This window comes from Poecilia reticulata, chromosome 16 (genome assembly GCF_904066995.2).
Source record: "Poecilia reticulata chromosome 16, P_reticulata-male-v2, whole genome shotgun sequence".
In the NCBI taxonomy this organism is placed as follows: Eukaryota; Metazoa; Chordata; class Actinopteri; order Cyprinodontiformes; family Poeciliidae; genus Poecilia; species Poecilia reticulata.
In genome coordinates this window covers 8,788,974-8,839,916 of record NC_088845.1, presented here as the reverse complement: position 1 = coordinate 8,839,916, position 50,943 = coordinate 8,788,974, and the positions used below count along the sequence as shown (strand labels likewise).

At 37.4% G+C, this 50,943-nt stretch overlaps 5 protein-coding genes and 1 non-coding gene across 6 annotated transcripts; 4 read left to right on the top strand and 2 right to left on the bottom strand.

Annotated features, from left to right (window-relative positions):
- Positions 1-814: 814 nt before the first annotated feature.
- Positions 815-7,443, top strand: rpa2 (replication protein A2). Its single transcript, XM_008431130.3, has 9 exons — positions 815-972; positions 1,169-1,263; positions 1,521-1,622; positions 2,321-2,434; positions 4,105-4,179; positions 4,379-4,495; positions 6,053-6,190; positions 6,335-6,429; positions 6,981-7,443. The coding sequence occupies exons 1-9, from the start codon at positions 960-962 to the stop codon at positions 7,066-7,068; spliced, it is 837 nt and encodes a 278-aa protein (XP_008429352.1). The 5' UTR covers positions 815-959; the 3' UTR covers positions 7,069-7,443.
- Positions 7,444-7,504: 61 nt separating this feature from the next.
- Positions 7,505-17,326, bottom strand: themis2 (thymocyte selection associated family member 2). The gene is made up of 6 exons (XM_008431132.2): positions 16,976-17,326; positions 16,480-16,620; positions 15,959-16,384; positions 12,882-14,095; positions 12,615-12,729; positions 7,505-11,295 (listed from the first exon to the last, which is right to left on the bottom strand). Exons 1-6 carry the CDS (start codon positions 17,076-17,078, stop codon positions 11,183-11,185), a joined length of 2,112 nt encoding a protein of 703 aa, XP_008429354.1. The 5' UTR covers positions 17,079-17,326; the 3' UTR covers positions 7,505-11,182.
- Positions 17,327-19,478: 2,152 nt separating this feature from the next.
- ppp1r8b (protein phosphatase 1, regulatory subunit 8b) lies at positions 19,479-25,164 on the top strand. Its single transcript, XM_008431133.3, has 7 exons — positions 19,479-19,623; positions 19,991-20,051; positions 20,333-20,486; positions 22,093-22,310; positions 22,696-22,840; positions 23,328-23,392; positions 23,504-25,164. The coding sequence occupies exons 1-7, from the start codon at positions 19,571-19,573 to the stop codon at positions 23,855-23,857; spliced, it is 1,050 nt and encodes a 349-aa protein (XP_008429355.1). The 5' UTR covers positions 19,479-19,570; the 3' UTR covers positions 23,858-25,164.
- On the top strand, positions 20,111-20,265 carry LOC145547775 (small Cajal body-specific RNA 1). Its single transcript, XR_014084093.1, has one exon.
- Positions 25,165-26,891: 1,727 nt separating the features above from the next.
- cyp4t8 (cytochrome P450, family 4, subfamily T, polypeptide 8) lies at positions 26,892-34,982 on the bottom strand. The gene is made up of 12 exons (XM_008431134.3): positions 34,700-34,982; positions 33,416-33,560; positions 33,269-33,313; positions 33,042-33,169; positions 31,982-32,106; positions 31,702-31,856; positions 31,517-31,623; positions 29,620-29,810; positions 29,349-29,482; positions 28,797-28,861; positions 27,739-27,821; positions 26,892-27,470 (listed from the first exon to the last, which is right to left on the bottom strand). The coding sequence occupies exons 1-12, from the start codon at positions 34,889-34,891 to the stop codon at positions 27,293-27,295; spliced, it is 1,548 nt and encodes a 515-aa protein (XP_008429356.1). The 5' UTR covers positions 34,892-34,982; the 3' UTR covers positions 26,892-27,292.
- A 7,183-nt stretch (positions 34,983-42,165) lies between these two features.
- On the top strand, positions 42,166-44,603 carry med18 (mediator of RNA polymerase II transcription, subunit 18 homolog (yeast)). The gene is made up of 3 exons (XM_008431135.2): positions 42,166-42,532; positions 42,713-42,806; positions 43,585-44,603. The coding sequence occupies exons 2-3, from the start codon at positions 42,734-42,736 to the stop codon at positions 44,139-44,141; spliced, it is 630 nt and encodes a 209-aa protein (XP_008429357.1). The 5' UTR covers positions 42,166-42,532; positions 42,713-42,733; the 3' UTR covers positions 44,142-44,603.
- Positions 44,604-50,943: the final 6,340 nt, after the last annotated feature.

Sequence of the window (50,943 nt, the reverse complement as noted above, 5' to 3'; positions counted from 1 at the left end):
CCACACATGTACTTATTACACAAAGAAGATATATTGTCAATTGTTTGTTGATAATGATGTATGCGGTTAAGTCAATGAAAATTTTCAGTAATTTGGGATTTTCATTGTCAGCAAGCTATCATCAAAATAAACAGAAACACGTGACAAATGTCTGTGTGTGAATACATATTTTATGACTTCGACTACCAAAATAAGTTACATTTTTTATTGACATTATAATTACTGAGAAGCACATAAACAGACGGCATCAACGGGATTATTCCAAATAGTGGCTCCTGTGTTGCGTTCATGGTACAGTCATTTTTAATATCGCTTATTTCAGAGCAAAATTGTGGACAGTGAGATGATTAGAACTGAAGTGGGATCAAGTAAGATCATTATTGTAACATTGTCAGCGGCACAATGTTTGCTAAAACTTATTTTTAAATTCTAGGATTCAGAATTTTGTAACACAGTTTTATTTTTTCGTGTATGTAATATAAACTATTGTTGTTGGGAATTTAAATATTTACGAATGTACATAGGGAAATCATACCCTGCAAGATGTGCAGAGCATACCCAATATTTACAACAGTGAACTGTCTTGTGCTGTAATTTGCCCTGATGTTAGTCTGCGAGGTTTCCAATACCATATGATAAGTCTTACTTCCTACAGAACCACTAAGTAAAGATACCCAACAAGCCTTATGTGTATAATAACATCAGTGGTTACCTTCTTAACGAGACAATATTAAAATATATGATCTAATGTTCGCCTAGCAAGCATATATCGGGGCTAAAATATACCCGCATTCACTCCGGTTGCGCGGGATTTTAGACTGTGCGCATGCGTCGTGCCTAACGTTTAGCGCGGGTACACACAAGAAGGATAACAGCTGCTAATCCTCGTTGACTACCTTGTTTAGCAAAGTTTACAACGTTCACATCAGTTTTTAATACGTTATATCCGTAGTGCCAGTATGTGGAATCAGGGTGAGTTCACTTCTCCACGCTGTTCTGTGTGTTTTTAAAGCGGACACTATTTTATTGGTGCTTTCTCCCTAGGCTAACGTTAGCTCAACAACCGTGTTGTTTTGTTGTTAATGAAGGGATTGTTGATTAGAGTTCAATCCGGCTTTGTTGGAATTAAAGAGGATATGAAATAAATGCCCACTTTTTGTACTTCCAGGAGGATACAGCGAGTCTGGGATGGTGGGGGGCTACACTCAGTCCCCTGGAGGCTTTGCATCCCCTTCCCTATCTCAGGGAGGAGAGAAGAAAGGGGTGAGTGATTATGTGATGATAATGTTGGAGTGTAAAATATAGTGCTTATGAAATCTACAACTATAAAACAATTTAGTATTTTGTAATTTGTTACAGCCACCTTGCCTAACATGCTCCTGTTCCCTTTTGTACATGTCTTTGCTTCCTATGGATGTCTTTTCAGCAGGTTATGTTGAAGAATATAGATGTCGATAGACTGAAAACTGAATCACAGGACCTTAAATATATTTCTTTTTCTTAATTTGTCATCAAATTAGAGGACCCGGGCCACACAAATCATCCCCTGCACAGTGTCCCAGCTGATGTCCTCCTCTCAGGTTGATGAGATCTTCAGAGTGGGAGATGTGGAAGTGACACAGGTACGCTGAAGAAAAACAGGGTGTGAATCTGCATGTCGCTGATTAATGTTCCAGACAAAAGAGGCTGCTCTTGTTTGAATGACCAAGCTATTTTTTTTTTCTTTATTGGCACTGATTGGAGATTATTTAAAAAAAAATGTCATTAATCTTATTAAATGCATCAAAACCAATATATTGTTTTGAATTTATTAAAAATCAGATCAATATTATTTAGATAAACTTTGATTCTTAAATGTGTAATTCCTTTATCTAATGGATTGAAAACTTTCACCACTGTTAAAGAACCTGCAGTATGGTTTGGTCCTTGCCATTTAAGGTTGGAATTAGCAGGTCAGATCTAAAAAACAAACAAACAAAAAAAGGGATATCATAATTGTCCATCAAAAAGTTGATCAGTTAATTTTTATTGATAATATAAAGAACCTGAAAACTCTAGAAAAGCTTTTTTAGCAACCAAGCACATGTGATTGCTGCCTAATAGCATAAACTTCTGTATTATCGATCAATATAAGTAAACTACGGTCTCAGACATCCACTTGGTCCTGTGAAGAACAAGAAATTTGAATATTTTTGAAACAAATATTTTTATTTCTGTGCTTTAGTCAACAACACATAACACTCAGACGCATAAATATGAGTCTTTATGTTTACTTTATTTTTTTCGTTATGATTATTATTTTTTTGTATGTTTGTTCTAGGTCACCATTGTGGGGATCATTAGAAGTACAGACAAATCTATGACCAACATCCAGTACAAGGTGGACGACATGACTGGCGCTCCTATGGACGTGAAGCAGTGGGTAGACACAGAGGTATGCGGTTGACATTTGTTGAGAAGTTTATATTTGCTCATCAGCATGACCTTTCATTGTTAGCGACAATAATGAAGAGACAATGTTCCAGGAACCTGGAGCAGATTTTTATCTATTTATTCACATTTACATATTTTGTATTGTGTTTTGAATGTTTTAGGTATTGTATTTATCTCTTATAAATACAATAAAGATACACGTGTGTCCTCATTTGACTTTTATGATCAACATTTTGCATTATAGTACCGTTGAAAATGTTGAAAGTTATAAAGCTTTTACTCAGAAGAGATACTGAAGTCAGAAGCAGCCCTCTAACTTCTTATTGTTGGACTCAAAGTCTTGTTCATCCGAGTTTTCATAGCCTCATCACCACCAATCAAAATGTGAGGTTTGGGCTAATTTGCGAGCTTATTATCAGCTGCTTTTCCTCTCGTGAAACTAATGGGTCCATGTACATTTAGGCAACAAAAACACTATGTAGAAAGATATATAGCACTGGCATGAAAGCAATGCATTGGGCTTTAATGTCAACCATTGGTGCAACGTGTGCTCTGTTTTGTCCATTAGGTAATGTTTGCTTGGAAGAGTTCCTACACTTGGTTGCTAGTTGTGTTGTTTTATTTTTGTTTCATATTTTAAATATTGGGTACAGTTGCCTCCTTTTTCAAACAAAATGTGTCACTTTGGCCATAAGTGCCGCTGTTTTTGTTTGAGGGTTAACTTTTTGAAAATGTGCAGCGTGAGTTTGCAGCTATATAGAAACAAGAAAGAAAAACTGTCAGTGATTTCACATTTAGCACTACGTGCACACATTTATAAGTTGTGATAAGAAACTTGGCTAACAACATCAAATTGTCTGGGCAGACATGTACTGACCAATTAAAAATTTAGAAAAAATGTAGTCGTAACAACAACAAAGAATTAAGCAATCAAACAGACTAACCACTGTGTAAACCTTTAATATTAGGAAATAATAATTCTACCCATATATTTTCAAAATAATAGGCAAACATGCTTTTTTCTCCTGGCCCTTTTTATGGCGCCCCTGAACTGCTGGCACCCTTAGCATGTGCCTGTACTGCTTAAGCCATGGCCTGCTATGGCTTCACCTTTAGCGGCTACCAGTGAATCTATTTTTGAGTTTTCTGTGCCAGTAAAGCTAATATTTAACCAAATAGCATTAACTTGTCATCACGGCGTTTTGTGCATCACTGTTGCAAATAGACGAGCTTTATTGAACTTTATAAATTGCTCTCAAACATCAGAGTTTAGCGTTAGCACAGCTAGCATCTGTCTTGTCTTCCTGCCTCATAGGGAAGATGCTTACAAACAACTCTTTTGTTAGTCTCGTCCACTAAGAAGGTTGCATATGTATTTTTTGTTTGTTTTTCTGAATAACTCATTTTGGCAGAAGTTAAAATGTCCAGCAGAAATTCATTGCTTTGATCAGATGGGCGGCTGCAGGGAGGGGAGGGCCTGAGTGTCTCTGTCTGTCATTGCACTTCTGCAGCAGAAAGAAGTGCAGCAATTTGGTCAAATGAGTATCTTTGAATATCATTTTTTTTGCATTTAATATATTTAAATAGATTATGTTTGACATTCCTACAGGAAACCCTGTTTTCCTCAGTTCTATTTATGCTTTATGTATATATATTTATATGTATATCTAGGACCCGAGTGTGGACAGCACAGTGTTGCCCCCAGGAACCTATGTGAAAGTGTCAGGGAATCTGCGGTCCTTTCAGGTAAACAAGTTTGACCTTAAAAATGTAACCCTGTATGGCCAGATCAGAGGTTTTATCTGCCACAATAGACAGAAGTTTATTTAAATATAGAAGAAGTCTTTGTTATGTCAAATTTATATGAGGAAGCTGCTGTTATTGTTTTATAACGATGTGAATTGATCCAAACTAAAGGTGTTTTTTTTTTTTTTTATTCCTCAAGAACCACAGATCTGTTGTGGCATTCAGCGTCAGGCCCCTGGAGGACATGAATGAAATTACGTCTCACATTCTGGAGGTTGTCCATGCGCACATGGCACTCAGCAAACCTCAAACCGTGGTGAGAAACTGCCTGCTTATCTTGACTTAGTCACTTATCTGTTACTAAAACGTGAGAATGAGGAAGTACAGTTCAGTTCATATGTGTCGCAGCTTTGTTTGATTTCCTCATTTAAGTAAATACTCAGAAACCCAGTAGACCATCATGCGATCAGTTGGTTGTTTTATGAGGTGTACTCAAGCAGAATCTCCACTTTTAGAAACTAAAGATGTTCGTTAAAAGCCGAGTGGCTGTGGTTTAGCTTCTGCGTCAGTCACAATTCAGAGAACAGCAACCTGAATTTTAACACAGGAACTAAGATGTGTTGTGTTTGAGTTACTAAGTGCATGTGACTGTCAAGTTTAACATGGGTATAGCAGTCACTTGCAAAAGTTTTCAGATCCCTCAAACTTTACAGTTCACGTTTTAACTGCTGTGCATACATTTCATTAGAAATACGTGGCAGACCAACTGAAAGTAGCAAGTAATTGTGAAGTGGAAGAAAAAAGATGCACTCTTTAAATTTTTTTTTTCTTACGGTATAACATGCATTATTATTCAGCCCTATTTACTCTGACACTCCTAAATCAAATTAAGTGCAACCATTTTAATCTCTGTATAAATACAGATGTTCTTTGAAGGCCACTGATGTTCTTTAGACATTTTTCCACCAGAACTGAGTGGTTGAGAGAGCATGATTCAGAGAAACATTCAATATAGCGGAGGTAACTGTGGAGGGGGTTCAAGGATCCTCAGCTACTGTGAAGCTAAAACCAGAAGCAAGGATTTCAGTTGCCCACAAACACAAGGTCACTTTAAACACACCAACCTTGAGGTGGTGACGACATCATTTTGCGGTGGGTATTTTTTTTCCAGCAAGTACAGAAAAGCTAATTTGAGTTGCGGAGAACACAGATGGAAATGAATGAACCGTGACCCTGCAGGAATACCAGTCAAAAAACCTTAGGTGGGCGAATTTCATCTTCCTGCAGAAAAACAACCCTAAGTAGACAGAGTTAAAATGGAGCAGATAAGATCAAACTGTAAGTCATACAGAATGTTTGAATGACCCAGTCAAAGGCCAGAGCTAAAACTTTTAAAAATCTTGGCAAGACACAGATGCTCTCTAGCTGTGTGTTGTGATTATATACACACAACACAGATGGAGATCATCATGCAACCGTAAAAACCTTTTATCTTTTTTTTTTTCCCTATTCACAAATACGCACTAGTTCATGTTTGTTGGTTTATTACAAAAAATCTAAATAAGAAATTTTTCTGGGTTGTAGTTTTACAAAATATGCTAAAATTTTTTATTAACTTCAAGACATGGACTGATTTGGTTGACCACTGCCATGGTTATTTTTGCAAATTTTGACTTGTTCTAAAAATCAATTTTCATACATAGAAGAACATTTTGTAGAATTTCTCCCACAGGTTTTTAGTAATAAACACACCATTAAGGAATTTAATTACCCCCAACTCTCTCTCTCGTGTAAATGGATAATTGCATTTTAGGACTTGCTGCAGATTAAAGGAAAAAGCCCATCAGTATCACTTCTTTTTTTCCTCTAACAGCCAGGTGTTGGTGGAGGAGTGGCTGTAAACAGCATGCCAATGCACCAACAAGGGCCGGGGATGAACACAGGGAGCTACGCAGGCACCAATGAGAACCCACTAATGGTCATTAATGGGTTAAGTGCAAATCAGAACCAGGTCAGTCTAAATAAGGAGCAAAGTGTTTCCATTCATTTCAACCTAATAAGCTTCCATGTTCCTTTTATCTTTCTTTTTTTTTCAACTTAGTTTTTTAAGCTTGGTTAATAAATAAATGTTCTTTTTTTTCCCCCCTCTGACAAGGTGCTGAGTTTGATAAAAGGCTGTCCGGACCCTCAGGGTATTAGCATTCAGGATCTGAAGCAAAGGCTCAGCGGCATCAGTATTGCAGTGATCAAGTAAGATGCATTTTGTTTAAATGTAGCAATGTGATTTTTCTATTGAGAACAACCAAGCTAGATAACTTGAATATTTCATTTTACTCATCATTGGACAGATTTGTATTTTTTTTCCTTTTCTTCTTTTTCAATGTCACAAAACTGAGATAGTAAGAAAAACACCTCTTGAGGAAATGTCTAGCTTTCTTGGTACTTCCTAGCAAAGTAAACCAACTTCTATGTTGCTTTTTTTTCAAAATGTAATGCTAAATAAATGAGTTGAGGATCTTAATTTGACCTTCGGTTTATTTGAAAGAAACATTTAAAGTGACTTTCTGAAAGGTTACAGTTTCATAAATGTTTAGGTTCAGAATCTGGAAAGTTCTTTTTTTTTTTTTTTTACTAAATAAGTTCCTTAAGAAATATGTTCAGTTAAAACTTCAGTGATATTTTTGTATTTTAAACACTTGACTTTTATCATCCTTCTTACTTTTGAATTGGTTAAAAGCTACTACCCAAAAATGATTTTTTTTTCATTGGTGGTGAGTTCAAATGTCTCTTTGATCTAATAGGCAAGCAGTGGAATTCCTGAGCAACGAAGGCCACATCTTTTCAACCATAGACGAGGATCACTACAAATCAACAGACAACGACGACTAACCCACTTCAGCAGCACTTGCGGAGTTAAATATTTGAATTTAAGCTGTTGGCTTGATTAGTAAAGAGCTAAAAACTGCAAGCGCCCGATGCCTTTATCCACAAAACTTTGTCCTCATTTATTTTGAGGTACTCTGGCCAATGTTTGAAGAAAATGGGGTTTGAGGAAACTTTTGGTTTCACATCCTGTTTTCCCTGAGCTCACTTCTGCCTCTGTACAAGTCAGAACAAGAATCCATATATGTTTCTGTTTTCATATGTTCTGAAGTACTGCCTCCTCTCCTCCTGTAAAACAATTTCTACTTTTAATAATTTGAAACATATGTACTTTCACATGTAAAATCCACGTTTGATAAAATTAAAGATTCTACCAAAAGACTTTGCTTTCTTGAATATTTTTTACTTTTTCTTGACATTTTAAAAATGAAGAAGACACATATACTTTTCACCTGAATTTTATTGCATTGACTGTTCAACTTGATGCGTTACATGACACAGTTTTTGTTTTGTGCAAATTTATTACATTTTAAATGACAGCTTTAAAATAGATTCTCTACTTCAGCCAGAACCACAACATAAATTTGTATCTCAGGATCACACAGAAGTTGTCGTGAAGCACATTTTACAGTTTCCAAAAGCCGTATGGAGCCCAGTGCACTCACTGACATTTTTCTTTGCAGCTTAAAAATATTTAATCAAAACCAAATGCAGAGTTTTAACATGTTGCCTTTATAGATGCTTGTGGTTGGCGGAAGAGTTGAAGTTTCTGAAGTGGTTTAGTTTGGCTCCCGTCAACTACTTTCTGTTTAGTTTGCATAGCCACAGTAGCACAATGACATACACAAAAAAATGCCTTTTCAGGCAAGTACGACCCTTACCTAGTTCAATGAGTCATAGCAGTTTGCATTTTTAAAAGAGGAAGCTATTAATTTCATCATATAATTGTCTTTTACATTTTGCAAGTGCTACGCAAAAAACGCTCTACATACAATAGATAATTGCTTAGTATTGCACTATAAATACAGGAACTGTACAAGTAAATACAAAAGTCCTCCCGACATATACACCACACAGGAAAAAAAATCCCCTAAAAGTTTTTTGAAACACAAGAATAGTATTAGTTTGTGAGTTTCAGCGTAGTAATCATGACTACTACTATTAAGTATTTCACAGGAGACTCTTGGACTCATACTAAAAAGGAAAGCTACAAGTTTTTTGTTTCTTTTAATTAAGCATCACCCAAATAGAGGAAGCTCTGCTCTTTTTATTTTTTTTTCTCTTTTGGGGAAAAAACATTCTTCATAAAAACTGAGTATTCCAAGTACCACTAACCGTTGAGACATCTTAAAACTATAATAGGGAAGCAACTATAATTCTAGTATGAATTCTTTGAAAATGCCTATGCCTGTTCAGCGCAGAAAATCATGTTGAAAATAATGTCGAAATACGCTTCATATCCAAATATAGCCAAAACAAAGACATTGAAGCTTGGTCTCGGTCAGCTTGTTCTTGTTGATGTTTTGACATCAATAACGTCTGAAGCAACTTTTCAAGCACAATGTCCCTTTGCTTAGACATCGTCTGTTCCATGAAACAGGGGGCTGCATGTTTGCAGGATGTGGTTTAACTGTGAATTTTCTATATACTGAAACGCCTGTATTTCCATGTTTCAGGTTGTAAAAGTAAATTGTCCTCTGAAGTCTGAGCCACGGTTTGTACAGTTGGTGATTTCACAACAACCTAGACTTCAAAGTCCAATATGGCTGCTGCGTGCTTAGGACATACATAATTTCTGCGCTTCTGGCTGTCTTCATCTCAACAATTTACTCCCTTCTAACACTGTGCAAGTTTTATTAAAGAACATCTTGCTACAATTTCATTCAAAACATTCAAAGAACAATTTTTATTGCCTTGTATTTTCCATATCAGTTGGCCTGGCCACTGAACACAGAACAGCCACCAGAACTCACTGCTTCGTTCACTTCAGCTTCTTACAGAGTTTCTTAAAATGTCTTGCACAATAACTGCTTTTTAAGTAGTTGTGACTGAAGCAAAGAGTGATGTACTTAAGCAGTTCGCTTTTTTCACTTCTTGTGCCTATTATATTTTCACCACAGTTCAGCTGACAGTGGCTAATTCTGTTCATATTTATTTCCAGGCCTTGCAGAAGTGTGAAATCTGTGTCCTACTTTTTGCAATGACAGGCCCAAACTAAATCTGGATCGAGACCTACAGTAGATCCAATTGAGGATCTGCTGCAAAACTCAAAAACAGTCCCATCCAAGCTGACGGACAGGAATAGGCATAAATGTCAGTCTCTAGAGGAGCCAAGCTGGTTGAGAATACTGCAAAAGATTTGCAGCTGCAAATGTTGGGGAAAATGAATGTGTAAAATTATTAATTCTGATTATTATCTGTTTCCTTTTTCTCAAACTCTAACATTAGTTACTCTTTTTTATTGGGAAGTCACATGTTTTGGGGTTGCAATATGACAAAGCTATGAGATACCATTAGTTTTTCAAAACAATAAATATTAAATACCTGTATGTCTTAAGTAGCACTGAAATGTCTGCAAGTAAAACCACTGGTACCACTGGTATCTGTACATCAGTTTGAGAACTGTAGATAACTACTGTACAGCTGTAGGTTCTTGCAGCTGCAGACCTTAACAGCACAGAGTACTTTTGGGTTGCTCAAGACTCCGTGTCTGAACACTATTCAGACACAGTGCCTCTGAATAATGTTAACTAATAACTGCTGTAACACAAATTTACACAAGATCACTAAGAACTATTTAGGATGTAAGTGAAATGACTGGCAACTGATAAGAGAATACAGAAGTGTTTCGAAGCAACAGCCTCTTTGCCTTTAACAATGATGAAGCTAATTTTTGACAGGAGGATACAACACCACACTTTAGCCATCAGATTGGCAAAGCAGAAATGACCAATAATTTCAAAGAACAACTGCATGAATTTGGCACGACAGCACAAAACCCTACAAGATTTTGAAGAAATTAAGAACTCAGAGAAAATTGCCCATTCATCACTATTGCCCCATTAAGCAACAGTGAGGGACATTTGCTTTGCTTTGACACTTTCCTAATTTAGATGGAGATTTATCTGACTATCTATTGAGTGATAAATACACATTATGATCCTCTACCAGATACCCCTGGACTTCTGAAGGTATCCATTAACTGGACTTGATTTCCCCACAAATCCCACGTTTTCTAAAACTTGCTGTGCTCCTCATGGGTTTGAAGAACTTTCTTCACTATGTGGCTGGGTGTGCTATCCGCTTAATAAAGACACCAAAGCAATCAGGCAAGTATTATTTATAATAATGCTTTGTTAAGTGTTACTGTTGGTCTCATAGCAGCTTCCTCATGGGTGGCATGCATGCTGTCAGAACCAGCAGTGACGTCGTCTGCAGCAGTTTAAATTATAGTAGCTTGTCTGTTGACTCAAACCACTGGTCTGTGCCTTATCTTCCCCATGAAGCAATGAAACATGGTGCTTGTTCCTCATTGACCCACTTTTGATAAATAATTACCACCGAACACTGGGGATAACCAATAAAAGCTGCATTTTTGGAGCTACTCAGACGCAGCCAAAATGTAGCGCTCTTAAACTTTCTTGGATTCTTACACTCAGCACTGCTGATGGCACATCGATGTGACATTCAAAATTGACCTTGCTGCCTAATATATATCACACTGTAACAGGTGCAAATGATGAAGAGATAAGCAGAGTGACTCTTTTCAGCTATCAGTGGTTAGAGGAAAAGCTTGAGCCTCACTCCAAACGAGTCTGCTGTGAAATAGGATCGTACTGGTATAAAGTTTTTCATTGGTGGAATAAAGAGGTAATTCAGGGAGGAGTCTTGCTGAACATATGAGAAACACAAGTATAACAGAGGTACTTTCTCAAGACTGTAATAATACACTTTTACTCTGTGCTAATAATAAAAGACTGAAGGATATGATCGCATCGTCTGAATGTTCATGAACGATGCAGAGGACTCTGCTCTTCTAATTTAGCCACTTCTAAACTCGGCACTCCCTGTCTACATCAGATTCAGCTCAGAGGAATGTTTGGAAGATAGGACTTTCTTTTTAATAGAACATCACGTTTTCTTGAGCTGTCTTAACCACAGCCACCAAAGTCTCATCCACGGTTTCGTAGTCATGGTCACTTTCCACGTCTGCAGCCACATCACACAGATGGTCTGGGAAAGAAAAACATAGATATTTTAATCAAAGAGAATAATTCACTATATCCCTTTTCATCTCCAACCATCTTATTGTAAAATGTTGTTGCTTTTTCTACAACGTGTGCTCAAAGAAAACTAAACGCATTCTATTTATCTGAATGACTTTGAATAATCAAGCCGAATGTTTTTCTGAACTTCTGACAAGATGGTAGAGGCTCTTACGTGTCCATGACCCTGTTCAAATGTTCCTTTTTTTGTGAAATCAAGACATTAGATATTGATTAATCATTACAAAATACATCTTTAATGTATATATTGAAGTATGAAAAATAAAACGCTACAGTAACCCAGTTGCACAGTTTATATACTTTTAGCATTCAGTCTTGAGTTTACAACATTTAAAGTTTATTTTCTCTGTTTTGTTTTTTTTGTAAATGTGTATTCCGTGAAATAATTTTTAATTTATCTGCAAACTATCTTATTGAACGAAATTAGGAGAAGGTTAGTTTAATATCCACTACATTATATATTCAAAGAGAAGGCAGTCACCGTTACAAAAACTGTTCATCTCTCCAAAACTGAGGAAAAGAAGAGACGGAAACTGGTCAAGTGGATGAGAGCAACACAGAATAAGCTGCAGCATCTTCTGGCAGGTACTGGTTATGTTTTATGTGCGACAAGAATTATGTAGATAAAGGGTTGAAAGAACAGTTAAAATGTCCCATAGCCTTGCAAGAGTGTGTGTGACGTGGTGTGAAGAATCCAAAATGGAACTTTTGGCAAACAAACAAAAAAAAACATTTTGTATTTTATGGTTTTTATGTGGAAACAATGCTGTGAAACGATCACGAAAGGTTACTTTTCCAGATGGAACTGATAGTTTTGACATGACGATTGATGTTTTAAAATTCAGACTTGAAAACATTCAGGTATACAACTTTGACCAGATAACTGCATGAGAGGAAAAAAAAAAAGTTTGCAGATGGCCAAGATTTGTCAAAAAATTTTATGGGTCTCCTGAAGAGAGCTTCTGAGAACAGTTTTCCTCACAGTCTGAGAAATATGGAGAACATTTATCATTTTGAGTGATCACATATTGTCAAGTCAGATTGTTGGAAGGTAATAGAAGGTAGTAGTCTCCAAAAACAAAAGACTAACGGCAGCAACTAAATGTTTCTTCAACTCGGTATTAATGTAGGGGTTTCCACTCTTTTGTTACCATGATTTGCTATGATACCGACATTTTTAAATTCTCTGACTTCACAAATAAATTTGGAGAAAATATGTTTACATTTTAACTTAAAATATCTCAAATATAAGAAGAAAATTCTTACCCCTTTTTAATGGCTGGTTTATCTTTACGTAAGTGTTTGGCTTGGCCTTGCTTGTGATATCTGCGGCTGAGCACTTTCGCGGCATAAGTGGAGGAGGTTCATCATTTGTGCCCTCCTGCATTAGAAGAGGAAGTCAGAAATCTTTTGGTTATTACAGAAAATGACTGTGACCGCAACAAAAAAAGAAGACAAAAACAAGTTGAAGCTTCTAAAGACAAACGTTGCACTGAGCTTTAAAGAGAAATACGAAAAAGGGGGTGTACTCACTGGAGGCAGTGGAGCAGGGGGACGTTTTTTGTGATTCAACGTCAAGTCATTAAGCTTCTCCGTCGGTACGCTTTTGTCTTTGTTTTTCTTTGACTTGGAGGATTTCTTTGTGGATTTAGATTTTTTTTTGACTAAGTTTGATGATGACAGGTCTCGTTTTGGCGGTCGAGGTGGAGGAGCCTCGTCCGAGTTACCCTTTTTGTGAAATTCATAAAAGAACGTGTCTGTCATCTCGCTAACCTTTTCTGTGAAACACTTGGGGAACTGGTCCCGAGGCCAAGGAAGAGCATCTTTGGTAAAAGAGACGGACAAAGAAAGCCACTGTGGGAGGAGATGGAAACAGTGGTCGGGTTTGTCTGTAAAGCTTGCCTGAATGCTTGGCTCCAGCAATGCTCCCTCTATCCTTAGACAAGAAAACCCAACTAGTGGATCAGTCTCTAGGTCAGTGTCTCGACTCACCACTTTGACATCCAGTGGCAAACTGAACTCCTTACCCAAATCACAGAGTTTATACTTTTTGTTTTCACCAAGAACCTCTACAAAGTGACCCTGCATGTAGAGAGGCAGTAAGACCTCCTCTTTTGCCTCCTCCTGTTTATCCTTCTCTTCATCCTCGTCCTCTTCGTCGTCCTCCTCGTCGTCCGGCTCTTGGAGACGATGACACAAAAGAGCCTCGACAGACTGCTTCTCCCCTTTATTGCTTTCAGAAGGTAACTCCATTCTAGTGCAGTCCACAATCTGCAGCCTCTCCCCAACGCTCAGGCCTGGCAGACCCTCCTCCTCGACTTCCTCACAGTTCCTCGTCACGCTCACTGTCAGGCTGTGTGTCTGCGTTGAAGCAACGTACACCTCGTACACCGAGTTGAACTCTCTTGGCCTCCTCCGAAACCGTCCACTGTACTGCTGGGACACGAGGAAGTACTGCTGAGTCTTCCGGCCCTTCAAGCTGGACATCAGGACCATGGGCGTAGTTCCTTTCTTGTGCAAAATCAGGTTGGAGCTCTTGACCAGCCCTGGCAGCCACGCGCACTTGAAGAAAGAGCGGCTCTCCGGCTCCTCTAATATCTCTGCCACCACAGGAAATGATTTGTCTGGCTGAGACAGGACCTCTGTCAGGTTTAGAGGCGTCACAAAGTTTGCATCTTTACACACATCAGTGACATCGACCACATCCACCTCCAGGCTGGACGGAAACCTTAGTATGTTCTTCCTCACTGTGCAAATGAGAGAAAATACAATGCAGAGGCAGACAATTCATGAAGTGAATCAGAAAACACCTCCTTTCTTTTTCAGTATTTAAACGGAACATTTTTGTGATGCAAAAATAGCAGCACTGTTAATTGAGTATTTCCATTTACTGCCCTTAACGTCTTAATGTTTTACATACACTGACATTAGCATGCCAGTGTTAATGTCAGCAATCTTATATCATAATATCAAACAGCTCAATGTTTTTGGAAGACTCTCATTCAGAACATCTGAGTTAATTGGAGGACACGTCACTTCCTTGTATAATGTTATTAATGTTATGGGAAAATCAACACAAATCAACCAGTATATCAAGAGAATTCAGATGCCTGGTTCATAAATTGGTACAACTGCCAGATGTCTAAACATACAATGTAAATATCTGGTTTCAGCTGTAACCTAGAAGGGTAGAAAATTGTAGAATGATTGCAACGGAGAGTTGCAATCTGACAGTGAGAACATTTTCAACTCTGTCACCTCCAGCTCAGCGTCCTGAAATTTAAACAGTGCTTCTGTCTACAAACCATATATTACGACAGGTTACACTCCTGTGTTGTAGTATTTCCTTTTCCACTTTCAGGCTATCTCATTGTCATGTACGTCACTCCTGTCCTGACACTTGCCTCCACCCAATCCACCCTGTCTGCAATCTCTTCTTCACCACTGTTTTGCATGGTCAGCTGTTGTCGATGATTGACTCCAGCTACGTGAACTCATCCACTTTCACTATTTTTGCTCCTTCCAGCTTCTTCACCTTCCAAGCCATTATTCACACACAAATATTCTTCTGCCATGATCTTATCGACTTTTCTTCCTCTTCTCTCTCAGCAAACCCGCATTTCTCTCATTGTTCTTAATTTGCTCTCTACTTTTACCAGAATCACGATGCCACCTGCAACCATCATGGTCCACAGAGCTTCCTGTCTGACCTCACCTATCAACTTATTCATCACCACTGCAAACAAGAGGAGAGCTGATCCTTGATGAAACCCCTCACCTACCATCAGTGACTCTGACGCATGCCTCACCACCGTGTCACTCTCTTCACACATGTTCTATATTATCCTACACATTTTTCTGCCGCCCCAGACTTCCTCATACCATATCACAGTTCCTCTCTGGGTACCCTCTCATGCTTTCTCTATAGGTTCACAAAGACACAGACCAAAAACTGTATCTGTGTGGAATTTTCTGCGCTTGAAACCATCCCCCTTTTTCTTGAACATCTGTACCAACACACTCCTCCTCCTATCATCTATCATCTTCTCAATCTCCAGGATTCTGATAAACAAGCTGCTCAAAAACTCCCATGCACTCCCTTCTGGACATATATATACATTTTTATGTATGTAATCCAGACAAGCGCCTTCCACACTTCATTGTACTCAAAGCTGTGAACTGCAAAATGGCAATGGTGGTCATATAATAAAAAAAACAAACATGGATATACAGTGCCACCCACAATTATTGGGACCAGTGGCAATTCTAGCAAGAATGGCACCCTGGTATGACCCTAGCTCTGCTTTGATAGAGTCAACTGCAGTTATTTTTCTTTTTCCTATTCTTTCCAGACAAATATCAACACTAATATGTAAAAAGTACGTCCATTCAAATCAAACTTTTGTTTCTACACTCCAGAACAAGAATATATTTTTTTATTATAAAGAAAATTGTGCTAATTTTGAAACAACCTTTTTTTCTTCTTTGTGTCTAACTTGAAATACGTAAAACAACACTAAAAACAACTGAAAGCATGCCAAGTATTGTCAAAACACTGAAATGTATGTAATTTTAAAGCAAATATTCAGTACAGAGAAGGCTATACTCACTGTTCATGATGGCCTGGACCTGATAGACTGGACTCAGAACAAGGATCCGCTCACACTTGGTGGTCTTAACGAAGCGAAATCTTCGACTGCGCAGGCAAGGAGAAGCCATGATCTCCTTCAGGGTGTAGGATTCCTCACTCTCGCATTCAGAAAATTCCCCTCGAGAAGACAGAGGAATGCACACCTCGGCTGAGGCCTCCGTTTGGCCTTTTACATGGCAGCGCACCATATCCTCTTCACCTTCACGCTTCTTGATAGAGAGCACGGTCAGGGCTTTGCCGGTCCCCAGCGTGAGACTGCCGAAGGTCACCTTGGAGTGGCTGGTGAAGGTAAAAGGAAGGGAATCATCCAGGCCCACGGGCCTCAGACTCAACATCTCCTCGACTGACGTGTACGGCATCTTCTCGGGGACCACTTTGAACAATCCTAGAAAAAACTGAAGTATGTTAGTGAACAGCAAATAGATTTAAAAAAAAAAAAAAAAGTATAGATTTTATTCAAATTATGTATTTCCAGCCAACCTGTGTGAGTGACTGGCAACTCAAACTTCTCATTGTTAGTGACATCTTCACAGGAAACAGACTGCAGTTCAATACCAATGACCTTTATGAGATCCCCAGTTGAAAAGCACACTTCACTTCCAGAAATTTCATATATCGAACCTGATAAGGAAAAATAAGACAAGAAATTGACAAAAGATAGGTTTAGTCAGGAAAGATCCTGTATTTTATAATTGTTTGTGACTCTTTTTTTTTTTCCCCTTGAAACTCGTGGACATGAATTTAAATCCGCAACAAATTCTTGACTGTCGTATTTGTCAACAGTAACCAATGATCCATAAGTAACTGAGGAAAACATGCTCATATAAAGGTTTGCAAAAGACTTGCACTTATTTAGACAACCAGACATAATTGAATCCAGTCTGATCTCATGTGATAATTTCTGATTGTTTAATCCTTGTACTCGGACAACGTCAGACTTGAATTTCCCACCAATAACAAAAAAGGAATTGCTTACCTTGGAAATACACTCCAGAACAAACTTGCAAAATTTTTGGTAAACTGGTGTTGTCCAGTGAGGCGATGAATTCTTGAAGCGGCAAAGCAATGTTGCCTGCCATTGCTGCTCACTGAGCTGCAAATAAGAAATGAAGGCAGGCGGCAAATGACGAGTGCAGCAAAAAGAGGAGTTGCACTCACAGCTCAAAACCACAGAAGTGAATGAGGAAGTTACAGGAGCTGAGCTTTTGCACAAGGTTTTTTTTTTTTTTTCATTTACTGAAGGAGTCTACGTGCTATTACTTGGGCACTGTTTTATTGTAAAGATGTGGAAATACTGGCTTTTAACATTTTGCTTTTAATTCATAATTCACTCATTCATTCATTTCACTTGTAGGGCTCCATTACTTTGAATACTATCATACTGAAACAAGAAAAAGAGGGACAATTTTGAAGGAAATATGCTTAAATTGAAAGAATAAAATCAATTTCTGTGACTGACAAAATATCCAGTAGCTAAATTTGTTATTTTGTCAAAACACAAAGCTTTTACATTATATTATGTAATATATATAGCCAAAAAAATATATATAAATAATTTTGCTCAGCCTGATGGAAAGTACTGAAAAGAAAATGTTAAAAACAAAGGTTGTAACTTAAAGCACGAGCCAGAGAAAAAAAATTATCATCAATTTAAATTAATCAAGCATCAGCGTTTTCCAAAAATAATATAGCCTTATGACACATCCTTATGCTGGGAAATTTAAGGTAGACTGACACATGCAAGGAAAAGTAAGCAGCCTCACTTCCCTATGCTGCAATGAGACACTACAATGCAGAAAACATTCTCCTGTCTCTGAAAGGCCTAGAGTGTAAAACCCACAGTTTTGAAATGAGGCAGAAAAAACCTCAAAGAACAGCCTGATCTGTTGGTTTGATCCCCCTCCCCCATCACCATCAAACAAAAGGTGCTACGTCCTTGCAGCAAATATAATACTGCGAGAAACTTGTGGTGCTCAGGTTTTCAAACCAATGTTACAAAATCTTTTTTTTTTTACGGTGCCACTTTCATGCTGAGAAGTTTGGAATGAGGAGTTGGAGACCTCTAGTGCTTCTTTTTAGAATATGATCTTTTATTTTTATCTTATTGATAACTTTGTAGTTGAGATCAGCAATATGTTATGAAAATCAAAAGGAGGTCAAGTTGTGATCTAGTACTGAGTTCAATCAAGAAAAGACATATCTAATACTCTGATTTTCTGTGACACTTATTCCCTTTCCTTTATTTGTTCAGTGGGAAATTATTTCTGTTTTACTTTTGTCTAATGTGAAAAGTGTTTCCAGCAACAAAATAAAATCAGATTTTTAAAATACATGTTTGGGGAAGTGGGGCATGCATCAGATCATCAGTAAAATATAGAATATGTGAATCTCCTAACATGTGTTTTCCCACTGAGAAACAATTTAGCATGTTTCTGTCCTGTTCTATTTAGATTAAAGCATTTCAGCCCAAGTGAGAATCGAACTCTTGGAGGAGACTTGAAAACCAATTTTTGCAGATGCTCAAAATAAGATCAGATTTTTAAAATACATGTTTGGGGAAGTGTGGCATGAATCAGATCATCAGTAAAATATAGGAGTTGTGAATAGCCAGATTTATCTATCTCCACATGTGCAAACTTTTAAGAGGCTTATTGCAAAATATATGCAGCTGTAATTGCAGTAAAATGTGGAGCATGGAACCGGAAATGCTGAACTTTCATTTTCCTCTTCCTTATCAATTGTACTTTTTTGAGTAGGTTCATTTCCTAGGGAAAAAACACATTTAAAGTATTTGAGGTATAATGTAAAATTTAAAAAAAAAATCAACTGCCCTGCTTCTACTGTTTTTCCAAGTTTTTTTTTTCTTAAAGAATACAAATATCATTAGATTGCATGCAAACAATAATATTTAAATACTTTATTTGATGTGTTCTAAAATTGAAATTACAAGGCTTCATTATGCTGCACTAATCTGGAAGAAACTTCCAGAAATCTGTCAATCTGCTGAAACACTGAGTTCCTTTAGATCGAAGATAAAAACCCATTTGTTTAGAACTGTGTTTGATTAATAACTGGGACAATTCTACTCTGTTTATTACTTCTCTTTATTTTGCCACTGTGATGTAATGCTTCTTTTTTGTTTATTCATTGTGATGTTTTTATCATGTAAAGCACTTTGAACTGCACTGTTACTAAAATGTGCTATAGTCTATAAACTTGACATGATTTGACTTTGTTGCATAAAGTGGCGATTAAGGTACTAAGTTGCACATTTCTGAGTAGGTTAATAGTTATCAAATAGAGTAATGTCTTTTCTACATTGTAATATTTTTCAAATGTATCCTGCCTTTACAGTTTCTTATTATTTTTTTATTGTGCGAAAATTCATGCTCAGTTGCTGTTGTAACACCTGCATTTTCTCACTATGTATAATGAGGGATATTATATTTTATTCCATTCAAAAGTTGTGGCTTAAGCGTCGGTTTCTTATAGAACGATAAAACTACAACTCCCAGAAACACAGAACACGGTTCTCCCAAGATGCACCTCGGCTTTAATGCGCTGAAGCAAGATGGCGAGTAACACAAGCAAAGACGGTCCTCCTCCTTTTGATTGTCCATCATGGTGAGCCAAATGCACACGCCAAAGTAGCAGCACGATGTTTGTAGATCATTATTAGTTGCAAACCAACAAAACAACGAACTTTAAAGTGTATGGGAGACTTTTATTAGAGATAAAATCATATCTGTTGCTAACATTAGCATTAAATAAAGCTAGCAGGCTAACCCGTCAATGTTGCCAATGAATTAGCCAGAAAGATCAATGCATCGTGTCTTTCATTTGCTGAATCCTGTTTACCAAATTAACAATATTGTAGATAAATTTTAGATTATTTTTTTTAATTAATTTCCTCTTTGATTTGGTAAATATGACTTCTGCAGTGTTTAGACTAAATAAATCATCACAGGAGTTTCTAACCTTTTGCTTGCAGGGCAGGGAAACCACCCACAGGGCTTCATCTGGACGTGATGAAAGGGGACAAATTGATAGAGGTAAGTGAAGCTCTACAGATGTAGGTTAACAATGCAGTGGTCGTTTTAATGTTAGCAATGTGCACCAGATACGAGTCTGACAGTCTGCTGTGTCCCAGATGTGGGGTTCCTCTGTGGCTGCTCGGCTTCAAACGGTGCGAGAGCAACATCAGCCATGAGATTTAAGCCCTTCAGTGGAAGCAACACTGAAGAGTTATAACTCAGAGGCACAGATGCATCAGGATGACGCGGTTTAGATGTGCTTTCAGTGTGTTTTTCACAAATACTTTTTCTCCTTACAGAAACTGATCATAGATGAGAAGAAGTTTTACCTGTTTGGAAGGAATCCCGACTGGTGCGACTTCACCATCGACCATCAGTCCTGCTCTCGGGTTCATGCAGCGTTAGTCTACCACAAACACCTGAAAAGGGTCTTCCTCATAGACCTAAACAGCAGTAAGAGATCTTTTACGATCACTTTTTTTTAATTAACTATTTTCATTTGGACTTTAAATATGTGGGTAGAGTTTTAATTGTGCAGAAAGACCATAATTGCCGGCAAGAAATTAATAGAACTGTATTAGCAATCTTGAATTTGTATTGTATTTTTGTGGTTCTTAATGGGAAACTTTCCTGATTTCCTGTTATTTTTAAAGCCTTTAATGCGTTTAGACATGTTATAAAATAATAATATTTTATATCCTACACATGCTGCCTTTTATAATTTTCATGGTTTTCTTAGAAATGCGCTTATTTGCTGATGCTCATTTTAATGGACTCAAATTTCTCAAGAACTTAGAAATAACTATGTCTAATGTCTGAGTGAATTCAAAATGTAACCTTCCTTACAGTGAAATTAAAAAAACAGCAAAAAACAAAAACTGACATGAACTGACAATACTTTGGGCAAATACAACCCAATTATAAAGAATTACAGCATATCTTTTTTACACGTTTAGATATTATAGACAACTGCAAATGTAACATGCACCATATTATAAGATTTTGAAATACTCATTCAAAATGTATAACAGTTGTGTCCATCTTAGATTTGAGACAAAGAAACCCCTCTGACTTATTGTCGTACATTGGATCATTAAATCATTCATGCGTTCATTGTAACCATAGCCTCTCTGATGTGAAGCATTATTGATTATTTATCAGGACCAAACACACATGAGTCAAACGGTGTGTGTAGGAAAGATTTCAATGTCTTATGTAACTCAGCAGTTAAACTGGATTTTACAAGTATTTATACTTGTAAAATCCATATTTTTTTTTACATATTCCCCATCTTTTCTTTGCTATATCAGTGATTAGTGTGATTTTCCTTTCTAAGAAAAGTGTCTAATCTCTGCAGGATATGTACAGTGCATGTGAAGAGTATTCACCATGTTTCACTTTATCCACATTTGTTATTAACTGAAAATGGATGGATGGATGTAAAACAAAAAAAAGTAAGATGGCACATGAACAAAGGGATTCACAGCCTTTGCCCAATATTTAGTTGATGCAACCAAGAGTTTGGGTCTTACATTTTTATTTAGTGGGTCAGAAGCTGCAGAGTTTGGGAACCAATTTCCTAATGGAAAAGGGGCCATTACACCAGCAAGGTGCATTCACTGATCAGAAAAAGATCTGGCTATTTTAGCTTTTTGCAGCTAGTGCATCAATACATCTCTTGGTTAACATTGGTTTCGACTTGTAAACGGCCTGAAGTTAGAACACTGCCTTATGAGACAACAATATAAACTTCAACACATGTTCCTGTGTAATATAGTGTCCATCCATCCATTTCCATCCATTTTCTTTCACCCTTGTCCCTCAGTGGGGTCGGTAGGGTTGCTGGTGCCCATCTCCAGCTAACGTTCCGGGCGAGAGGCGGGGTTCACCCTGGACAGGTCGCCAGTCTGTCGCAGGGCAACACAGAGACACACAAGACACACAACCATGCACACACACACTCACACCTAGGGGCAATTTGGAAAGGCCAAATATAGTGTCATTAAAATATTTTTCATCAGCTTTCAAGGTTTCCTAACGTTAGGCATTTTTATTTCAGCACACGGTACTTTTCTTGGCCACATTCGCCTTGAGCCCCACAAGCCTCAGCAGGTTCCCATAGACTCCACGATATCTTTTGGGGCGTCGACACGGACTTACACCATTAGAGAGAAACCCCAAACCCAAGGCACCGCTGGCACAGGAGACAGCAAGTTGGGGGATGAAGAGGAGCTCAAAGGACTGCTTGGACTTCCAGAAGAAGAGACAGAGCTGGAAGTATGTTATTACTATGTTATTAAACATTATTATTATTGTATTAATATTGGAAACATGACTATTTATCCCTTTATCTGCATTTTTGTTTATGTAAATCGACCAAAGTGAAGTTATAAGCAGCTATTTATTGGACAGGCTTGTGTTTGTTTAGGTTTTTGCTTAAATACATTAAATATATTTTGACAGTTCTAATTGTTTATAAGGTTTTAGCTATGTTATTTTTTTTTGTAAATCTTTCCATTTACTAAGTATATCACTTTGAGGTTAACCATGTTTTGTGGTAATATCCAGTCCAGTGGAGAATAATGTAAAAAAAAAAACAAAAAAAACTGATTCTTGCTTGACATAATAATCACTTATTTTTATTTTTTTTTGTAATTTCTAGAACCTGACAGAGTTTAACACGGCTCACAACAAACGCATCTCCATCCTGACAATCGAGGAAGGCAACCTGGAAATCCAGAGGCCAAAGAGGAAACGCAAGAACTCCAGAGTTACTTTCAGTGAAGAAGACTCCATCATTAATCCAGGTAAATTTAACGTTTTGGGATTGACGTTTGTGAGAATAGTTCAATTTTGTTGTTTTTCTTGACTCAACATGAACATAATTAGTTGAACTACTTTGTTAAAAATACTTTACTCAATTTCTCCTGGTTGTGTATAGTCTGTGACCACATGAGACTGAAAATCAAAGTGCAAGAGGAGAAACTTTATTTGAAGAATTGTTGTCCCCTAAATTTAAACTTGGAGAATAAAATATTTATTATCTATGAACTGATTTTAGCAGACTCCTCATCAGGGCTTAGATTTACATTTCTATGTTACATAGAAATGTTACATAGAAATGTTCTTTGGCATACTTTACATTTCTATGTTACATAGAAATGTAACATAAAAAAATCTACTTTTTTATGTTACATTTCTATCTAATTATTTTCAGCCTGCTCATTAAATACCCAAATAAATCTTTTTGTCTGTGCACTGAAGTGTAACTGTTTTTTTTGTTTATTCCTACAGAAGATATAGACCCCTCAGTCGGGCGCTTTAGAAATATGGTGCAGACAGCTGTCATCCCCATGAAGGTAATTCTTGACTGTATTTAAAATGATTCTCTCAGCTAACAGATTTTGCTACAAAGCGAATCGTAGTTTGGCTAGTCTTCTGAAGTTGTTGTTCTTTCATTCGTCTTGCAGAAGCGGAGATCTGACATCCAAAATACTCTGGGTCTGGATGACCTGGCTTCCAAGCGCATTCACGGCTACAGCTTGGGTGGGGGTCTGTACGGGGACTTGCCTCCAACCAGCCACGAGAACAAGCCAACAGGAGCTCCAGGAGGTGCTGCTATGCAGGGCGGGCTGCCTCTGCCCTTCCCCAACCCGGCGCCTGAGGTAGACCTGGCCCCAGAGGCTCCTCAGCCCCCGATAACACTGAACCCCACACCAGTGACAGCCCCCTACCTACCAGAAACTGTCAACGAGCCACGAAAAAAGAAGTATGCCAAAGAAGCTTGGCCAGGGAAGAAACCCACCCCTTCACTTCTCATCTAACCAGTTTTTTAACACTGCTGACTCTCAGGTTCCCAGCAGGACCATCAGGGACTGTGACCTGTCAGAGGCGGAGCTCTTTGCCTCTGTTTTTATTTGTTATACGAGTGCAAAATACACAACACATCCTCCACAAACTACATCGACAGCAAAAGTATTTAGTTTTTTTTACAAGAAAATACCTGGCAGTTAAATGAACTACAGAGTGACAGACTATATGGATATAATGATGGAGTTGTGTTGAATGACTTTGAGTTGATGTAAACTTGTATTTTATACATGTTCCAACATTTTTTCACTCTTTTCAGAATATTGATAAAACTATTAAAGAGTTGCAAAAAAGTGGTTTTATTCGTATCTTACTGTGAGAAGTCGAGACAGCCCCAAGACTTCAAATGTTAGCAAAATGTTGTCAAAACACAGCTGCCTTTAATTTTTAAAGCAAGTTGATAGAATGTGATCAGATATTTTACTAAAAAATGTTTTCAGTCTGTTTAGTAAGCCGTCGGTTGAGCTGTGTTGTATTTCCCCCTTTACACCACTTGGTGGTGACTTAAGCAAACAGACCTGTTTCTTTTAGACGCTGAAAACTTAAAGCAGTGCTCTGTTATACTAATATCCGGTTTTGTTTTCTGTTACAATAAGTGTGAAGTACTTTCTCATATTCTCAGATCAAACATACTGTAAAAAATAGTTTACGCTTTTTTGGATTGCTGTTAAAGCATCGCAGATTGGAGAATAGCACAATAACAACTGCAACATAAAAGGCTAAAATGTTATTCAGACTGTAGTAATGCATTCTTAACATTATTATCTGTAAAATGCTGCCTTTCCTAACCAACTCAAGATATGTCTGCAGATTAGAACAATTAACATTAGGCTCAGCCTTTTCTTAAGGCTTAATTAAGACGAGGCTTTTTTCTGTTTTTAACATGGTTTTATTGAGTGTTCAAATTTGAAGAAACGCATGAATCCATGTACTAAAGGGATTCACATAAAAATGCCTCAGACAAAAGTTGCATCAGCAACACTGTAGCTATACTTTCCAGTACTTTTTTAAATTTTTTTTTTTTTAAATAAGGTCTGGCAGCTTTGACAGCATCTGGTTGATTTATTATTGTTGAATTTCATATCATCTGGTCAAGTTGGAGATTCCCTCTAAATTACAAAAATGCTGACTTTTTTGTGGATTTTCCAGCACAAAAGAAAAATAAGTTGTTTTATAAAAAAAAACCTACACCAGTGACTCTACATTTGATTGGTTGTGTGGATTTTGTAATATGTAAATAAAAACAAAAAATACTTTTTGACACATTAGCCTGTCTGTTTCTTCTGTAAACAGTTTGTGCATTGACAACTACCTTGGAAAAGTTATTAAAACCTTTAACTGATATCTTCCTGACATTACCACAAATGTTTGTTTTTTAGGATTTTATTACACATAAAAAGGAATGATAAATGTGATTAGTTTTGTAATTATTGAATGAATAATGGGAACCTGAAAATCTTAGAAATCTTTTATCATCCTTGGTAACTTTGATTGAAAAGTCACTGCAGATCATCCAGAATAATCCATCCCTAAAGTGGTGGTGGCTGCATCATGCTGTGGAGAGAAGACGATCAGATTTGATGGAAAGAAGGATAGAGATAAACGCAGGGCATTCCTGAAAACAAGCAACTTGTGAAATATGGCCAAAGACATTGATTGGTGCAGAGTTTCACTTCATAACAGAACAAATATATAGCAAGAGCTGCAATGGGATGGTTAAGAAATAAAGAGTCTTGTGTTTGTTGGTTCAGTCAAAGTCCAGTCGAGAATCCATGAGCACCCTTGAAATCTGATTGTCACAGATGTTCTCCATTCAATCTGATGGACCACTTTTGCAAAAAAAAAGAGTGGCCAAAAACATCATCCTGTGTGCAAAACCGGCTAAGAATCCATTAGATTAATAAGAAAATTGAAACGTTTAGGCTGTAGAATAAAGACTCAGTAAAGATTGATTTAAATGTGTGCCATTCTTTTTAAGTTTTTGTTTTTAAACCATTTTGAAAGCCATGCATCCTTCTAGTATCTCTTCTGTGTTGATGAGCAACAGCTAGCTCAAATTGTGGCAGTGTCAGCTATAGTGGCAGGTCCACTGGCAGGTCACACCGGAAGAGACGCCATCTGAAACCCGGTGTTGGTTTGACACATAAACTTCTACTAAAAAACAATTAGGTTTGTGGTTGCAAAGTGTCAAAATGTGAGGTCATAGGTGTGCAAATACTTTTCTGAGGAACTACCTGTGAAAAAAAGCTTTCTGTTTGACTTTATGCATCTACTAAGCTAGGAATTTAGAAGATAAGACCCAGTAATTGTAACCGTAGATTCTATGGAGACCAATGGGACACAGTAACACTAAAACGTGTATATTTTATCAGTTTCTCTCTTATTCTGGTGCAATCAACACAAACTTAGATTTCATTTTTACATCTCAATCATTCATTCATTTTGAAATGGGCAGCACAACTGCCATGGTGTCAATTTTATTCTGTTTCTATCAGGAAAGAAGTTGAATCCAGAAACACAGTGCATCTCAAAACTATACACACCCTTGTCAAAATGTTGGGGTTATATGATTCAGCATGCAATCTTGACTTGTATCCTGTAGTACCCAGATCAAAGGTGTGATTAAAAAAATTGCCTCATTTTTAGAGTTGTGCTTTTCATGTTGTAATTCCTTTGTATCTTGAGGTCAATTCCAGTGAACTCAAATTCAGACTGCGTTTTATTCTTTACACTCTCATGGAGTTAAACATTCACTATTGACCTGAATTAAATGGAGAAATGTAACACTTTGAGATTAGGTAACATGGCTCATAAATACATACAAAGTAACTCTTTTTACTCTGCTACACCATTTTAGTTAAAACCTTTTAGGTTATTTAACCAGCCTGCACTAATGTACACTTAGTGCTTATAGTTTAAAAACATTACACCCTTTTCTTTCCTTAAATGTTTAGTATTTTAACCCATGAAGTTTCCATAACAAATAAATGTGTGTACTTATTTTCTTATTCTGTTTTATTTTGCCCCAACAACAGAAATATAACATATTCCCAGCTGTAGAAAGGAACTGTTAATTAATGTAAAACAACAACATTCAATCTCACTATTTTAGTCACATTCTTCAGTATTACAACAATGTGCTTTATTATAATACAATGCTTATAGTTTTGCTTCAAGATTAAGCTTATCTCTAAATATATAACAAACCCATTGTAAGATAAACAGTACAAATATTCCTAGAAAAAAAGGTTTAAAACACAACAGATTTCCTCGTCATGAGACGTTAGTGTAAAAATTGACTCAAATTGCACTTAATTTTTTTTTTTTTGGATCCACTTTCTAAGCAATTTGTTTCTCTTTGATTGAATCCAACAGATTATTTTTCTCCATCACATTTCTGGTTCCACTGGTTTTATCTTGATGTGGATGCCATTAAGTGAGCGGAGAACCAGTCTGGGAATCATCTTGGGCTTATTGTCGGGATCCTCTATCAGCTCGTACCGCTGTAGTGTCAAGGCCGTCACCACCTTCAACTCATTCATGGCAAAAGTCTGGCCGATGCAGTTTCTAAGGGAAGACAACATTAAGAAGGACATTAAAGGGTTAAGCAGAAGATGAACAATCAAAAACAAGTTGTAGCAGAGCAGGCATGTGCTCACTTTACCTTTCCTCTGCTTTACTCTAGCCCCAAACCACAGGACTTTTATTATGCATGTAAAACTAGGTGTTGGTGCTACGTTACACATTCACAAGCTGCAGGCTGATATGAGGTTAAAGACAAAGTGGCTATAAACTGAGATAAGTCAAACAGACACAGTGTCGAGTTTTTCCAAACCTTGGTCCAGCTGAGAAAGGCACAAATGCATGAGGTGACCTCTTAGAGACATTTTCTGGGAGGAATCGCAACGGGTCAAAGACCTATGGCAACACAGGAGGAGAGAAAACGTCAGGTTTTCTTACAGGCATATCAAAGAAAATGCATGTAAAAAAAAAAACATTCTGATGTAAGTTTATTGAAATCAAATCCTAGGTGAATAAAACACACAACAAATTAAAACACTGTCCATTACATAAGGAAAAAGCCAAAAGTGTTAGTAATTGGACATTTATTATGGCTTTGTCAGTTTTTCTCACTGATGTGGGGGAATTTTGTCCTCACTTCAGCTGAATGACTTCATACGTCTCTATAGAATACTGTTGCATGTTCTGGGGCAACAAAACAAGGCCAAATAAAACCACCAACCCTCCCCCATCATGCCTGACAGTGTTTGTGCTGGTATGCCATGTTTGATTTTCTGCATATTCTGGAAAAAAAACAAAAACATCAAAACTTTGGTCTCATCTGTCCAACAGACATTGTTTTAGAGGTCTACATATTCATGCAGGTGAAACCTTGTAAACATAAACTATACTGCCATGTTTTTTTGCTTTCTTATCTATGGCTGAATTTGCTAAAATGTGCCCACACTGAATTGTTGATCAAATGCTGATAAATCCCCTTTTGTCTCTATTCATTTAATGCATCAAACTAGTAACTTGTACCAGTTTTGGTCAATCAACCAAGAGAATAAACTTTTTTTAGTATTTAAAAGAAAATCAGATGTATGTTGGAAATTTGTGATTTGATGCATAAATGGAGATCATACAATAATTTCTTCATTTTCTAGGGGATTAAAAACTGAGAGTTGCAGAACCTGTAATATATTTTCTGTTTTCTAGTTTTTTATTCTTTTTGTTCTCTCCTCAGGAGAAAAAAAAAGATCAGAATCATAACGTCTGAACAGCTTGATCCATCCTGTATTAATGCAGGGACTGCTTTTCTATAGCTTGGATCCATTTAAAAATTAAAATTTCCAATGTCATTATGGTTATAATAAACTTTGCATGACTTACATGAGGGTTTTCCCAGACTGTTGCGTTTCTGTGAGTTGCAAACATGCTTACTCCAACGTGAGAGCCTTTAAAAAAATAAAGCTGTATTTTAGTTATTACAGTGAACAAAATGCAAAGGTGAAACATGTGTACACCTCTTCTTCAAACCTGCCTTGAAGTTAACATTGAGTCATCGCGGTAAAGCTGCTTGTGTCAATACGTTTCCTAACATGCTGCAGGGATACATTCTGTATAGAAAGTGCTTTATAGCAATGTGCATAAAAAAATGCTTATAAAGTCTGAAAGATAATATTTCAAGAAGTTTTTAGGTGACTAAGTAACACAGTAACAGGAATATACTGCACAGTGCATATGGGAAACAAATATTTTTTTCGCAACCACAGCTTGTTAATGTGTGCAGCTTTATGTTAGGCTTGTTTTGTAATGAGTTCCACATAAAACCAGTTCCGCGGTTTAGAAAGTTAATATTTTATTTTCTCTTGTAAAGTTTTCATGCAGTATCCGTCAACCTCAGTGGTTGGTTCTTTAAAATAACACACTAATGCCACTGACCAGCTGGCAGCGTTCTTCCATCGAAGAAGGTGATAGGTTTAGTGATCTGCCTGGATATTCCCGGCACAGGAGGGTAAAGACGAAGGCATTCTTTGATGCACATTGTGGTGTATGGAATTTTATTAAGATCCTCCCTTAATATGGGACAAGAGACTTAATGTTATTCACAGAGAGGCGGTAAAGGTGTGCATAGATTCGATTTAACTATCAATCTGGCACAGCTGAGGACCAGCTTTCTTATACAAGCATCATTTTCTCAAAGTTTTCCTACCACTCCATGGTGTCTTTGCCTTGTAAAGCTTTGCAAATTTCATCCCTGCAGAGCTTCTGGTGCTCCGGGTGGCAGGCCAAGCAGTAGAGGATGAACGAGATGCCGCTGGACGTGGTGTCGTGCCCCTCGAACATAAAAGTGTCCACTTCTGCTTGCAGGTCTTCATCCGACAGGCCCTGCTGGTTTTCGTCCTGCAGAAGGAATTAAAAATGGAAATAATTGCAGACCGCAAAGGCTACGTCACAGATCATTAGCCCAAACATTTTCACAAGTATGTGCAGATTGTTTGGATGCGCCACACGTTTAAAATTATTCTGCATGTTATGTTTCAACCAGTAGCAAAAATGTATCTGATAAAACAAACAACAACAAAAAACATTCAAAACACATTGGCAAGCATTAAACACATAGTCTCAATTATTACTGATAGCTGTGACTCGAAGCAGCTTTTAAAATGGTGACATTCACAACTGTTGGTTAACCACACTGTTGCTATTTGTTTCATTTTATGATTCTGTAGTAAATGTTCTTTAATCTGTAGGGTCATTGCCCTCGTACCTCCATTCTACCTCTGAGCTTCAGATAGAGGATGGCAGGCAACCTTGTTGTTCTGAAAAAAATCCTTATCAGCTGCTCAGAGTTGTTCAAAGAGACTACAAATGTTGCAAAAGGAAATATTTTTGGCTCTATCTAGTTTTTTCCCTCAGCCTTTTAGCATAGAGAGACACAATGGTGAGAAACTGCTTTAACAGAGAACATCAGTATGCAGAGCATGTTTACTTTCTCTGCATACTGAGTCACTTCTGGCTGCTTTAACGCTGTGACCTTGTGTTGCCTCATGTCTAATCTGTTATCAGGTTTATGTAATTCCTTTTTCAATTTAAATTTTATTTTTCAGTGCTGGCCACATTGATTGACAGCCTTGTAATGCAATTTAAAAAAGCTTTAATGTAAATTAATCTTTTTACTGCACTGGCATAAATTCTACTTTAAAAAAAAAAAGAAATGTTAAGCCGTTTTTATTTATAACATCTCTTTTGATCGATTAGAGTCCTCTGTTCTCACTTATTTTCCTTCTCTTCAGTTCACCCAACAGGTTTTCTGAGGTATTTAGATTTGGTAGACATATGTGAAGAGTATTTAATGTTATGCACTCTAACAGGACTTTGTGAGAGAGATAGGCCCATAGCATCATAGATCCTAAACCAATCAACTGCACATGAAAGGCTGTTTTGCATATTAGTTAATTTGATTTTTGTTGTTGCATTTTTAAGTGTCAGATTTCATAAGTATAAAAAAAATCTTCATTCTTTTAATGGTTTTACACATCTTTGCCCAACCTATCAATGGGCAGGGTTCTCTATAAAACTCTAAATGCCATTTCTTCACTTTTGTTATGAGTCCTTTAAACATTGTAAAAATCTTATCACAATGTATTTAGGTTCCTAGAAATTCATAATAATTTTTAAAAAAGTGAAAACAAAAGTGCATGAGACATTTATTTAAAACTGCTTCATTTTGGGTACCAATAATTGTGCCACTGATGATTTCGTTAAAAACATTTTTCTGAATGTGTTGCTTTTTCCTCCCATGAATAAATGTTGTGTTTTCTAATGACTTTTTCTAATCCAATACCAAAAGATGAATTTGTTTTGGGTTATTTATGCATCTTCACCAGTTTTACCTGTAAATATGCCCTAATTTGATGCATGAGGTACTTGCTTTACAATTATTTGTGATTATGGTGTTTGATAGTGTTTCTTTTTTGCTTTAATCTTTTTTTAAATATCATTTCAGCTAAACCTTTGGCAGGACTTTAGGTCAGCTCTCACTGAACAAATGAACAAAAGCCACACTTTTGCTTTTAAATCAGTAGATTTGAATTGATGTCACATACTCGTGCAAAGAGAAGAATGTCCAGAAAATCCAAGTATCTTTTGGCCTGTATGCGGCCCAGTTCCGTCTCTTCCTTCAGTGCCTCTTTCCTCTTTTTGATGACCTCATCTTGAAAAGAAAACAAACGGTTACTCTTTAAATGGACAGATTATATTAAACAAAGATGTCACTGAGCTCGGGGCTTACCTGTGTGACTGTGAGCCACCTTGTATGCTTTCCTGTATCTGAAACCATGTGGGCTGAGGTGGAAAATGAGATCGCTGTGGTATGGAAACACCCTCATCCGGAGGTTAATAAGATTGGTGAGCTCATACACTGCTTTGATGTAGGCATTTGTTCCCCTGACAGGAAAAAAAGCAGGGACACATGAAAGATGATATCTTCCTTCTGCTTGTTAATAAAGCATCTGAACTTGTTTTGGATGGACGCAGAAGCTGAAGTGGTGATTTTTGTTACGGGTGCTCACCCCTCTGTCTGACAGTTGCTGTTGCAGCTAAAGGCACACTTCATGATGCTATCCAGTGTCATCAGGCTGACATGCTCAAACAATTCAAAGGACTTTTTAGAGTTGGCATAGCGTTCCCAATTGTCCTTAAAAATACAAGGAAACAAATGTAACGTGTAAGCAGGAAAAAATGGGATACAAGCATTAACCTCAGCTCAGGTTCAGTCAGATCAGAGATTACACTCAGCAGCAGCATAAACTGCATATTAATCTGAAGCTGTCATTGATTTATTTATTGGTTCTTTTTCAAGAGTTGGAAAAAGGACACCACACAACTTCAAGACTTTTTAAAGCAGAAACGTTCCATTGGTTTAAAACTATTAGGGACTTTCCCTAACTCACATACTTACTCAAAAATACACCCACACTGATATTTAGATAAATTGTTCTATGCAAGTTGCAGAGAAACCACAATTTTGGTAGCCTTAACAAAGATTCTGGCAAAATGCTCTCAACATGTGTTACTAACCCAGTTCTGATCTACATTTTGTTTATGGGGGGGCGACCTGGCATAGAGCTGGTTTTTAGGCGTAGTTCTTATGTGTTCAACAGGGTTCGGGTAGACTAAAGGGGTCTGTTCTATCCTTCTTCTTATTCAAAACCAGTGTTTATGTGTATTTGCAATATTTGAGTCATTACAGCACACAAGGTGTCCAAGTCTTAGCCATCTGGTCCAAACTATCTCTCCGAGTTGAAGGACTGGTTGAAGAATATTGATTAAGATGTTGAAGAATAGCTCAAGAATCACCATGTTGCATTCCTGTCATAATGTGGGAGATAATGGAACACCTTGTCCACATCAAAGCGAGTTTAACATAACCATGGCCAGAGAGTGTGCTCACCAAGAAATAAGCCTATGCTTAAAAAGCAAAACCTGCAAACTGACCACATCAGCAATCAGAATGACTTCAGGAAAGAGTTGTTTCACAATTATTTCACTCTTGAAATGGGATAGGATTAGGACAATGGCATTGCCTTGTTAGCAACATGTCTAATTATTATTAATTCATAAATGACATACCAGCATTGTTTTGGCAGAGTCTGACATCAGTTTCACGTATGGCTTTAAAACATCATAATGGAAACCCGGAGTCAGGAGCCTCCGGTGGCGAAACCACTTCTGGTCTTTTGACACCAACAAACCATTTCCTAGAGAAAAAGAGACACAATGAGAGCGAGTCAGTAAAATGTTACAAGTTAACCCTGTAAGACAAAACAAGCAAGTAGGAGAAAGCAAAGTATTCTTACCGATCCAAGACTCGATAAATTTATATGCAAAATCATCCTTTGGCTCTATTATTAAAAAAAGTAAATGAAAGCCAAGTTCAATTGATGCTTACATTATGGTTATGATGCTGTAATAAAGAGTTAAAGTGTAAGAAAATATGTTCCCACCTGTTGATGCCAGAATAGTTTTGACATAATCTGGGTGGTGAATGTTGAGATAACACATAGTCGGGCCGAACCACATAGGGAAAGCATAGGGATAGCTCTCTGCCCACTTTAAGAACTTGAAAAGGTCGGTCCCATCTTGTTTAAACTAAAGAAGCAATAACAATACAAGACATGTGAAAATACACACACATGCATACACTGATACGCTGCACAAATTTAGACATTTACACACACAGGTTCTAATTTGCATTGATTAACAATTATAATTAAAAAGCTTTAATATATATTACTTCATTTCAATTTACAACTTAAAAAACCCCAAAGATGATTAAGTGGTATCCACCAATATTATCAAATTCTAGCATGTTCCAAATTCTCTAGATTACAACAACTTGTGATATTAATGCATCACAGATTTTAGTTTGTTTCCATTATAGACCACTGTAAGATCTAGTTGATTGCAAATTATAATTGCATTCGCATTAATCTTAAATTTTTAGGATTTCATCCTCTTACTGTTCTCAAAGGTTGATGTTCATTTTCCATTAAGTAGAAGGGAGCAGAACAATGGAAGAAAGTTATTCTCACCTGTTTTTATTACCTACTTGATTTTACCCATTTTGTATGTATAATACAATACATTTGATGATATATATTTTCTAAGTTGCATATTTTATTGCTTATTTCTGTTATTTTGTTACATTAATTTGGTAAATTAAACGTCCATCCATCCATCCATTTTCTTACACCCTTGTCCCTCAGTGGGGTCGGGAGGGTTGCTGGTGCCCATCTCCAGCTGGCGTGCCGGGCGAGAGGCGGAGTACATCCTGCACAGGTCGCCAGTCTGTCGCAGGGCGGTAAATTAAACAATGATAGCTTTTTTTGATGTATGTTTTTTCTTTCTCCGTTGTATTATTTTTATTACTACTACTTTAACTAGTAGTAGCAGTACTAGGAATAGCATCATTACTGATATTTGTATTATAATTGTATTCATTCCAGTTGTTATTTAACAAAAGGCTGAATGCTTTATATAAACTTATGCCTCTCTCTTCTCTCTGAGCAATATTATTATTGTTATTATTATTGTTATTATTATTAGTGGTTTATATAAAAATTTGAATAAACTACAAAGGTTGTATGGAACTTTAAACAATACTTCAATTAAGAATTTTAAACTTGATTACACACAATAAAAGCCTTAACGTTGAGACTGTGTCACAGCTGCATAAGGCTGCAGCTGCTGCAGCTGCTGCATTGCTGGATGCCACTGAAACTCGTTACCTCCAGAACATTTCCAAACAACACGTGTGCCGGGGGTCCTGGAAAGGCTTCTAAGCTCTTCACAAGAGCCTTCCGTTTGAGGAGGATGAAGGTTAATTTGTACACGACGGCAACGAGGCACAGCGCAGATAAAAAGTATTGCATATGAGGCCAGGCCGGCTGGTATTTGAAGAGAGCTTCTGTCAACTGCATCCCGACGAGGTCCGTGTTGTGCAAGAGGAGAAGTGAGGCTCCCTCTGTGTGCGCAGCAGCAGGCAGCCTGTGGTTGACTGAGGAAGGCGGTGATTGTGCATGTCGGGGCGGGGTCTGCAACCGCGCCACTTGCTGACGGATATTTAAAGGGATTTGGGCAATGAACACTTAAAATGCTTCAGTGTTCAATTAAGCAGCACATTTGATTACCATCATGTAATTTGGTTGAAAGCTAATCCCTTTTTGCTTAATTTAATTTTGGTCAACAAAATGTTTAATTATAGTCGAAACGACTTAAAAGCGAAATAAAAATGTTTTTGGCGCGTCCTACACTTAAAAACATAATTTTTACTAACTAGGTAACAAACCGGTACATCTCAGTAAAATGCATTATATTTTTATAAATCAAACAGGAAAAAAAAATCTATGAATTTGTAATGATTACAGTGACATATTTAACCTGTTTATTTCTGGTTATACTGATGAAATTGGTTTAAGGTTAGTAAAAACCCACAATCAATTTTCTCAGACAATTCAATATTCCTGACAAAAATTTTATTTTTAATAAAGAAATGTTGGTATGGCTTGCTAGTAACAATATTTGGCATTTGTTCAGCAGACAACAAGAAGAATAAACCAGAAATTCTCATTATTAAAAAAGCTGACTGTTCACAGAATGCTGCACAGGAAGTGGAAAGTTTAGTGGAAGGAAACATGTCAGAGTAAATGCACAAGCAACATAATCTCAACCTTGAGAGGATTATGAATGAAAGTCCATTCATTCAGGGCTCACCCCTATGAGGACCTCCAAACTGAGACACATCCTGGGAAGAATAGTTCTTTTGATTCGGTTTTTCATCAGCTTCAGATACTGTTATGAAGGAGATTGTGTGTCAAAGCAAAGCCAGGTTACAAGTAATTGGTGTCAAACTATTATTTGCTATGTTTGTTTTTGTACCGTATTGATTGCACATATTGCTTAATCACTGAGTAATTGGCAAATTCTTTACTTTATCTGTGTGTCAGATTCAGCACCTTTGTTGTTGTTATCGGTGGGGTTTTGAGCAACATTCCTGATTTCATTCCTGTTCTACCTAAAAGAAGGAAATGTACATCTTTCATACCCAAAATATGAAGGATGTTTTGACATTTATAATATCTCTGGCAGATTTCAATCAGTACATGATGAACTCTATCCACTCAGAAAGCCAGTTTGCCAGTGCCTTGCATCAGCCATACCTCTTGGTCTTTCTCATAATTTGCTTTACAACAAAGAACAAATCTTAGTCTGTTGTATGAGGAAGAATCACATCATTATAACGTGGAAGTGAAACTTGCTGTAGTGCCAATAAGGATTTTTGCATCAATTACTAAATAAAAAAGTTTCTAGGTGCCACTATTGATAATATATAAATAAAACAAATAGAAATAAACACTCCCTTAAGATTATTTTCCCTTAAGATTCCTGTACGTTTTCTATCTGAAACTTTCTTCTTGGTTGAATGAAAATCATTTTAAATCTAAATCTACTTAAGGTACGAAGTTGGGAGACACTACTGCTTTCAGTTCGGTGTGTTCAGTGTATTTATTCCTGTTGACCTAGATCTTCCTGTTACTTATAGGCTCATCTTAATTTATTTAATTTACTTTTATTTCATGTTTTTTTTAATTATTTTGTAAATATTCTTTGTTATTCTTACCTTGTGCTGCATGTGCATAATTGAATTTTCTGTAAGAAAATGTTTTTATTTATATTTGGGGAACATTTGAAAAGACAGATGAGAAACGCCATGAGCCGTTCCTGGGTTTACTCTGCTTGTGTGACTCACGTCTGTTTCGTGGTGCTCATGATAAGCGAATGTTTCCACTGTTGGTTCACTGTCAAAAATTTGAGTTTGCAAATTAACTTGTAAAACATTTCAGACCATCAACTTTAGGTGTTTAATCTTTAGCTTATATTAAAGTTGGTTTTCACAAGGTCAATCAGTCTTTTTTCTAAAAAAAATTATCATAAAAAAATTTACAGTAACATTTGCACAAAAGTAGGGAAAAAAGAGAGTCATGAGAGACCTGACACATCTGTATGAGAAATCAAACTTGTTTGTGATGCACATGCTGTATCTCGACACCTAGGAGATGCAGAAAGCGAAATATGTAAGACGCAGCGATAGACAAAAGCGTGTGGGCGAGAGCTTTGTTAAATTTCCTATGCAGTGGCTGTTGGACCACTTCCTATGTGTCAGCCTCAGCTTAATTATGACACTCAAACTAAAACCTTGTGATGCTGCACAGAGTCTCTGAACTATGTTTTGATGAGCTGTGATGATGGTGTGACTGGAGAAGGAGTCTTTGATTTGCTTCACTCTGCCTTCGTTTATGCAAAGACATGACTTCATCGCCTCGAAACGCGTTCATTTGTGTATTTTTTCTGACTTACTGGAACGCCTGCATTTTCCCAGGAAATGGTAAGTAGTCGATAAAATGACTGTCATCTCAAATATATTTCAAAAGCAGCATTTTGAACCTGCCTCTTGCCTTTGTGGCTAACTGAAAACGGATACTGTAGCTGCAGCACATCGGCGTCGATCCTGGCTGGGATGTCGAGTTCTGATACACTGTCAGGGTCACAGTGCTGACTCAGGCTCTTTCAAATGGTTTTACAAGGAGAATGAGCACAGTAAGGAAATCCAGCTATTCTTTCAGAATAAGAATGGAGTAAAACTCTACGATGCCAATCGTCCAAAAGCAGACGTTACGGCAAATCGGTCTCTGGTTATAAACAATTTTACTGATAAAGATCAGGGCGACTACTGGTGTGAAAACTGCCCTCAAGAAACCTGCAGCAGGGAACCGTCCAGCTTCATCACTATACAGAAAGGTTTGAGCTGCAGTCTTTAATGTAAAAGTATTAATATTATTCATTCAGTTCTAAAGTTCTGTATCGTACAATTTCATTGTGAGTCTGTGTTTGTGTTTGTTTTGTTTATAGAAATTATGGATGAAATTCAAGAGACATTTTACATCCTTCACGGCAGCAGTTTCACCCGCTCATGCCCAGGTGAACTTCTTAACTTAAAATGGACATTTGAAGCCAGTAATGCAACCCAAAGGGAATTAGAACTAGGATCAGAAATGGTTACTCTTACTACCAACAAGACCTTATATGTTGGATCTGTCAAAAATACTAATGCTGGGAAATACACCTGCTGGGTGAATAGATGTGGTGGTCCGAATCAGAAACAGCTCACAATCAACTTATGCGTCGTCACAGGTGAGAATTTGATATTTCTCCAAAGTTTTGTTCCAAACTTTCTCACTTCTTTTAGATTTATTAGATTTAAAATGCTTGTCTTACACAATGTGTTTGCTTTCTGACAGTTTCCCGCAAAGGGCATTCTATTTTTTCTTGTGCTGCGACATGCGATGTGGGATTAAATGATCTAAAAAACATTTCAAGTCTTCTGATGAGCAAACAAACAATATCAGTGGACATAGATCCATCTGGGTCCTTAATCTGTAACTCAACTGAGCTCTTGGATGTTCAGCCTACAACAACTACCAACAGCTACACAGTGTCAGCTGCTTTAAACACAACTATGGGTGGGTATTTTTCTTATACAGATTCAAACATGTTTGTTGGTACCATTGTACCAAGCTTAAAAAAACTTTAAATAAATTCATCTCTTATTGTAAAAGTACTACACAGTCCCAATAAAATGCTTAGAAAATACTATATTTCATTTGAGTAGATGTACTTAACAAGAAAAAAAATCCATGTTAAGAAATAATTGTTTGAAACAAAATAACCTGTCAACAACCCTAAAAGTCTTATTAAAATAACTATAGCTAAAGCTCATTTGTGAAGTTTATACTTTACTTTTTAAAGTGTAATTTTCTAATAAAGAATCTGCTGTTAAGAACTGATTGAAATTTGATTTTCGTTGCTCACGATTGGTGTCTTATACTACAGTGTTCATTCCTGATTGTTATGGAATTTCCTCATGTTCTGTTACATGATATTTTTGTCCCTGTATTTTCCTTTGTCTATTTCTATCAGTATTTTCCCTGCTACTCACTTGATTGTTCTGTTAGTACTGATCACTCTGCTCTATATTTATTCTCCTTTGTTCAGTCATTCATTGTTGGATTATCCTTCTTTCTGCATTTTCTTTGCTATTATACTCCCTGATTATGGCATATGTCTCCTCCCGCTGCACTTATTTGTAAATTTATCTTTGTCCTTAAATTACTTCCAGTGTGTATTGCCTATCCCATGACGGGGTCGGGTCCTTTACCACATACGGCATACGTTTCTTTTTGCCGTACTTAACTGAACAAGGAATCATCTTTATTTTGCCTCCATGTATGATGAGCCAAATGAAAAGGAAGGTGAAAAATATCCCCCAAATTTTAGAGTACTGCAGATAACGGTATCTTTGGTCACAAAGTCTTAATAATAGCCCTCAGATACTGCTTGCGTCTGAAACCAAGCAGGTGTTATTGGGGTGTAAACATAATTTTTTGTCTCGTAATATCATGATGAGTTTGCTCAACTCTCTTCCAAAGAATGTGTGATTTGATAAAATGACATCAAGCTTTTCTGAAACGGTTGCTTTAATGTAGTCCTGGTGTAAAACAATGGATAATAAATATGTGAGGGAAACCCTTTACATCCATTTTTTAGTAGGACTGAAAATTTGTGATGTTTTGGGTCAGTTTCTTGTGCATAATTAACTTTTCAAATCGCTGCAATTTTGCGTATGTCCACAACTTAATGGCAAATGTATTATTATTTGGTCTTTTAAGCAGAATACTTATTGAAAACATGTGGCACAAGCTGTGCATAAACATCCTACACAGATTGTGAAACATTGTAGGACAAGACTTAGCATTGTGCTACATGGAGTAACGGTTTAGAAGTAAGAACAGTAATGGTATCATTCATTTTGTTGCTGGGGATCTTGTTAAAAACAAATATTTGTCTTAACATGGATTAAATTATCAAAATACTAAACTCAAATGTTGAACTTTTCAAAAGGTTTCAGCGTGAGATAATTCCGCTGCAATAACAGATTAATTTAATTAAAGATTTTCTGTGCATTTTTACAGCAGCGTTAGCAAACATGATCATGTCTGCATGTCTCTAAAAAGCATGTGAAAATGACTTCACATTGAATATTTTTATAAGTTTATTTATATTGTTTTACAGGTGTTTTTGAGATGACTGAATCTTTGATGCCAATTATTTATGGAGTAGTAGCTGCCTTTACCTTTTTTATTTTACTTGCAATTTTAACTTTCTGTTTGAAATCAAGAGTACATAATGGTAAGGCTGCCACAATTTACTTTTTTTTTTTTTTTTTAAACTTCCTGTGTTTTTTGCACACCCGGCAGTTTGCTGTCTTGAAATTTATGCGCCCCCCAAATCTTTTTGTGTTTCTGTTTCTCCGTAGCATTTCCTTTTCATCTTTCATGTTGTGGCTTCACTCGGGAGGTGAGAACAAATGCAGATAGATGCTGCTTTCCAGTGAACTTTGTACAAGCTTAAAAAGGCATGACACTGAAATGCCATCTGTGTTGTCTTGACCACATTATGAAACTTGTTGTTTCATGCAGGCAGAAGAGGAGCCCACAGTAATTTATTCATCTGTCATCATCAAGACACCGGCAAAAGCAAGAAGTCAACACACAGATCCTGAAAGCTGTATTTACAGCGAATTAAAGTGTAGAGGAAATACCATTTAGTGTTGATAGAAATCAACACTAAATGGAATTTTTGGTGATCATTATTTCCACACTGTCAGTAGATTTTGTGATTGATTCCACGTCAGTGACTTGTGTTTCATGACACTTTGAAAACATTCACTCACCCACAGGGAGTTTTTCATCCAAACTACTGAAGAAAGATGATGGAATCTATTTATGATTTTACAATTATCTTGAATCAAGAAAACTTAAGCTGCTCTGTTTAGCTCAGTGGTTCTTAACCTTTTTTGAGGTACCGAACCCACCAGTTTGCACATTCACTGAACCCTTCTGTAGTGATAAATAAAATATGATTTTCCCCCCCTCCTCCTCCAAATTCAAGACATTCAAGATCACTAAGTCTTCTTAAAAGGTAGAGTCTCTGAGAACAGTTCTTCAAAATATGGTCAGTGTTTTCAGCAAAGTTGAGCTGACTGTCCAGGAACGACCCAAGGTCTTTAAAATTTGCCACAGTTTTAACAGGTTGGCCATCGAGAGAAACTGGAACCACTTAAAGGTCTTGTTTAGATCATTTAATTAGCTCTACATTCTTAAGAGAATTAAAATTTAATAATAAATAATAAATATTTTGCGGTATTTTGATTTAGTAACGTAATTATATTAGTTGTGTTACCACCCCCACGCCACAAGAGGCAGTAGCAACTCCGAAAAGATGCGACTAAGGAGCAGATTTAGAAGTACACCGAAAGCTACAGAATTTGGTAAAAACTGTGAGCTTTGCTGAAGTAATTAAAGACACAAGTTCAAATCCATGCTGAGAGTGGAGCTCCTTCAATCAGTGCTCCTCCGCAGCACTGATTGGCTAAGCAATGTAACGTGATCCTCTGCAGCAAGTGATGGCAAAGCGGGGCGTCATCACGACTTTACACAAGTGTGTCTTTACCTCCGCAGCAGAGGCTCCGCCGAACCCCTGAGACCGACTCACCGAACCCCTGGGGTTCGATCGAACCCAGGTCAAGAACCACTGGTTTAGCTTATGTTAGTCATAAATACCTTCTAAAGCATTTTCCAACCAAAAATTATGTGTCCGTTGATATAGAAGTCTAAACTATAATTGTGTTTCAATGTCATCCTATAGATAAGTGGTTGAACAATTTTCTAGAATTATCTACATCTTATTTACAATAAAATGTACCCCTTTTTAACTCGCATAGATATTAATCCTTTCTAATTTTACATCATCCATTCATGCTACCATTATTATTATTATTATTATTATTATTATTATTATTATTATTATTATTGTTGTTGTTGTTGTTGTTGTTGTTGTAGAATAAGTGGAATTTAAATTATTAACATTTTAATAGAAGACTTTTTAGAAGACTTTTGATGGCCCTTTTTTACATGACAAAATTGCAACAATGAATTTATGTCGCTGCAAAAGAAATCTAAAGGAAAGAAAAAAGAGATTGGAATAAATATTTGCTTAAAAAACCAATAATCGAGTCTGATTTTATTTTACACACACTCTAAGCTCTAGGGGGCAGCAGTAACCTGGATGAAGTACGCCTAGTTTGTCTTTTCTGAGAAGAAGAAGAAAAAGAAGAAGAAGAAGAAGAGAAGCTACTTTTCTTTCAGGCAGTAGTTGCGATGTGGCGGCAGTTTCAGTTAAATTGTAGCGAATAGTTTTGTTTTGATTGGCAACTTTTTTCTCTTTTATTTTCTTACAATCTCAAATGTTCAGACGATTATTGGCGTTACTGCGTTGCGCCTCAATCGCGATTAGTAAAGTAGCTCTGAGCTAACTGGGAAGCTACTAGCCTAGTGTTGAATGGGCTAACACTGAGGTTAGGCAAGGAGATACCAAATACACCAACATTTCCCCGGTTGTCTTCATTCTGCGGGGAGACACATTGTCTTTCTTGTGTTTTTCAGGTAACAGTTTTCAAAACACGCTGTTCATAAGCGATGTGCATAACGGTTAGCTTTCTCTGCTAGTTAAAATGAAATTAACACGTTACAAAAATATTATATTTTGCCCTGAAAACAATAAGTCAGTGTGCTCGGTGTTACTTTAATACTATTTAACGCATGACTACGTTTTCCTCCTTTAAGCTCCTTGAATCCTGAGACGAGATGGAGGCGCCTCCTGTTACTGTGATGCCCATCACCAGTGGCACAATCAACATGATGGAGTATCTGCTACAAGGTAGGATGTGTTTGATACAGGAACGAACATTTATATGCAAGTGTTCTCAATGAATCCTCTTGAATTACTTTACACATGATAAAGTAATCTTGAATAAAGAGCCCGCTTTCAAAAAGTCAGATTGGATTCATTTGTCGTGCCGCTTGGAAAAAACGTATTGATTGTTTTGAATACATAAATACAAAAAATTGTGTATTTCAAATCGGTTTTAGTCTCTTGATTCTCTTGATTCATGGTTTGAAACTGGACTTATGATTCTGCACCTGTTACGATGAGAGATTTTACAAACTAAATAAAGGTAAAAAGTTCTTAATGTAAAAATTTTAAGAAATTTCAATTATTTCCAAAAAAGTAGTGAAATGGCTTTGTGCCTGTTTCAGAATCAACACTTTAGTGTTTGGTGATTTGATTCTTTGAACACAGTTCAGTCTTAATATTTTATACCCGAATATCCGATATTCAACTACAACAGCAGAAAAAAGTTAAAGATTTTAGTCTGAAGAAGTGTTAAACTTTGAAATAAGAAATGTGTGTGAACCCTGCAAAGAAATAAAGGTTTCTCAAATCTTGAACTGTGCTGGTTAAAGTGTGTATTTCTGTGTGTTTTTAAAAGGAAGTGCTAAGATATTAGAAACTGTGTAGTTTTAAGGTCTTGTAGCTATTTGTACTACATGAACAAGCTATTTTTATTTTATTTTTTTTATCAGATTCCAGTGTCTGTTTTTGCATGAAAATATGTCATCTGTATTCGAATCATCTTTTTCACTATTGATTTCAGGCAGCGTGTTAGACGCGGCTCTGGAAAGCCTGCTGCATCGTCTGCGCGGTCTGTGTGACAACATGGAGCCGGAGACGTTTACAGACCACGAACTGGTGTACCTTTTGAAAGGCCAGCAGGGGAACCCTTTCATTCTGCGCGCTCGCCGCTCTCTCTCCCACCCCACGGCTCCGTGGCACCTCCGCTATCTGGGCCAACCTGAAGTAGGAGACAAGAGCCGCCACGCCCTGGTGCGTAACTGCGTCGACGTGGCCGCCTCTCACAGCCTGCCGGATTTCCTCAATGAGATGGGCTTCCGCATGGACCACGAGTTTGTGACCAGCGGACACATATTCCGAAAGGGAGCTATGAAGGTTGTGGTGTGCAACGTTTCCCGTGTGTTGGTGCCCGGGAACACAGAGAACACCGAGCGAATGTCGCTTTCACATTTGGTTGAGCTGAGTGTTTTGGCGCCGGCCGGCCAGGACACCGTATCGGAGGACATGCGGAGCTTTGCTGAGCAGCTGAGGCCTCTGATTCATTTGGAGAAGATCGACCCGAGCAAGCAGAGACATTAAGAAGGCTTCGAAATGGGGTTCTGGTAAACGATAAGAAGCAGCTTCTGTCTTTGCTTTAAGTTATTGGTGTCTTTATTTAGGTCAAAGATAGACCGCAATCAAAGTCGATTACTATCCAACAGGTTTGTTTTAAAACGGTATTTAGCAAGATCATCCATCTTCCTAAAATCATAATTTTTTGAAAATAATTTTTAGATTAGAATGGTAGAAATCATCTGTCTAGGAATTAACATCAATCTTCTGGATTAGCTAATCTGAATTTATAATAAAATGGAGACACCAAGAGAGCTAGCTGCTGTGTGTAAGAAAACTGCTGCTAAGATTTTAACAGAACCGCTTTAAAGACTTTGACGTATTAGTTATGTTGATCTAATCTGTTCTGAAAGCAAAATGTCTTGTTTATTTTGTACTTAAAATATTTTTGCCACAGTTAATAAAATACAGTACAATTTTGACCACGCAGCTATATTTCTGGTTGATTTGTTCTGCAAGTTGGACAAAAGATCATCTTTTTATTGCCATTGGATTTCTTCCCATATTAAGGCCAACCAAGAGTTTAAAAATGTTTGGTTTCAAAGACACAAAGACTTTTTGTTCCTTTAGTTTAAATTCCCTCTAATCAGATGGGAGAGAAAGTGGTGGAGTGGTGTTGATAGTTTTCTCCTGCTCTATGTTGCTCAGAGCTAATCCTCCCCTGTCTGCACACTGCTGATCGGCTGCTTGACAAAAGGCAGCTAAACTTTTCCCTTTGCTTAGAAGGCAAAGTTAGCGTGTTGGAAATAAGTCTAGTATCCAACATATTTACAGCCGTGATGTTGAAGTTAGAGCAGTCCCACCTGCGAGTCTCATTAGGGATGTTCTCTTTTGACAGCAAACTTGGATAACTGAACAACCTGTTGGCTGCAGGAGGCTCTGGGCAGCAGACGGCCTCTCATAACTGTTACTTTGTGGGAATATTTGTTGCTTTTTTGTGTTGTAGGTAAAAGTAATTGAATAATATTCGCTTTGTTTCTAAACTTAGCTGTAAAACAGTGTGGCTTTTTCTCAAATATCAGTGCTTTAATTTTTACAATATTTTTTCCCCTTATTTTAGTAATCATACCACGTTTTTTAAATTTTTTTAAATAAAGCAGATACACATAAAGTAGAATGCTAATATATTTTCACAAACTACGGGAAAGACAAAATGTTCAAACAGGTGGTATCTGTTGCCAGGGTGTTGTTTGTTTTATTCCTTTTCATCTTCCAAACAGTTGAACAAAATCTTTCCACGCTTTCAAGATGCAAAACCCTTTCTAGTCAAACTCCTTTTTAAAATGAATTCGCTTGTCAAAGCCACTAGGGGTCGCTCTTTCTCTTTTTTTTCCAGCCTTGATTGGCCGCACACTGAACGCCACCTCTCCTCATCTACAGGAGCTCTGGTTGCCATGGAAATAATTAGCTGCGAGATCCGCACATCTTTTACCCTACTCTAATTAGCTTTCTCAATTGCTTAATGATACATAGACCTGTGAAAGCCTTTCTTTCTTCCCTTCAACAAAAGCATTGATTTCCACTCTCTTCCCCTCTCATTTCCACTGTTAACCCATTAGTGTCCCCTTTTTTTTTTTTTTCCCATGAACTTGAGCTGGAAGTGTCACACATGTAAACCCTGCAGCTGCCTCAGGTTCCTCCGTGTCCATGTTGAAATCAACAAAAGGACTCTGCACTGGTGCGTCAACATTAGGGGCCAATTGCCAGCAGAAGACGGAAGTAACTAATGCACATCCTGTCGGTTATGATAATGATGTTGGCAAAAAGACGTGAGTGCTTCTAATAATACGCTTGCAGGAAGATGCATTTGCCGGAGTTCAGATGCAAAGTGACCGCGTGCATGTCTGAGAGGAGAGCTGCAGGGCCTGATGGCTGTCTGTGCACGTTGACCTACCTGCATGTCAAGGCTGATGAGGACAAGCTCTCTCACTGAGGTGGAAAGGTGAGGTGACTGTGCTTCCACATGCATTTAGTGCATTTTGAAAGCCACTCGTCTAAACACGCGCACAAAAAAGAAAAAAAAAATAATTGGAGAGATGTTTTAATCACTTTTTAATGATTGATCTGTTTAGCTGGATCTAATTTTGCATTCAACTACTGGTTAGGCTTACGTTTTGTCTTGGGTGAGACTGAACTGTATGATGGATACAGTTTTCTGTTCCAACAAACACCAAGCAGAGCGCTGGCCCTACGGACTAAAGTATGATGCTTCAGCTCCAAGTGAATTATGTATTAAAGAGACAGATGCCTCCTTGCCTAAGGCTTTATGTGTCCAGCAAGGATACACTACAGTCTTCTGGCTTTTTTCCACTTAAAGTTGTGTTTAGCGCAGTGCTCTTTGGTGATGAGCTGGTCTCCCACTGCACCTCCACTCCACAATGCCTAGAGAGCTCAGGCATAGCTGGGCTAATCAGTGTTTTGGCATCTGGCCTGCTTGGCTATTGTGAATGTTACCAAGCACTGACTTCCAAAAGTGAGAAGTCTGACTTTGCTGAAGACAAATGGATGAAGTATATAGGACATAGCAATAAAGATTGTCTCAGAAATACATCTAAAGCTTTACGAAGATATGTATGGTTTTCACATTTAAGTTTTATGTGTTGTTTTTTTTGTTGTTGCTTGTTTGTTACAAAAAAAACGCTGACTAACGGGGCACCTGTTTGCATTCAGCCCCTGAGTCAATCCTTTGAACCTCCTTTTGCTGCAAGCAGGCAGTAAAAGGAGTATGTTTGCCAATATTTATTTGTGAATTAGTGTAAGCTGAGTCAGATTGGATGGTGAGTGTCCATGAACAGGGATTTTCACATTTTACTACAAATTATCAAAAGAAATAAGGTCTGGACTTTGACTGGGACATGTGAGTCACCTTTTTTGTAGCTCTGGTTGAATATGTAAGGTCATTTTAATTGTTTATAGCTTGATGTTTTCTATTAACTGTGTATTGTTTTTTTGAGAGAGAGATATTTGTTGGCGCCCACTGACAAAGACTCCCTTGAAAAAGAAGTTTTTAATTTCAATGGCTCTTATCCTAGTAAAATAAAGGTTAAGTAAATAAAAACAATTCTACTGATGATTGGATCTCTAAATCAGTCTCAGGTTTTTGCTGCCTACAGAATTGTCCTGCATTAACTTTATCCATTTGTATATATTATTAGTTGCCTTTTTTTTCCCAGAACATTTTTCACATCCTAGTTAAATTGACACATTTTAGATTACGTAAAATGATGAAAGAAAATTACCGAAACTACTGTTTCATATAACTATTGTGAAAAATTTTCAAATAAAAATGACTATGATAACATCACATAGCCGCATCAGAAACACTGTAATGTGTAAATAGGTTTTATTTAACTCAAAATTCAGAAAAAAATAAATGACTCTTTTGTAGGAATCATTTAAGAGGAACTTTGTTGCTTTACTTTACTTTGACTTGGTTTAAAACATTTCAGCTCTAAAACACTGCCTTGAAACATCTTTAGCTTTGTTACTTTTTGTTACACGACTTAGTCACTGACAACCCTGAGTACGGGCACAGAGCACACAGATTTTCCAATCGGTTTTATTTGTTTTTCCCATATTTATAATTAAGTGGCTAAGTTGGGTTGTGTTAATCATATTATATTAGACCTCTGATTGGGGATGGAAGTCATGCTATGCTTTCCAGTCTACACCATGACCCTTTTTAAGCTGTTTGGCACCAGTAGTCTCCACAAACAAAATTTTCAGCACAGAGATGCAAATGCCAGGATGTTGCGTAAAGCCGGCAATTTCTCTAAGCGGGAAGTCTTTAAGACGGCCTACCTTGGGTCAATGCCACAAAGGGGGTGAGACTGTCTCCAATGTTCCTAGCACTAAGTCGAACCACCCTCCCTCTTTTTTTTTTATATGAGGAGAACCTGTAGACTTGTTAGTGGGGAATGTGGGTTGTTTGCTGAGAGGAGTGGAGACAGGATGAGGAGCTTTTCAGGACAGACATCCATCTCCCAAGGGGGGTCCGCTGGATGCTGCATATATCTTGTCCAAACCCCGCTAGGTGAAATGGGGTGCAGGGATTGACATGCATAAAGCTCTGACATGTTGTTCATGTGATGCTCTGCCTCTCTGGGGGCTTTCTGAGGTTATTACTACCATGCAGAACACGCTGTTCCAGGGTCAGCCACTCAGATCTTTAGGGCAGTCTTGCTACCTCTGGAATGTCTGGTATGAAGAAAGACCCAGAGGGGGCAAAGCACGGGTAGATTGTAAAAAGAAACTGCTGGTTATCTCCACAGATTTTCAAAATTTATTTATAACCTTTAATATTTCGAAAGCATGCTCTGGTTCAACCACAAATTGTCCAGGATTTTATTTGGATTTTATGATTGAACATACAAAGTAATGCATAATTAGAAAGCGAAAGGAAATGATACAATGGTTTCCATATATTTGTTCAAATAAAATTATGAAAAGAGTTACTGTCTGTGAAAAGCGCTTTTAGTGTGTCATGGAGTCTCAATTTGATTTAGGTCCATTACTGTTCACCACACTCTCGTGTCCAATAAGGCCTTCTTTAAGGATTATCCTGTGATTTGCTCGACTCCCACAGCATGATTCTGTCAACACCATGTTTCAGAGTGTTAACCACAAAGTGTTAGTTTCTCTCCACACAGTTCTTTGAAGAGTTCAGTTTTGGTCTCATCAGCGCCTTCTTTCACATAGCTTTTGTTCAACAGACTTTCCTCCTGCCACTGTTCCATAAAGGCCAGATTTGTGGAATGAATAATGAATACCTCTCCTGTTGGTTTGTATCATACACTTTCGAATTACTATATCTTCCTTGGTATTCATGATGTTCAGTAAAGGACTAAACTTACAATGAGAAGATACGTTTGGTGACTTGGGAAAGCAACTTGTTGCACTGGATTTTATGCCGGGATATCAGAGGAAATGAGATCCGTGCAAACAATTTTTATTGGTGAAATTTTCAAAAATGTCTCCGTTTTCCCCTCTTATTTCAGTTATGCTGGTTTAGGTTGATGTATCACATAAAATCTCAACAAAAATAGTGATTTTTGTGGTTGTAATGTGAGAAAGTTCACAAGTATGCGCACTTCTGTACGGCACTGTAGCCCCGCCTCCTTTTTCTGTCGTAGCCCCCTCTGCTTCCAAAGAGCTTTGTCTCCCTCGAGATTCAGTCCTGCTGTGAGCCTCTGAATATGGTTGTTTGCCTTCTTGATAGTCATTTGGTTTTCTTTCACTTCCCGTGTAATCAAGGCACATTGTGTAATCTCAAGTGTCACCAAAATTATGGCTTTCATAAGTGCTACTTGAGAAGCATCTCAAGCAAAACCTTGTGTTAAAGTGTAGAAGCTGGGGAGGGGGGGCGAAAAAAAAGCCTTGTCTGTGCTCACCGCTGGTCTCCTTGTTATTCTTGGCACGTAGGAATGGGAATATAATAAATCATTTCAAAGCAATCATGTCTTTAATGAGCAATTTTCCTCACATTTTAAAAATAATAAACTATTAGCAAGATGGCATTTTAATCATGTGATCCCACTGGTGCTCAACAATAAGTCATACCATGAGACATCACATGACATATCCTCCTGCATTTTAAAAGCCTGCTATTTCTGACAAATTTCTCAACATCAGTCATGTCTGAGTGCACAGTGTGGCCTTGTTATGCAACTTTTAATTACAGGTTTCTTTCATGCACACTCGAAGGCACCAAAGGGGGAAGGTGTTCGTGCAAGCTACCTTGATGCACAGGAGTTCTTTCTTTTTTTCTTCTTCTGATTTAGCTTTGGGAAAGGAAACTGTATTTTTTAATAACGTTGTTGAATCCATGGGTGTGAACCAACTGTTGTTTTATTGTTTCATTGGAACTGTATTGCGCCTGAAGACGTGGTGAAATTTGAGGACACTCTTGGCAAAGGTGTCTAAAAAGCCTAAAAATGAATTCATAATTTCAACACAGAAAATGTTCATGGGACATTAAATTCAAGTATTTCTATTCAGAGGGAAGAAAAGCCTGTGTTTAGAAACCCCTATTTCTAACAGAATCACTGCTTTTACCACCATTGTCTGTATTTTAAATAGATATTATTTGGAACATGTAATCAGTAGTCCTTGACTTTTTGTTTCTTAGAAGGGTGTTTTTTTCTCTAACTACTCTACTCAAGAAAACATGTCATTTAAGTAAGGCACGTGTGTGTGTTGATCTTTATAACTCAGGAAAAGGCTACGAGAAAAATCGTTCTAACCTTATCGTACCCACTTTGAACCACATTTCCAAAGTTTAAAACAATTCAGGGTGAAAAACGAGAATCACTGAGGACCAATCAGCTTCACACAAGAGTGAGGTAAAGAAACAAAGAAATCTCCAAAACTAATTTTTTGACAACTGCAACAAATGGTGTCATCTTGGTGTCATCAAGTTTTCACAGTAACCATGAGATTCTATATACAAAACAGTTGTTTGGGAAAAGACATTATTTGTCATCACAAACAAGCATGTGGAATCTTCTTGGACTGTAACAAGAACTGTCTGTTGGTAAATTTATAATGAGATTAAAAGTTTTGCCAAACACACAGTTCAGGAGGTTATTGTGCAAAGCAATATGGAAAAAGAAAACATCTCATGCCAACTGTTAAGTACAGCGGAGGATCTGTGATCCTGTGGGACTATTTCCCGTCCATTGATCCTAGGAACTTTGTGAGTGCTGCGTTGTACACCAGCTCAGAAATTACTCACCAGAAACAAAATCAATCTCCTACTGTGCCCATCTCA

Bases quoted from the DNA above. Each gene is read 5' to 3' on its own strand.
- rpa2 (XM_008431130.3), top strand. The intron at 1,264-1,520 runs GTGAGTGATTAT...TCATCAAATTAG, and splicing joins AGGGAGGAGAGAAGAAAGGG to AGGACCCGGGCCACACAAAT. The intron at 4,180-4,378 runs GTAAACAAGTTT...TTATTCCTCAAG, and splicing joins GGAATCTGCGGTCCTTTCAG to AACCACAGATCTGTTGTGGC.
- themis2 (XM_008431132.2), bottom strand. From the start codon at position 17,078: ATGGCAGGCAACATTGCTTTGCCGCTTCAAGAATTCATCGCCTCACTG. The intron at 12,730-12,881 runs GTGAGTACACCC...CTTCTAATGCAG, and splicing joins CCCCTGCTCCACTGCCTCCA to GAGGGCACAAATGATGAACC. The intron at 11,296-12,614 runs GTAAGAATTTTC...TTTCTTTCCCAG, and splicing joins AAACCAGCCATTAAAAAGGG to ACCATCTGTGTGATGTGGCT.
- ppp1r8b (XM_008431133.3), top strand. From the start codon at position 19,571: ATGGCGAGTAACACAAGCAAAGACGGTCCTCCTCCTTTTGATTGTCCA. The intron at 22,311-22,695 runs GTATGTTATTAC...TGTAATTTCTAG, and splicing joins AAGAAGAGACAGAGCTGGAA to AACCTGACAGAGTTTAACAC. The intron at 23,393-23,503 runs GTAATTCTTGAC...TTCGTCTTGCAG, and splicing joins CAGCTGTCATCCCCATGAAG to AAGCGGAGATCTGACATCCA.
- cyp4t8 (XM_008431134.3), bottom strand. From the start codon at position 34,891: ATGCAGTTGACAGAAGCTCTCTTCAAATACCAGCCGGCCTGGCCTCAT. The intron at 32,107-33,041 runs GTATGTCATTTA...TGTATTTTTAAG, and splicing joins ACTCTGCCAAAACAATGCTG to GACAATTGGGAACGCTATGC. The intron at 29,811-31,516 runs GTATGTGACATC...TTCCTTCTGCAG, and splicing joins ACATTCTTCTCTTTGCACGA to GACGAAAACCAGCAGGGCCT.
- med18 (XM_008431135.2), top strand. From the start codon at position 42,734: ATGGAGGCGCCTCCTGTTACTGTGATGCCCATCACCAGTGGCACAATC. The intron at 42,807-43,584 runs GTAGGATGTGTT...TATTGATTTCAG, and splicing joins GATGGAGTATCTGCTACAAG to GCAGCGTGTTAGACGCGGCT.